The sequence below is a fragment of the Bufo bufo genome, chromosome 2, assembly GCF_905171765.1.
Source record: "Bufo bufo chromosome 2, aBufBuf1.1, whole genome shotgun sequence".
Lineage (NCBI taxonomy): Eukaryota > Metazoa > Chordata > Amphibia > Anura > Bufonidae > Bufo > Bufo bufo.
Window position 1 is genome coordinate 26,606,728 of NC_053390.1, and position 72,089 is coordinate 26,678,816.

Here is a 72,089-nt window from a genome sequence, read left to right on the forward strand (position 1 = left end):
AGTTTGCCATAAATAATCGTCGTCAGGAATCCACTGGCAAGTCACCATTTCTTGGTGCATATGGTTTTCATCCCCAATTCTGTACTTTCAAAGAGGGGGGGGTCTTCTGGGGTTCCCGAAGAGGAACGGTTTTCGTCATCTCTTTCATCGGTTTGGCAGAAGGTGCAAGCTAACTTGAAAAATATGGGAGGTAAATACAAATGCATGGCTGATAAGAGACGGTCGCCAGGTCCGGACCTAGGAGTGAATGACTATGTGTGGTTGTCTACTAGGAATATTAAATTGAAGGTTCCCTCTTGGAAACTGGGTCCTAGGTTTATTGGCCCTTACAAAATTGTAGCCATCATCAACCCCGTGGCTTTTCGCCTGGAGTTACCTCAGACTTTTAAAATTCATAATGTTTTTCATAAGTCGTTACTCAAAAAATATGTTCCACCTCTAGAACCATCACCGCTGCCACCCCCTCCTGTTGTCGTGGATGGTAACCTAGAATTTCAGATATCCAAAATTGTTAATTCTCGTCGGGTCCGCCGCTCTCTTCAATATCTGGTGCATTGGAGAGGTTACGGTCCCGAGGAAAGAATGTGGGTTCCTGCGTCTGAGGTAAACGCCGACAGGTTAGTTCGGGTTTTTCATGCCTCTCATCCTGGGAGACCTGGTCCTGAGTGTCCGGAGGCCCCTCGTAGAGAGGGGGGTACTGTCACGAGGGTGTCGAGGACCACGCCTGACTCCGTTATACCCGGGGTCAGGAAGTCGCAGCGGTTGGCTGCACGCTCTATTTAAGATAGGGCTGTTTTCCTTATGGTAGCTTTCTGGGTTTGCTTAGCAAACCCTTTTGGCTCACTCAGGGATCCGTAGCTCCTTCTCCTCAGCTGTTCCTTGTCCAGCACTCCCAGACCTCCTTATATTTCTCTCTCACACTTCTCTGGTTGCCAGAGATAGAGTTTCCTGCCTGGACATCTATTCTGACCTTCTGGAGCTGTGTTGCTGCGTTCGCTGGTAGTTGGTCCAGTACGCTACCCTCCAGATCCCTGTTGGACCTTTTTGGTTTATTGTGGTCGCCCACCTGGGTGTATGGGTTTGTATGTTTTGTCTGTCCTCTCCCTGGTGTTTCCCTCTTAGTGATAGTGGTGTGGACTAGCGATCCCACCGGCCTGTTCACTATCCAGGGCTCATATTAGGGAAAGCCAGGGTTTAGGCACGCGATCGCCGCACGGGTGAGGAACCCGTCTAGGGACGTCAGGGCAGTCAGGTACCAGCCGCAAGGTGAGTTAGGGGTCACCACCTTTCCCTCTCTCTTGGGCAGGGCTTTCCCTGTTTTCCTCCCTGTGCGTGTCGTCGGTCATTACATTTAAGGGGTTAAACGCCGTTGGGCCACTAATCTAAGGGTGGAAATATAAAGAGTAAGGGCCCCTCCATAATACCCAACTGTATCCAGCCTGGCCCAAACTGTGGATTGGCAGGAAAACAGGTGCCAACCTTGCCAACTATATACATTTTCAGCATTTTGAATAAGTAACTGAGGAATTTAAGGGATTAAACGCTGTTGGGCCACTAATCTAAGGGTGGAAATATAAAGAGTAAGGACCCCTCCATAATACCCAACTGTACCCAGCCTGGTCCAAACTTTGGATTGGCAAGAAAACAGGTGCCAACCTTGCCAACTATATACATTTTCAGCATTTTGAATAAGTAACTGAGGAATTTAAGGGGTTAAACGCCGTTGGGCCACTAATCTAAGCGTGGAAATATAAAGAGTAAGGACCCCTCTATAATACCCAACTGTATCCAGCCTGGCCCAAACTGTGGATTGGCATTAAAATAGGTGCCAACCTTGCCAACTATATACATTTTCAGCATTTTGAATAAGTAACTGAGGAATTTAAGGGGTTAAACGCCGTTGGGCCACTAATCTAAGGGTGGAAATATAAAGAGTAAGGGCCCCTCCATAATACACAACTGTATCCAGCCTGGCCCAAACTGTGGATTGGCAGGAAAACAGGTGCCAACCTTGCCAACTATATACATTTTCAGCATTTTGAATAAGTAACTGAGGAATTTAAGGGGTTAAACGCCGTTGGGCCACTAATCTAAGGGTGGAAATATACAGAGTAAGGACCCCTCTATAACACCCAACTGTATCCAGCCTGGCCCAAACAGTGGATTGGCAGGAAAACAGGTGCCAACCTTGCTAATATACATTTTCTACATTTTGAATAAGTAATGGAGGAATTTAAGGGGTTAAACGCCTTTGGGCCACTAATCTAAGGGTGGAAATATAAAGAGTAAGGACCCCTCCATAATACCCAACTGTATCCAGCCTGGCCCAAACTGTGGATTGGCAGGAAAACAGGTGCCAACCTTGCCAACTATATACATTTTCAGCATTTTGAATAAGTAACTGAGGAATATAAGGGGTTAAACGCTGTTGGGCCACTAATCTAAGGTTGGAAATACAAAGAGTAAGGACCCCTCCATAATACCCAACTGTATCCAGCCTGGCCCAAACTTTGGATTGGCAAGAAAACAGGTGCCAACCTTGCCAACTATACACATTTTCAGCATTTTGAATAAGTAACTGAGGAATTTAAGGGGTTAAATGCCGTTGGGCCACTGATAAAAGGGTTAAAATATAAATAGTAAGGACCCCTCCATAATACCCAACTGTATCCAGCCTGGCCCAAACAGTGGATTGGCAGGAAAACAGGTGCCAACCTTGCCAACTATATACATTTTCAGCATTTTGAATAAGTAATGGAGGAATTTAAGGGGTTAAACGCCTTTGGGCCACTAATCTAAGGGTGGAAATATAAAGAGTAAGGACCCCTCCATAACACCCAACTGTACCCAGCCTGGCCCAAACTGTGGATTGGCAAGAAAACAGTTTGGGCCAGGCTGGATACATTTGGGTATTATGGAGGGGTCCTTACTCTTTGTATTTCCACCCTTAGATCAGTGGCCCAACAGCGTTTAACCCCTTAAAATTACCAGTTACTTATTCAAAATGCTGAAAATGTATATAGTTGGCAAGGTTGGCACCTGTTTTCCTGCCAATCCACAGTTTGGGCCAGGCTGGATACAGTTGGGTATTATGGAGGGGCCCTTACTCTATATATTTCCACCCTTAGATTAGTGGCCCAACAGCGTTTAACCCCTTATATTCCTCAGTTACTTATTCAAAATGCTGAAAATGTATATAGTTGGCAAGGTTGGCACCTGTTTTCTTGCCAATCCACAGTTTGGGCCAGGCTGGGTACAGTTGGGTATTATGGAGGGGTCCTTACTCTTTATATTTCCACCCTTAGATTAGTGGCCCAACAGCGTTTAACCCCTTAAATTCCTCAGTTACTTATTCAAAATGCATATTTTTTCATCCATTAGTAAAAACACAAATAATCTAGATTTTTTTTTATTAATCTGATTGTTCACAAATAATATTTAACATTTATGTAGAAAAAAACAGATTTACTGCAGAGGAATAAGATAAAAAAAGGTTTATTTGTCATAGTAATGTATAAGAAACTGCCGAATAAGAAACCAACTTCAGTGAATAAGAAACTGGACGAATAAGAAACCAACTTCAGCCTCGTTCCTGAATGACCACCAAGGATGGACAGGAAGGAGATCAGCAGAAGAATATTAGACCTCATCTCCCTGCTGACCGGTCAGACATCGGGAAGGAGAATCCATCATAGGAAGTGATAGGAAGGGTCCAGGGTCCTGTAGAACGGCCTCCAGACCTTCCAAGTGATGGAGAACCTAAAGATCAGCCCCCAGTATGGTGACTGATGTATCAATGTGACCAATAGTCATGTTGTAGGAGCCATGAGAAGGTAGGTAGGCACGTTGTACCCAGGAGGAAAGGGCCTGGAACAAGACGATCAGATGGTGTAGTGCGGCCTAGAGGGAGGATTTCTACCACTGGTCTCGGAGCAGATGTTTTAATTCTAAAGATGGTGTCAGCTATGGGTCCTTTTACTCGGACTGATTATGTGGAAGATTATCCGAGAAAAATGAAATGTTCTTGATAACTGCCTGACTCTCGGCGGAGATGGGGGCGACATTCTCAAGCAGCAATTACCTCCGCTGTCTGGGGACAAGTGATGGATACGATACAGCGATCGCTTGTCCCCATAGAAAATTATTATTCCCAGGCAGCAGGTCGCCGTTTTGACTGTCTGAACTGCTGCATGGGAACGATGATTTTGGTGCCAGGAGGTCGATTCGAGCTTCTAATAGTTTGCTCGTTTATTAGGCGGGAACAAGCTCCACCATCCTGGCAAGCCTTTATGAGATAGATTTACTAATGTGTCTGCGCTAAAAATCTAGGTCATAGAAGATCATTGTAGGAGAACCCATGGTCCACTTAAAGGGCTTCTGTCACCCCACTAAACTCATTTTTTTTTTTGTGTACTTATAATCCCTATCCTGCCATATTGCCATACATTATGTTATTAATAATTTTCGTTCAGTAGATTTTGCAAAAAACTTACTTTTATGATATGCTAATTACCTTTCTACCAGCAAGTAGGACGTCTACTTGCTGGTAGCAGCCGCAGAAAACCGCCCCCTCCTTCTGTTGATTGACAGGGCCAGCCGCGATCTCCTCCTCCGGCCAGCCCTGTCAGCATTTCAAAAATCGCGCGCCTGTGTTGATTCGGCGCAGGCGCTCTGAGATAAGGAGGCTTGCCTCCTCAGCACAGTGCGCAGGCGCATTCCTTTAAGGAGCATCTATCAATCCAGCCCATCAAATTTTGTAGCAATAGTTATTTTCAGCAAAGGTGTGACTTTATGCCGCTCACAGCACTTTTCTCGAGTGCCAAAACAAGGGGGTGTGGTGGGGGCAGGGAAGAGGGCAGGTTAGCAGGCTGCCAGCACACTGAATGTGCCCCTCACCAGTCTGGTCAGCCATGTTTGATCCACTGTAAAGGAAGAGGGGGGATGGCTTCCTCCTTTAAGTTATGCAGTCAAACGCAGTGCTGTACAGTCGTGGCCAAAAGTTTTGAGAATTAATTAAATATTGGAAATTGGAAAAGTTGCTGCTTAAGTTTTTATAATAGCAATTTGCATATACTCCAGAATGTTATGAAGAGTGATCAGATGAATTGCATAGTCCTTCTTTGCCATGAAAATTTACTTAATCCCTAAAAAACTTTCCACTGCATTTCATTGCTGTCATTAAAGGACCTGCTGAGATCATTTCAGTAATCGTCTTGTTAACTCAGGTGAGAATGTTGACGAGCACAAGGCTGGAGATCATTATGTCAGGCTGATTGTGTTAAAATGGCAGACTTGACATGTTAAAAGGAGGGTGATGCTTGAAATCATTGTTCTTCTATTGTTAACCATGGTGACCTGCAAAGAAACGCGTGCAGCCATCATTGTGTTGCATAAAAATGGCTTCACAGGCAAGGATATTGTGGCTACTAAGAATGCACCTCAATCAACAATTTATAGGATCATCAAGAACTTCAAGGAAAGAGGTTAAATTCTTGTTAAGAAGGCTTCAGAAAGTCCAGCAAGCGCCAGGATTGTCTCCTAAAGAGGATTCAGCTGCAGGATCAGAGTGCCACCAGTGCAGAGCTTGCTCAGGAATGGCAGCAGGCAGGTGTGAGCGCATCTGCACGCACAGTGAGGCGAAGACTTTTGGAAGATGGCCTGGTGTCAAGAAGGGCAGCAAAGAAGCCACTTCTCTCCAAAAAAAACTGTCATCAGGGACAGATTGATCTTCTGCAGAAAGTATGGTGAATGGACTGCTGAGGACTGGGGCAAAGTCATATTCTCCGATGAAGCCTCTTTCCGATTGTTTGGGGCATCTGGAAGAAGGCTTGTCCGGAGAAGAAAAGGTGAGCGCTACCATCAGTCCTGTGTCATGCCAACAGTAAAGCATCCTGAGACCATTCATGTGTGGGGTTGCTTCTCATCCAAGGGAGTGGGCTCACTCACAATTTTGCCCAAAAACACAGCCATGAATAAAGAATGGTACCAAAACACCCTCCAACAGCAACTTCTTCCAACAATCCAACAACAGTTTGGTGAAGAACGATGCATTTTCCAGCACGATGGAGCACCGTGCCATAAGGCAAAAGTGATAACTAAGTGGCTCGGGGACCAAAAACGTTGACATTTTGGGTCCATGGCCTGGAAACTCCCCAGATCTTAATCCCATTGAGAACTTGTGGTCAATCCTCAAGAGGCGGGTGGACAAACAAAAACCCACTAATTCTGACAAACTCCAAGAAGTGATTATGAAAGAATGGGTTGCTATCAGTCAGGAATTGGCCCAGAAGTGCGTGTAATTATATTTCACTACATCACAGAAACAACTGAAACAAAGATCTAAAAGCAGTTTAGCAGCAAACTTTGTGAAAACGAATATTTGTGTCATTCTCAAAACTTTTGGCCACGACTGTACAGGTGAAACTCGAAAAATTTGAATATCGTGCAAAAGTTAATTAATTTCAGTAATGTAACTTAAAGTTAGAATATTGTGAAAAGGTTCAATATTCTAGGCTCAAAGTGTCACACTCCAGCCAGCTAATTAATCCATACCCCCTGAGCAAAGGGTACCTGAGATTGAGACTTTGGGGTTTTCATAAGCTCTAAACCAAGCATGTCAAACTCAAAGGCTAACATGGGCCAAAAAAACAAAATTTAAGTTTATGTGGGCCGCATCAAAAAAAAAAATCGTACATTTTCATAGAACAACATTGTTGTTTCATGACTGCTGACCCCCAACATCCCGTTGCCCAATAACACAAGTGAGACCTATATATATATATATACAAATATTAAACTTCACTATAAGACGCACCTAAGTTTTTGAGGAGGAAAATAAGAAAAAAATATTTTTAACCAAAAGTTGTGCTTTTGGTGGGCTTTGAATTAATGGTGGTCTGTGCATGACACTATTATGGGGGATCTGTGGATGACGCACTGTCATGTGGGGGATCTGTGGATGGCACTGTTATGGGGGACCTGTGGATGGCACTGTTATGGGGGATCTGTGGATGGCACTGTTATGGGGGATCTGTGGATGGCACTGTTATGGGGGATCTGTGGATGGCACTGTTATGGGGGACCTGTGGATGGCACTGTTATGGGGGGATCTGTGGATGGCGCTGTTACGGGGGATCTGTGGATGGCGCTGTTATGGGGGATCTGTGGATGGCACTGTTATGGGGATCTGTGGATGGTACTGCTATGGGGTGGGATATCTGTGGATGGCATTGTTATGAGGTGGGGGATCTGTGGATGGCATTGTTATGAGGTGGGGGATCTGTGGATGGAACTGTTATGAGGTGGGGGATCTGTGGATGGAACTGTTATGGGGTGGGATATCTGTGGATTGAACTGTTATGGGGTGGGATATCTGTGGATGGTACTGCTATGGGGTGGGATATCTGTGGATGGTACTGCTATGGGGTGGGATATCTGTGGATGGCATTGTTATGAGGTGGGGGATCTGTGGATGGCACTGTTATGGGGATCTGTGGATGGCACTGTTATGGGGGATCTGTGGATGGCACTGTTATGGGGATCTGTGGATGGTACTGCTATGGGGGATCTGTGGATGGCATTGTTATAGGGTGGGGGGATCTGTGGATGGCATTGTTATGAGGTGGGGGATCTGTGGATGGAACTGTTATGGGGTGGGATATCTGTGGATGGTACTGCTATGGGGTGGGATATCTGTGGATGGCATTGTTATGGGGTGGGGGGATCTGTGGATGGCATTGTTATGGGGTGGGGGATCTGTGGATGATGCTGTTATGGGGGATCTGTGGATGGCATTGTTATGAGGTGGTGGGATCTGTGGATGGAACTGTTATGGGGGGGATCTGTGGATGACACTGCTATATGTCATCCACAGATCCCCCTCATAACAGTGTCCCCCAATACACTGGCCCTCTGCTCACCGAAGTATTTATAAACGTGAATCCTTATCCTGTTATTAAGTTGAACTAACGCTGCGCTCTCCCATGTTCCCCTGTATCCCCACAGCACTTACGAACACGCTTCCATAGCAGGCAGAGCGGACGGCACCAGTAACGTCACTCACCGACGTCGCGCGTCTGCTCCGCCTGCTTCATTCATAAAGTGGGCGGAGCAGGCGCTCGACGTCAGTGAGTGACGTTACACCGCCGCCCGCTCTGCCTGCTATTGAAGCTTAAGTAAGTGCTATGGGGATACAGGGGAACATGGGAACATGGGAGAGGGCAGCGTTAGTTCAACTTAATAACAGGATAAGGATTCACGTTTATAAATACTTTGGTGAGCGGCGGGGCCCGGTGTAAGAGTACAGTGACTGCACCGGGCCCCGCCCCTAGTTACGGACTCCAGCCCCTCCTCTCTCCCGGCTCATACATAGCAGTCTGCGATGCTGCATCTTTGCCGGGCCGCATGTTTGACACCCATGCTGTAAGCCATAATCATCCGAATTATAACAAATAAAGGCTTGAAATATCTCGCTTTGCCTGTAATGAGTCTCATATATTAGTTTCACCTTTTAAGTTGCATTACTGAAATAAATGAACTTTGCACAATATTCTAATTTTTCGAGTTTCACCTATATGTCTAATGACTTTCAATGGGGTCACAATGTGACAGTCACAAAAAGTCCAACACTTAGATTTTTGGTCAGAGACCATATGCAGGTCATCATATAACACAAAGCAAGTCGACTGCATCTTGAATGCAACTTATTCTGCAATTTGGATGTTTGTTTGTTTTTTTTTTTTTTTTTTACAGACAAATAGCTACAAAACCATTTTGAGGCGTGCAGTCATGTGACATATGTTGCCATGTAGCCCGAACTTTAACCACTTCCCATCCGGGCCATTTACCCCCTTCCTGACCATTTTTTGCAAATCTGACATGTGTCACTTTATGTGGTAATAACTTTGGAACGCTTTTACTTATCCAAGTCATTCAGAGATTGTTTTCTCGTGACACATTGTACTTCATGACAGTCCTAAATTTGAGTCAATATATTTCACCTTTATTTATGAAAAAATCCCATACTTTACAAAAATTTTGAAAAATTCTCAATTTTCTAAATTTCTATTTCACTGCTTTTAAAACAGAAAGTGATACCTCATAAAATATTTATTACTTAACATTCCCCATGTGTCTACTTTATGTTGGCATCATTTTGTAAATGTCATTTTTTTAGGACGTTACAAGGCTTACATTTTTTTAAGAAAATTTCCAAAACCCACTTTTTAAGGACTAGTTCAGGTCTGAAGTCACTTTGTGGGGCTTACATAGTGGAAACCCCCCATAAATGACCCTCAAGTTACTCAACACTGATTTTACAAACTTTGTTAACCTTTTAGGTGTTCCACAAGAATTAAAGGAAAATGGAGATTAAATGTCTAAATTTCACTTTTTTGGCAGATTTTCCATTTTAATCCATTTTTTTCTTTAACACATGGAGGGTTCACAGCCAAACAAAACTTAATATTTATTACCCTGGTTCTGCGGTTTACAGAAACACCCCACATGTGGTCATAAACTGATGTAAGGGCACATGGCAGGGCGTAGAAGAAAAGGAGCGCCATAGTGGTTTTTGGAAGGCAGATTTTGCGGAGCTGGATTTTAGATGCCATGTCCCATTTGAAGCCCCCCTAATGCACCTAAAGAGTAAAAACTCCCCCAAAAAGGAGTATGATATGATTTTTAATTGCTCTATATTACTTTTCTGAGAGGAAAGGTAACCAAAAAATTGCTATTTTGCCACAGTTTTAATTTTTTACGACATTCATCTGACAGAGTAGATCAAGTTTTTTTTTTATAGAGCAGGTTGTTACGGATGCAATGATATCAAATATGTCTACTTTCTTTATTTGTTTGTTTCAGTTTTACATAATAAAGCATTTTTGAAAAAATATATATGTTTTTGTGTCTCCATTTTCTGAACGCCATATTTTTTTTATTTTTCTGCTGATCGTCTTGTGCAGGTTTTGCAGGAAGAGTTGATGTTTTTATTGGTACCAATTTTGGGTACATATAATAACACTTTATGGGGCAAGGTGAACAAAAAATTTGTTGTTTTAGCAAAGTTTTTATTTATTTCTTTTGACAGCGTACACCGGAGGGGTTAGGTCATGTGACATTTTTATATAGCATTTTATATAGCATTTATATAGCATTTTTATATAGTCCGTAACAGACGTGGCAATACCTAATATGTATACTTTTTCTCATTTATTTAAGTTTTACACAATAATAGCATTTTTTAAACAAAATAAATGATGTTTTAGTGTCTCCATAGTCTGAGAGCCATAGCTTTTTTATTTTTTGACCAATTTTCTTTGTTAGGGTCTTATTTTTTGCAGGATGAGGGGACAGTTTGATTGGGTGGCATACGCCTTTTTGAGCGCTTGGTGTTGCACTTTATGTGACGTTAGGTGACAAAAAATTGCTTTTTTGGCCCTTTTTTTTTACGGTGTTCATCTGAGGGTTTAGGTCATGTGATATTTTTAAAGAGCTGGTTGTTACGGACGCGGCAATACCGAATATGTATACTTTTTTTTATTTATTTCACTTTAACAAATAATAGCATTTTTGAAAATGATGTTTTAATGTCTCCATGTTCTGAGAGCTATAGTTTTTTTATTTTTTAAGCGATTTTATTATGTAGGGGCTCATTTTTTGCAGGATGAGGTGACTGTTTTATTTGTACCATTTTGTGGGACATACGCCTTTTTGATCATTTGGTGTTGTAGTTTTTGAGATGTAAGGTGACAAAAATGGCTTTTTATTTTACACAGTTTTTATTTTTTTATGGTGTTTATCGAACAGGGTGGATCATGTGATATATTTATAGAGCCGGCCCTCAAGGACACGGCAATACCAAATATGTCTATTTTATTTTATTTTTTCTATTTTTAAGATTTTTTTTTTTACTTAATTGGGGGGAAAAAAATGTTTACATGTGAAACTTTTTTTTTATTTTTTAAATAAAACACTTTTTTTTATTTTTATTTTACACTTTGCGTCCCCCATAAGGTCATACAAGACCTCTGGGGGACATTTAACATCACTTTTTTGTACAGAAAAATACTGCGCTGTACAGTGCAGGGCTGTTCTAGTTCTGTAAAAGACCCGACAGCTCCTGCACTCTCCCGGCCCAGGCATTCACAAGACCACCGGGCCGCAACAGGAAGAGCATAGCGCTTCCTGATCTGTATACACAGCGCTCACTAAGTGCTGTATATGCAGCAATCTAGAAGGCAGGGACACCTGGGAACTATTATCGTGCAGCTGCGATCTCTGAATGGAAATTTTAGAACGTCCATTCAGAGATAAACAACTACCTGGACTTTCATAGTCAACGGGCAGATCTGAAGTGGTTAAAGACTTTAAATAAGGTGGTTAAAATTCAATTTTTGGGGGGCGCGGCTAGCGGCCGGCATGAACGGTCGCATCTAATCTGAGCTCCGGCTCCCGAGTATAATCCTGAGCAATCCTGAGTGCTATTGCAGCTTATTGGAACAGAACAAGAGGTGTACAGCAGCTTGAACCCTAACGGCAACCGGAGATGGGTCCCAGCAAAGCTCAAGCCGCTGCAGAACGGCTGAAGGAGTTCGCGCACCAAGAGAACCAACATGGCGCTGCGGCAGCCGGCACACCTCATACACAGCATACCCGTGGTCCAGCGGCACAGCAAGCAGCTACAGACGAACCTGAGGAGGCTGAACTTACCTCGAAAGAGGCACACGAGCAGCTGATGTCAGCGATATTGATCTGCCAAACTTCCCTCACCACAAAGATAGAGGAGGTACGTGTGGATGTGGGTCTCCTCAGGCACGATGTTCAACAACTCAGAGACAGAGTGCGGGGAACAGAGGGGAGAATCTCTGATCTGGAAGACCTCACACGCCCCGTACCTGCTAAGATACAAGCCCTGGAAGGTTCTGTCTCCTTGTGGCAGCAAAAATGCGATGACCTGGAGAACAGGGCCAGAAGAAATAATGTGCGCATATTGGGCCTACCTAAGAGAACAGAGGGTCAGGATCCTGCAGCATTTCTCGAGGCCTGGTTTAAGTCAATTTTCCCAGAGGCGTCTTTCTCTATGGCATGTGCAGTGGAGCGGGCCCACAGGGACCCAGCTCGACCACCACCTCCGGGAGCCCCACCCAGGACGCTCCTAGCTCGCATGCTAAATTGGAAGGATCGCGACTTAATCCTCACTCAAGCAAGGAAGTTACAAACCATTATGCATGAAAACGCCAAGGTATCTTTGTTCCCCGATTTCTCTGCCGAGCTTCAGAAGAGGCGGGCGACTTTTGTTGCTGTTAAAAAGAGACTCCGGGACATGAATTTACCGTATTCCATGGCATACCCCGCCAGGCTGAGAGTGGTGGATGAAGAGAGATCACATTTTTCACGGATCCCAAAGAAGCGGATGAATGGGCTGCAAGAAAGTCGTGGAGATTCCTGCCACCTCCTTGAAGTATATTATTAAGTCAGCAACCCAGTTTTATTTATTTTTTCAAAGACCTTAATGGTCAGGACGCATTGTTGATAATATTGGTGTTGCTTCATAACCCGCACCGGTCACCGGTATGATACTGTGCTCTCAGCGCGAGTTTTGCTGTTTACAATGCATACAGAAAGTTAGCTGCAGGCACAACTTATATCGTGCAGAGGGAGCTGGTCGGATACCGGCATATTCTTTTTACATCTAGTAATATGCTGGTCCCTGATTACTCAGCCACAGGGAAATTATTACCCGATTTCTGGCATCATACTCTGTATTTCAATGCTAATTTACAGCATAGTTGGTTCAGATCTATGTTTTTGTATTATGTTTGGGCACTATATGGTATAACAATGTTTATAGGCAGCAGTATATATGTATTAGGAGTGATAAGGAGGTACAGACACTGGAGAATCCAGAAAGAGGACAGCCCTATTCATAGATTGCTGATACTGATAAAATGGCTGCCATATTGTTAATGTCATGGAATGTGAGGGGATTGGGGGATCCGGGTAAGAGAATATCTGTTTTTGCACATGTTCGTAGATACAACCCACACATACTTAGCTTACAAGAGACTCATCTCACGGCCGAAACGGCAGCTAGACTATAGAAGCCCTGGGTACAATGGTCCAGTCACTCGTTTGGTACTTCTCACTCTAAGGGAGTGTCCCTAGTAATTAACCGCTCCATTAGATGGGAACCACACGCAGTTGAGACTGACACGGACGGCAGATATATTTTTGTACATGCACATGTGAATAATATCCCATTTGTGATTTTAAATATTTACTGTCCCCCTCCTGCAAATATGTCAATCCTTCAGACCTCAGCCACCTTTGCAGCTCAATATCCGCATGCTAGGTTGTTATGTGTAGGGGATTTAAACATGGTCATGAATCCGCGGGTGGACCGCTTCCATGCTAGTCCTGTAGCCCCGATTCATGGCCCGCCCAGTTTAACCACCTCCGGACCGCCTAACGCAGATTCGCGTTCCGGAGGTGGCAGCGCTGCGCAGAGTCACGCATCTACGCGTCATCTCGCGAGACGCGAGATTTCCTGTGAACGCGCGCGCACACAGGCGTGCGCGCTCACAGGAACGGAAGGTAAGCGAGTGGATCTCCAGCCTGCCAGGGGCGATCGTTTGCTGGCAGACTGGAGATGTGATTTTTTTAACCCCTAACAGGTATATTAAACGCTGTTTTGATAACAGCGTCTAATATACCTGCTACCTGGTCCTCTGGTGGTCCCTTTTGTTTGGATCGACCACCAGAGGACACAGGTAGCTCAGTAAAGTAGCACCAAACACCACTACACTACACTACACCCCCCCCCCCGTCACTTATTAACCCCTTATGAACCCCTGATCACCCCATATAGACTCCCTGATCACCCCCCTGTAAGGCTCTATTCAGATGTCCGTATGATTTTTACGGATCCACTGATAGATGGCTCGGATCTGCAAAACGCATACGGACGTCTGAATGGAGCCTTACAGGGGGGTGATCAATGACGGGGGTGATCACCCCATATAGACTCCCTGATCACCCCCCTGTCATTGATCACCCCCCTGTCATTGATCACCCCCTATAAGGCTCCATTCAGACATTTTTTTGGCCCAAGTTAGCGGAAATTATAATTTTTTTTCTTACAAAGTCTCATATTCCACTAACTTATATAAAAAAATAAAATCTCACATGAACTCACCATACCCCTCACGGAATCCAAATGCGTAAAAATTTTTAGACATTTATATTCCAGACTTCTTCTCACGCTTTAGGGCCCCTAGAATGCCAGGGCAGTATAAATACCCCACATGTGACCCCATTTCGGAAAGAAGACACCCCAAGGTATTCCGTGAGGGGCATATTGAGTCCATGAAAGATTGAAATTTTTGTCCCAAGTTAGCGGAACGGGAGACTTTGTGAGAAAAAAAAAAATATATCAATTTCCGCTAACTTGTGCCAAAAAAAAAAAAATTCTATGAACTCGCCATGCCCCTCATTGAATACCTTGGGGTGTCTTCTTTCCAAAATGGGGTCAAATGTGGGGTATTTATACTGCCCTGGCATTCTAGGGGCCCTAAAGCGTGAGAAGAAGTCTGGGATCCAAATGTCTAAAAATGCCCTCATAAAATGAATGTGGGCCCCTTTGCGCATCTAGGCTGCAAAAAAGTGTCACACATGTGGTATCGCCGTACTCAGGAGAAGTTGGACAATGTGTTTTGGGGTGTCATTTTACATATACCCATGCTGGGTGAGATAAATATTTTGGTCAAATGCCAACTTTGTATAAAAAAATGGGAAAAGTTGTCTTTTGACGAGATATTTCTCTCACCCAGCATGAGTATATGTAAAAAGACACCCCAAAACACATTGCCCAACTTCTCCTGAGTACGGCGATACCACATGTGTGACACTTTTTTGCAGCCTAGGTGGGCAAAGGGGCCCACATTCCAAAGAGCACCTTTAGGATTTCACAGGTCATTTACCTGCTTACCACACATTAGGGCCCCTAGAAAATGCCAGGGCAGTATAACTACCCCACAAGTGACCCCATTTTGGAAAGAAGACACCCCAAGGTATTCCGTGAGGGGCATGGCGAGTTCCTAGAATTTTATATTTTTTGTCACAAGTTAGCGGAAAATGATGATTTTTTATTTTTTTTTTCCTTACAAAGTCTCATATTCCACTAACTTGTGACAAAAAATAAAAACTTCCATGAACTCCCTATGCCCATCACGAAATACCTTGGGGTGTCTTCTTTCCAAAATGGGGTCACTTGTGGGGTAGTTATACTGCCCTGGCATTTTAGGGGCCCAAATGCGTGCAAAGTGGTTTGAAATCAAAATCTGTAAAAAATGGCCGGTGAAATCCGAAAGGTGCTCTTTGGAATGTGGGCCCCTTTGCCCACCTAGGCTGCAAAAAAGTGTCACACATGTGGTATCGCCGTACTCAGGAGAAGTTGGGCAATGTGTTTTGGGGTGTCATTTTACATATACCCATGCTGGGTGAGAGAAATATCTTGGCAAAAGACAACTTTTCCCATTTTTTTTATACAAAGTTGGCATTTGACCAAGATATTTATCTCACCCAGCATGGGTATATGTAAAATGACACCCCAAAACACATTGCCCAACTTCTCCTGAGTACGGAGATACCACATGTGTGACACTTTTTTGCAGCCTAGGTGGGCAAAGGGGCCCACATTCCAAAGAGCACCTTTCGGATTTCACCGGCCATTTTTTACAGATTTTGATTTCAAACTACTTACCACACATTTGGGCCCCTAGAATGCCAGGGCAGTATAACTACCCTACAAGTGACCCCATTTTGGAAAGAAGACACCCCAAGGTATTCGCTGATGGGCATAGTGAGTTCATAGAAGTTTTTATTTTTTTGTCACAAGTTAGTGGAATATGAGACTTTGTAAGAAAAAAAAAGAAAAAAAGAAAAATCATCATTTTCCGCTGACTTGTGGCAAAAAATAAAAAGTTCTATGAACTCACTATGCCCATCAGCGAATACCTTAGGGTGTCTACTTTCCGAAATGGGGTCATTTGTGGGGTGTTTGTACTGTCTGGCCATTGTAGAACCCCAGGAAACATGACAGGTGCTCAGAAAGTCAGAGCTGCTTCAAAAAGCGGAAATTCACATTTTTGTACCATAGTTTGTAAACGCTCTAACTTTTACCCAAACCATTTTTTTTTTTTGCCCAAACATTTTTTTTTTATCAAAGACATGTAAAACAATAAATTTTGAGAAAAATGTATATATGGATGTCGTTTTTTTTGCAAAATTTTACAACTGAAATTGAAAAATGTCATTTTTTTGCAAAAAAATCGTTAAATTTCGATTAATAACAAAAAAAGTAAAAATGTCAGCAGCAATGAAATACCACCAAATGAAAGCTCTATTAGTGAGAAGAAAAGGAGGTAAAATTCATTTGGGTGGTAAGTTGCATGACCGAGCAATAAACGGTGAAAGTAGGGTAGGCCAGAAGTGTAAAAAGTGGCCTGGTCATTAAGGGTGTTTAAGCTATGGGGGCTGAAGTGGTTAATGGCGGCCTGGATCGAGGAGATGGGATGGCTGGACCTATGGAGGGAGAAACACCCAGACTCCATAGAATATTCCTGTTTTACTCCCTCTTCTGGTGCAATGTCTAGAATTGACTATGTATTTGGTTCCCCTGATGTATACCTGGAACTGTCAGATATCTCACATAGCCCCCAGTGCGTTTCCGATCATGCGCCATTGATAGTAAGGTTCAATGATACGCAGGAAAGTAGGTCTAACGTGAGGATGAAATACACCCATTCTGGCTCACCCTTCTGAAAGAACAAGATAGGATCCCTGAACAGTTGCGAGTGTTTTTGGAGGTACAGGACGCAGATACGAATCCCCTGCTATTATGGGATACGCTGAAGGCTTGTCTTAGGGGATGTCTTAAGTCATCTATCTCCTTTGTTAAGAGGGACACCAGGAAGAAAGAGGATTCTCTCAATACCTGTGTTAGGGAGGCTGAGGCAAAATTTGTATTAGACCCCTCTGAGGCAAACCGACAAGATTGGATGCAGAAAGGCAGGATGTATTTAGTTCACCTACATGAAAAAAGCAATCGTAAACTATTCTTTTACAAACAACAGGCTTTCGAGGTGGGAGATAAGACAGGGCGAGTATTAGCTCATATTGTCCATAAAAGTTCTGCGAATACGGGCCCCAAATGGTGAGATTAGGGATTCTGTATCAGATATTTTATCAAAGTTCGCCGACTTCTATCGAGATTTATATCAAACACGAGCGGAACACTCAGAATTAGAACTTGAGCACTACCTAGATGAGATAGAGCATCCAACTTTATCAATGGAGGACAGCAATAGGTTAGAGGAGGATATAACCATAGAAGAGATACAGGAGGCGATAGGCGACCTGGCAAATGGGAAAGCCCCTGGCCCTGATGGCCTACCTTTGGAGATATATTCCAAATATGTAGATATCCTCGGACCTCAACTTAAAATGATGTTCCAGGAGGCATGGCGGATAGGCAGACTACCAGACTCCCTTTATGAAGCAACCATAGTTGTACTCCTAAAACCGGATAAGGATCCTTTGGACTGTGCATCCTATCGGCCGCTATCTTTGTTAAACTTAGATTATAAGATTCTGACAAAGATCTTCGCCAATAAGTTGAACAAGACAATTGCTAGCATTATACACAGTGACCAAACTGGGTTTATACTTGGACGTTCGACCTCTAATAATATTCGCAGGGCACAAGTCATAGCCCAAATTGGAACCCAACATGACAGGCAATGGGCTCTGGCCTCGTTAGACACGGCCAAGGCCTTTGACTCACTGGAGTGGCCATATCTGATGAAAGTCATGGGAAAGTTTGGCTTTGGACCTAGATTCATGCAATGGATCTGGATAATTTATAAAAGCCCCAGGGCCAATATCCTAGTAAACGGTACAACCTCAGCTTATTTTAATCTGCAGAGGGGTACGAGGCAGGGATGTCCTCTCTCCCCTCTTGTTTGCAATTGCCATTGAACATTTGGCTATCCGTATCCACCGAGATCAAATATATACAGTAGTTGAGCTGGGAGGGAGAGAGGACAGAGTAGGCCTGTATGCAGATGACCTCATATTTTTCATCAGTAGGATGGATGTCTCTCTGCCACGGGAGATCACTATTATAGAATTATTTGGAAGGTTCTCCGGGCTGCATATCAACTGGTCTAAGTCGGCCCTAATGCCATTATGGAGCTCTGACTGGCCCAATGTTTATCATAATCTTAGGATAGTAGACCATTTTAAATACCTGGGGATTTTTATTACTAGAGAGCCGAGAGAGGCCTATACCAAAAATATTGCCCCTTTAGAATCTATTTTTTCTAGCAAATTCAAGGTTTGGAAAACCCTGCCTATATCTATTATGGGAAAAATTAACCTGATAAAAATGATCCTTTTACCCAAAGGGTTATATTTGTGGGAACATGCTTGCACTCCAATACCTCAGAGTTTTTTTGACCGACTTCACTCACTAATGGTCCAATTTATCTGGGGCAAGGCCAGACATAAACTCGCCTTAAATACTCTGCAGCGTTCTAAGATACAAGGTGGTGCAGCATTACCAGACTTCCATTTGTACTTTCTTGCAGGTCAGTTGAGGTTCCTGGCTAGCTGGGTAAATGGGGAACCCCTTATGAACATGGAATATTATCTACAGCAATATTTGGAATTATCCAATCTATGGCCAGTGTTGGAAAAGGTTGGGTCTCTGTCTGGGAAATTGCTACAGATTCACAGGTTGGCACAACAGGTTTGGAGAGACACCAAATTGCGGCAATACCAGGACTGGGCAGATGATATACCCTTGTGGGATAATCCACTACTCCCACACTTAGTCCATAGAGGGGACTCACATCTGGTTATCTTTAGGGATTACTGCGTTGCGAGACTTATATCAGGACGGTATTCTTTGTTCCTTCTCCCAAATTCAAGAGAAATTTGGTCTGGAAAGTACCCAATTTTTTAAATATTTGCAGATCAGACACGCCTTACAGGAACAGTTTAAGGACCGGAATAAGGCCATCTCCTCCTACCCTTTAATCGGGGTTATAAAGTCACAAGGACCTATGGGCATAATATCAGCTCTATATACTTACCTGTTAGGTTTGCAGATGTCCTCACAGCCCATATTAGCTGAGACCAAGTGGAAAGGGAACATTCCCCATCTTACTGCAGAGGAATGGACGGATGCGCTGGAGGCTGTAACTCATGTGTCCCCCTCGGTCAATAACAGACTCATCCAATTGTTTATGCTGCACCGTAGTTATTTAACTCCTACCAGACTGCATAAGATGGGGAGGATGTCCCAGCCTAATTGTCTTAGATGCACTCATAATAATGCTGACTTCTGGCATATGATGTGGGATTGTAACCACATCAGATCATACTGGCGAGATATACTTGGAGTATTATCATCATTGGGTATGGGCCCTATACCATTATGCCCCAAGATATGTCTGTTGGGTATTTTAGATAATGATGGGTGGACTCACTACAATAAAATACTCTTAAGTGAATCCCTGTTTATGGCCCGCAAAGTGATTGCCCTCAAATGGATGGCGGAGGAATTTCCTACAATAGTAATTTGGAAAAGACTAGTGAACCAGATCATCCCTTTTGAAAAAGTACTATATGTGAATAGAAAGTGTCCTGAAAAATTTCAGAAAGTATGGGGATTATGGTGTGATTCTAATTTGACTACCTCATCTGGTTCTGCGGTTTCTATAGATCCTTGATGTGATATAATAACAAACCTCACACGCTTCTCATGGTCTTAATAGCTTAATTTATTATTCTGTCTTCATTTCACATGTGAAGAAACTTGGCATAACTAACTCTACTTTATTATATTTTATTGTATTTTTAGCAGGGAAAATGTCAAAATACATGTTGCTGTATAAGATTATCTATGTATACATATGTCTGTACCATGAAAGTGCCTTGTTACTCTTTTTCAATAAAACTAGTTTAAAGAAAAAAATTCTATTTTTGCTCTTAGAACATTCCAGCATTACACCTTTCCTGTGTGAATTCGCACATGATGAACAAGACTTGATTTACGTGTAAAATATTTCCCACAATCTGAACATGAATATCTTTTCTCTCCTGTGTGATTTCTCACATGTGCAACAAGAGTTGATTTCTGTGTAAAACTTTTCCCACATTCTGAACATAAATATGGCTTCTCTCCTGTGTGAATTCTCACATGTGTAACAAGATTTGATTTAGCTAGAAAACATTTCCCACATTCTGAACATGAATATGGCTTCTCACCTGTGTGACGTCTCTCATGTATAACAAGATTTAGTCTTTGTGCAAAACATTTCCCACACTCTGAACATGAATATGGCTTCTCACCTGTGTGAACTCTCAGATGTGTAACAAGATTTGATTTATCTATAAAACATTTCCCACATTCTGAACATGAATATGGCTTCTCTCCTGTGTGACCTCTCTCATGTATAACAAGTTTTTGTTTCTGTGTAAAACATTTTCCACATGCTGAACATGAATATGGCTTCTGTTCTGTATAAATTCTTCTGTGGGTAGAAAGACATGATCTTTTCCTAAACTTTTTCCCACCTTGAAAAGTTTTACCCACTTTCTGACCTGTACTTGTGGTACCAATTTGTGATTGGTCAAGAGAAGGTTCTGCACATTTAGAGGACTTATATGAGAGATTTGTACTGTGAAGTCCTGAATGTAAGTTTTCTTCTGAAGAGGGCAGCATGATATCTTCATCTTCTGCGTTAGAATTTGGTGATAACATGGAGCTTCCCTCAACAAGTTTATTGGGATTCTCTGTGAAGAAAAAAATTGGAAATTTGTGATCTTTTTTCAAACAGCAGAGTAAACAAACTTACAAAATTCCTATTAGGCTGTAAGTGGATCCAGTAAATGCACCCAAAAAACTGCCCCAAAGTGTCACGAGGGTGTCAAGAGCCACGCCTGACTCCGTTGTACCCGGGGTCAGGAGGTCGCAGCGGTTGGCTGCGTGCTCTATGTAAGATAGGGCTGTTTCCTTATGGTAGCTTTCTGGGTTTGCTTTGCAAACCCTTTTGGCTCACTCAGGGATCCGTAGCTCCTTCTCCTCAGCTGTTCCTTGTCCAGCACTCCCAAACCTCCTTATATTCTCCTCTCACACTTCTCTGGTTGCCACATATAGAGCTTCCTGCCTGGACATCTATTCTGACCCACTGGAGCGGTGTTACTGCGTTCTCTGGTTGTTGATCCAGAACGTTACCCTCCGGATCCCTGTGGACCTTTGTGGACTGCTGTGGTCGCCCACCTGGGTGTATGTGTTTGTCTGTGTTGTCTATCCTCTCCCTGGTGTTTCCCTCTTAGTTCAGTGGTGCGGACTAGCGATCCCACCTGCCCGTTCACTATCTAGGGCTCATTTCAGGGAAAGCCAGGGTTTAGGCACGTGATCGCACGTGACCCTGCCTTACAAAGGTCTGGATCCTAGTATATACCTGGTATCTCTTCCGGGTGTGGACGCCATGCCACTCACCATGCTGCTGCATTCATCCTCCTGCCCTGTCTCCTTAGGGTGCGTACTCACCTGCAGCATCTTAAAGGGCCAGTGCAATCACGTGCAAATCCTCCCCCATCTGATCTCATGGGTATGTAAGGCAACCTCTCCAGGCAGAGGGTGCCTGAGCATAAGGTTCCCTGGTGACCAGAAAAGGTGTTTTGCAATTCACCTGAGTTTATCCTGAATTATTCCTGCCTGTGCTCCAGCCCTGCACCTGTCCTCCCTTTTCCCTTTGTCTTCCTGCACTTCCAGTTTAGTTCGGTTCATGTTGAAGATTTCTCAGTCTGTCTGTCTTGTCCACAAAAAAAAAAATATCAAAACCACCTCCTTTCCCAATTAAAAACAAAAATAAAAAAAACATTTAAAAACATTAATTGGCTGTGTCCAAAAACGATGAATGAGGTATAGAGAAAAAATAAAAATGCACGATTCGTCACTTTCTTTGTTTATCTCCCCCCCCCCAACATACTGAATTAAAAGTGAAGTCTGCACCCTAAAATGGTACCAATAAAAACAACAGCTCATAACGCAAACTTCAAGCCCCAGACATCCCAACCTGCAAAAACTCATTTCAGGGAGGTTTTCATTTTTTTTCTCCTTCACAAACTTATTACATTTTCCAAACATCTGCAGTATCTGCACACTTTGCTCTGTGGTGTGAAGGACGGGGCTCATTACCCTGCCCCAAATTATCATATTTATGTATATGATTAAAGGGATTCTGTCACCACCTATAAGCCCTGTGAGCTAAACATCTGCTCATGTCCAGGGCAGCATTCTGATTTCTAAGGTGGCCTTACAAAAGCTATTCGTGGCTTTATTCTGCGGAAAAACAGGTTTTACTAACCTGTCAATCACTGATCTAAGGTGCCCAAGCAGGGGAGGTCTGTGGATGCATGGTGCCCGGCCGCACGCAGCGCCGTTTGTGCCCAGCACCGCCTTCTACTCCTCAGTGCCGCCTCTCCCTCCCTCCCCCTCCTCCCGCTTTGAGATCCTGCGCGTGCGCACAGGCTCAGCCTGATGCGCCGTTGCGGACTGCTGGCATCAGCTTCTTCTTGCACTGTGCGCACGCGCCGAGAAGGGGACACTGCTACAGGTTGGCGGAAAGGTTTACTGCGAGTAAACTAGAGATGGGAAGTTCAGATCTTTCACAGGAATTGGTTCATTTGAATCAGTTCATTCAAATGAACAGATTCATGAATCGAATCTTCGGTTCATTCGCTGAGCTGACAAGAAGCGAGTGAACCGAAGCTTAGGTTGCGCATGCGCGGATGCTTCGATTCACTTGCTGACTCGGCTCTTGGTCTGAGTCAGGAAGTTTATTCATTAAAACTCTGTGTGTAATTATCTACCCCACTGTAGGAAAAAAACAAGCATCCAGGGGGGTGAATTTAACACTGGGGTAAATAATATAATTAAAATGGAGGGTTAAATGTGTAAATGTATTTAAAAAAAATACATCTCTCTCAATAGTTCTATAGCTACTGAATGAGACAGAAGAAGGGATGCCTTTAACATATATATCTCCTTGAGAAGCCAATTTGGCCCTAAACGGTTAATCCAACCTGTAATGTAAACTCTGTGTCATCTGTCACTTCTCTTATCTCTCTGCTATCAGTGAACCTTTCCGGGATATATTGTCTCACATGCGGGCGTCAGGGAGCCGCTATCTAATAGCAGGAGACTCCCTGAACCTCCGGGAGACTTGAGATCCATGAAGCCCTTACACAGCTTTTTAGGTGGAAATATATAAAACTATGGGTGTCAGAATATATCGATGCAAAGACATATAATTTTTAAATAATTAAACAAAATGAAAAATGATATTATTTCATATCGTCGTAATCGTATTGGCAAACAGAATTAAGTTGTCGTGTCGTTTGTAGCATACAATAAATGACATATAGGCAACACCCAAAAAATTCTGGTGAAATTCCTTTTTTTACAATTTCGCCCACAAAGATTTTTTTCCACATTTCTTAGTACAAGATATAGTCAATTACTGTGTACACAGCTTGAGGGCGCTCTGTGACCTCACGCGTCGGGTCACAGCACAGCCACAGCAGGAAGAAGACAGAGCACACTGGAGGTGAGGAGCGGCGGCGTCCAGGAGCAAGAGAGGTAAATGATTTGTTTATTTTATTTAATCTGTGGCATGGGGGGTAATAAATGGCCCTGGGGGCTCATAATTGGGACTAATAAATGGGACTGGGGCTGATAAATGGCATGGGGGCTCATAATGGAGGCTCAAAGATGGCATGGGGGGCTAATAAATTGCAAAGGGGCTGATCTGAGGTCTTACTGGGGTCTTATTAACATTGGGGGTCTGATTCAGGCTGTCAGATGAGGTCTGATTAACATTGGGTGTCTGATCTGAGGTCTAATGAAAAATATTTTTTCTTATTGTCCTCCTCTAAAACCTAGATGCATCTTATCATTGGGTGCGTCTTATAAAGCGAAAAACATGGTAAATAGTGCTGTTAAGAAATATAGAAAAATGAACAGAAGGGGAGGGAGGACAAAAAGGGGGAAGGGGGGAGGAAAAACACAAAAATGAAAATTGACCTGGTCCTTAAGGGCGTTGTCCCACAAAAAATATTCTACAGTTTTCAAACCAGCACCTGGATCTGAAGTCTTTTGTAATTAAATGTAATGAAACATTTTGCATAGCCTCTGCGTTATTCCATAAAATGTATCTGTTTAGCGCCATCTGGTGTTAGTTTTTTTCCTAATTTGTTGTCCTGCTCACCGAGGTCGCCGCACATGCTCAGTTTCATCCTTCAATTTCCGCCTGAGTTGTGATAGGGAGAGCTGAGACACACCCCCTGAGCTGTGATAGGGAGAGCTGAGACACGCCCCCTGAGCTGCAGCAGAATGGCCACTCCCCTTGTCAGATTGATATTAATCTAATACAGCAATCAATATGGAGATCTCTGGATCCATGTGAGGTACAGGGCAGGTTCTAGCTTTGTTAGAAAGAGGTTGCCATGTGCTATATGATGTCTGATTTTAATTTTCTACATTAATCATGGGATGACCCCTTTAACCCCTGAGTGACCACCCATACGCCTTCTTATGGCGTTCAATAAGTGGCCTTAGCCTGGGCCACCGCTTTTTCACGGCAGCCTAGTCTAAGCGCTGCACAGGAGCGGGGGCTCAGTTCTCACATGACCGAGGAGTGCCAATATGGGCTGTTTAACACTTTACATGCCACGGGCAATGACGCCCGCTGCATGTAAAGCGGTGACAGAGGGAGCGGACTGCCTTTGTCTCCCATCAGCACCCCACAAATGTGATCATGGGGTGCCGATCTGTGTAAAGCCTGGCTTGGGTCTGATATAGGCCCCAAGTCTGCCTTGAGTAGTTTCCAGCAGTCTGTGCCTCTCTGGCGCAGCCTGCTGGTCAATGTCAGTATAGCACTAACATTAAAATGCAATGCACTATATGGATAATGTATTGAATTTTAAAATCAACCAAAATGTTGTCTGTTATAGTCCCCTTGTGGGACTATTACCCGTATTTTTCGCCCTATAAGACGTACCAGCCCATAAGACGCACCTAGGTTTTTGAGGAGGAAAATAAGAAAAAAAAAATGTTTTAACCAAAAGGTGTGCTTTTGGTGGGTTTGAACTAATGGCGGTCTGTGCATGACACTATTAAGGGGGATCTGTAGATGATGCACTGTTATGGGGTGGGGGATTTGTAGATGGCACTGTTATTGGGGGGGGATTTGTAGATGGCACTGGTATGGGGGGGATCTGTGGATGGCATTATGATGGTGGGGGGGATCTGTGGATGGCATTATGATGGTGGGGGGGGGGGATCTGTGGATGGCATTATGATGGTGGGGGGGGGATCTGTGGATGGCATTATGATGGTGGGGGGGGGGATCTGTGGATGGCATTATGATAGTGGGGGGGGGGGGATCTGTGGATGGCATTATGATGGTGGGGGGGGGGGGGGATCTGTGGATGGCACTGTTATGGGGTAGTGGATCTGTGGAGGACACTGCTATATGTGCCATCCACAGACCCCCCCATCATAATGCCATCCACAGATCCCCCCCAACATCATAATGACAATCACAGATCCCCCCCATCATAATGCCATCCACAGACCCCCCCCCCCCCCCCCCCCCTCCATCATTATCCCATCCATAGATCTCTAAGGAGGGTCTGTAGTAGGCGGGGAGAGCGGCGGGCAGTGCAGGCACGGTACATGTCACACTCCGTCTCCTGTAGTAAGTGCTAGCATGAATGAAGCAGGCGGAGCAGGCACGTGACCTCAGTGAGTTACGGCCGCCTGCAGCCCGGCCTGCCTGCTAGCACTTACTACAGGAGACGGAGTGTGACATGTACAGCCGCTCTCCCCGCCTACTACAGACCCTCCTCCCTAATACATCGCAGACTGCGATGTAAATTGCCAGCATTCCCCACATAAGACGCACTTTTCCCCCCACTTTTGAAGGGGGTGGGGGGGGGAGTGCGTCTTATGGGGCGAAAAATACGTTAAGTGGTTAAAAAAAAAAAAAAAAACAGTTATTAAATAAAAAGAAGTATCAGTAAAAAAATAAAAAATATATATGCTTTTTAATGAAAGAAATTGTAACTCCCCAATATGTATGGTATTGCCGTCTCTGTAATGACCTGGACTTCATAAATATCATGTAAATTTTACCCTATGGTGAACACCAGAAAAAAAAAAAAATTAAATGCTAATTTCTTCTTAGTTGCCACCAAAAAAAACTTAATAGCAAGCGATCAAAAGGCGTAATCTACTCCAAAATGACACCAATGAAAACTACAAGTTTCAAGCCCTCACACAACAATAACATTATGGGTTATGGGGTTTTATTGCACAAAAGTAGTAAGACTTAAAAAACGATGTATTTGGTATCGCTGTAATCGTACTGACCCAGAGAATAAGATATTATGTTATTTATAACGAAAAAGAAACACAGTAAAATTTATAACGTAAAAACTCAATGGCAGTATTGCTGTTTTTTCCATCTCCCTCTCAGAAAAAGTTTATAGAAATTCAATCAGAAAGTTGTGTACCCCAAAACGGTGCCAAATACTACAACTTGTCCCGCATAAAACAAGCCCTCATACAGCTACATAAACTGAAAAAAATAAAATGTGATTACACTTACCGGTAATCGTTTTTCCTTGAGCCTATGACAGCACCCATGGATAGCATCCGCCCCTCTCTTCAGGACAGGAAACAGGAAGCACAGCCTCTTTAAAAGGGAAGTACTACCCCCATCATGCCAGTCCTATTCCAAGAACCAAGGAAACAGAAAAGACTACACCACAGCACACAATATATCTATAATACATCAAACACTTTTTTATTTTTTTTGTATTACTCTAATTATAAATAAGAGTATTTATACTATATCTATACTAGGATCCAAAAACTTTATTTATTTTTTTGTTTTAGGAGGGTCCTAGGCGGGTGCTGTCATAGGCTCAAGGAAAAACGATTACCGGTAAGTGTAATCACATATTTCCCCCCTCGCGTATGACAGCACCCATGGATATCTAGGCGAGATCATCTAGGGTGGGACAACTGCTTGGAGGACTTTATGCCCAAACCCTAAACCCTCCTGTGAAGGAAGCTGCAGTCTATAGTGCTTAAAAAAGGTATGTGAAGAACTCCAAGTAGCAGTTCTGCAAATCTGGTCAATAGAAGCAGAAGCTCTTTCTGCCCAGGATGTAGACACCGCTCTAGTTGAGTGTGCTCCAAACCCGGCAGGAGGAGGAACCCCTTTAGAGGAATATGCAAGGTAAATGGCCTGTTTAATATATCTGGCAATAGATTGTGAGGAGGCAGGGGAACCCTTCTTCTGTCCCTGAAAGGAAACCACAAGCTTAGAGGACGACCTCCAGTCCTGAGTGGCAGAAAGGTACTGAATTAGGCACCTCCTAACATCAAGGCAATGGAATTCCCTTTCCTTCTGATTTTTGGGTGAAGGGCAAAAGGAAGGTAAAACTATATCCTGTGACCGGTGAAAAGATGACGAAACCTTTGGAAGGAAGGCAGGGTCAGGAGATAAAATAACCCTATCCTCTAGAAGGCTAAGATACGGCCTTTCAATTGAGAAGGCAGATATCTCGCTCACTCTTCTAGCAGATGTAATAGCTAGCAAAAAAGACAATTTATAGGTTAAGATTTTTATTGGGATATCTTCAATGGGCTCAAAGGGATCCCCAGTTAAGGCAGACAAAACTAGATTTAAATCCCAGGGAGGAACCCTGGACTTCTGGACTGGTGCAAGTTTAGAAATCGCAATGACGAATCTTTTTATCCAGGGGTGGTCTGCTAATTTATACTCAAAGAGAGCGCTTAAGGCAGAGATATGGACCTTCAAAGTACTAGGCCTAAGTTCTTTATTCCAACCCTCCTGGAGAAAGCGAAGAACTACTGGTAATTCCGGGGGTTCTAGGACATTAACAGGCTTATTTGCAAACCTAAGGAAGGCCCTCCAAACCCTTAAATACATTTTTGAAGTAACAGCCTTTCTGCTGGACAAAAGGGTGTTTATTACCTCCCCCGAAAGACCCTTCATTTCTAGGATTTGCCTTTCAACAGCCAGGCTGTCAAGTGCAGGCTCTCTAATTGTGGATAAAGTACCGGACCCTGCACTAGTAGCCCCGGGAAGACAGGAAGCACCCAGGGATCTGCCACCGACATCCTCCTTAGCCAGGAAAACCAGACCCTCCTGGGCCAAAAGGCGGCTATGGTAATTACTAGAGCCTTCTCCTCCCGAATCTTCTTCAGGACTCTCGGGAGTAGTTTTTTTTAGGAGGGAGGGCGTACAGGAGGCCTACTCTCCATGATTGGGCCAATGCGTCCACTGCTGTGGGCTGCTCCAATGGAGATAGGGAGAAGAATTTTTTCACTCTTCTGTTTTCCCTTGTGGCAAAAAGATCTACCACCGGGTGACCCCATAGGGCCACAATGTCGTCGAAGATCTGCTGATTTAGGGACCATTCCCCCTGCCGAACACGATGTCTGCTCAGAAAGTCTGCCGTTACATTCTCCGTCCCTTTTAAGTGTACTGCCCTGATCGATGGAAGGAAATTTTCTGCCAGCTCGAAAATTTCTTGGGTCAGAGTCATCAGGTCTAGGGATCTGGTCCCCCCCTGACGATTGATGTGAGCCACTGCCGTCATGTTGTCTGAATAGATCAAGATATTTCTGCCTTTTAAGAGGTGGAGGCTCCTCTTCAAGGCCATGAGAATAGCTAGAAGTTCTTTGAAGTTGTGAGACTTGGAGACTATTTCCTGATTCCATTGTCCCTGCAGAAGTAGTGAATCTGTGTGGGCTTCCCAACCCCAAGGACTTGCATCTGTAGTCAGAGTTAGGGGATCCTGCCTCGACCAAGGGACTCCTTTTTGAAGGTTGGAAGGCACCGTCCACCATTCTAAGTCTTTTAACGTTTGAGGTGAAAGGAAAAAAGAGAGAATCCAAGGATTGGGGATCCTTGTCCCAAACCTCCAGGATCTGCCACTGTAGTGACCTTGAGTGGAAGTGGGCCCATTCTACTCCCGGGATTGTGGCCGTCATCAGGCCTAGCACTGACATCGCTTCTCTTAAGGAGATGGAGTGGCGAGCTATAATGTCTTGAACCCTGGAGACTAGCAGAGATATTTTTTGTGGTGGAAGAAAACACATTTGTTTCTGGGAGTCCAGGAGTAGCCCCAGAAAGGTGCATAACTGGTTTGGCACAAGACTGGATTTCTGGAGATTTAATTCCCAACCCAGTTTTTCTAGAACCTCCCTGAACCAGGAAATCTGACTGATTAACTGGTCTGGTTCCTGAGAGAGAAGGAGAAAATCGTCTAGATAGGGAATGACAACCAAATCCCTCTCTCTCAGATGAGCCATAATTTCCGCTATTATTTTTGTGAAAAGTCTGGGTGCCTGGGATAACCCAAACGGCAGGGCCTGAAACTGTACATATAGGAGTCTGTCTGGAAACTGAACTGCTAGTCTTAAGTATTTCTGGTGATTGGGATGGATTGGTACATGGTAGTAAGCGTCCCTGAGATCCAGGGTTGCCATGCAGCAGCCTGGGAATAGATTTGGAATTATAGAACTGATGGTCTCCATACGAAATTTCTTGTACACCAGGTATTTGTTGAGCAGTTTCAGGTTTATTATGGTACGGTAGGTGTCATTTGGCTTTATTACAAGAAAAAGCGTTGAGTAAAAGCCCCTCCCCCTCTCTTGAGCTGGAACCTCCCGCAGGACCTTCTTCTTTAACAAATCCGAAATCTCCAGACGCAACGCTTCCAGCTTCTCTGGGCTGGAGCGATAGTCCGTCAAGACAAACCTTTCTGGAGGAGTTTTCAGGAAGTTTAAGCAATAGCCTTCTGAAATAATTGAAAGAATCCAGGGGCTGTTCGAGATCCTCTGCCATTGCTCTGCGAAGAGGGAGAGTCGACCTCCTACCAGGGATCTGACGTCATTGTTGAGGCTTTTTTGAGGCCTCTCCACCTGAAAAAAGAAATCCCTTGTTTCTTCTAACCGCATTACCAGGCTGTCTGGGAGCTTCTCTTCTCTTAAAATTGAATCTGGTCGTCTGAGAGCGAAAAGGTTTCTTAGGGGGCTGCTGATATGTAGAAGGAAACCCCTTTTCTGTCAGAAGCTTTCTCCAGTAAATCATCTAATGTTGGCCCAAAGAGGAATTCACCCCGACAGGGAATGGCACATAACGTCGCTTTAGAAACCGAATCTCCTCTCCAATCCTTAAGCCAAATAGCCCTCCGGGCAGAATTTGAAAGAGCAGCGGCTCTCACCGATAGCTTCACAGAATCTACTGAGGCATCCACTAGAAATTCGATGGCACTATAAAGGGTTGGAAATGAGGCAAGCAACTGCTCCACAGGTGCCCCTTTCTTTATCTGCTCCTCCAATTCGTTCATCCAGACTCTTAATGATCTGGCCACTGAGGTGGCGGCTATGGCGGGTCTGAATGAGCCCGCCGTCGCTTCCCAATTCTTTTTCAAATACACCTCGGCCCTTCTGTCCATCGGATCCTTAAGTGTTCCTGAATCTTCGAACGGAAGGGCTGCCTTTTTAGAGATTTTTGCTACTGGGGCGTCCAGTTTTGGAGCTCTATCCCAAACCGCTGAAGCCGTATCTTCAAAGGGATACTTCCGCTTTAGGTACAAAAAAAAAAAACTTTGTCTGGCCTACTCCATTCATTTCTAATTACAGAAGTTGTATTCTCGTGAACATCAAAACACTTCAACTTCCTAGGACCCAGGCCCTCAAACATAGTATCCCTCATAGACTGAGGTTCTGACTGATCATCAAGTCCCATGGTCACCCTGACGATCCTGACTAGGGAGTTAATGTTTTCTGATGGGAAGACCTCTGTTCCTGCCATTTGCTCATCCTGGGAGTGATCCGAGGACGGTAGCTCTCCCTCCTCCTCTAACCCCGATAACCACTCTTGATCGCTTGAAAGGGGAATGGAGGCAGCAGCAGAAGTGCTGGGGCGATTTTCAAGCAGGTTACTCAATGACTCGCTCACTGATTCCTTGACCTCGTCCTTGATAATTTGTTTTAGGCTTGATAAGAGAGAAGGGGCCTCATCCTCCAATAATTTGCCCACGCAGGCCTGGCAGGCAGGTTTACCCCAACTGGAGGGTAGCCTTCTCTTACAAACTGCGCAGCCCTTCTCCTTGCATCTTGACACCCTTCTCTCTTTGGAAGTCCAGGCACACAGAATAAAAAACTCCCATCAGGTTAAATGTAATATATGAAGACTGCAGGGTATTCACCCCTCTTACCCCCACCGGTACCAGAGATTCGTTGGTGGGTTCAACGCGCTGTGTGGGCTCTATTTTCTGCCCTTGGCTTCCCTCCATGGAGATCACTGCAGGCCCCAACACCAGCCTGCAGCGAGAGCTGGCTGGATTTAAACTTTGCCAGGTGCGTACCGGCCCCCCCCCCCCCCCCCTTCCGGCCTTAGGCACGCTCCCTCCCTCCCACTGCACATACCGGAAGCTTAGGATCCGGCGCTGACCAATGACTTCAGCGCCGACCCGCTCACCCGGAAATGACGACGCCGCGCCCCGCGCGAACGCCGAATCGCAGCCGAACTTACGGCACGGCCGCAGAGGTTCGCCGTGCAGGGGACACCAAAGCAACCCCGACGGGGGAGTGACCGGAGCAAGGGGGAGTCCAGAGAACCAGGCTTCAGCAGCGGCTTCCAGAGAAGACTTATGCCGCTCGGGTAGGCCCTCCTCCCACGGGTAATCATCAGGGGCTCCCGCAGCTCAATCCTTTTAGCGTGCTGTGCATCCACCCTGTCCCTTGGGACAGAAAACAGAACTGGCATGATGGGGGTAGTACTTCCCTTTTAAAGAGGCAGTGCTTCCTGTTTCCTGTCCTGAAGAGAGGGGCGGATGCTATCCATGGGTGCTGTCATAGGCGAAGGGGGGGAAAAATTATAGCTCTTGGAAGGTGACGATGAAACAGGCTGGTCACTAAGGGGTTAAGGTGCTAATGACCTTTTTTTTTTTATTTTCATTGTCGGATTCCAAGACCAAGTACGAGGGATTGGTTTTCAGTGGCAGAATTTAGATATAATTTATTGTTTATTTTTTTTTTTCCCTAAAGGGGTCCTGCACTTTGTTTTTATTGATTATCTATTTTCTGGATAGATCATCAGCATCTGATCGGCGGGGGTCCGACACCCGGGACCCCCGCCGATCAGCTGTTTGAGAAGGCAGCAGCGCTCCAGCAGCGCCGCGGCCTTCTCACTGTTTACCGCCGGCCCAGTGACGTTACGACTATTATCAACTTGCCTGGGCGCGGCTAAGCTCCATTCAAGTGAACAGAGCTTAACTCCGCCCAGGCCAGTGATACAAGTCGTGATGTCACTCGGCCGGCGGTAAACAGTGAGAAGGCGGCGCTGCTGCTGGAGCGCTGCTGCCTTCTCAAACAGCTGATCGGCGGGGGTCCCGGGTGTCGTACCCCCGCCGATCAGATGCTGATGATCTATCCAGAGGATAGATCATCAGTAAAAACAAAGTGCAGAACCCCTTTAACCATCTATTGGAGGAATACATCTCTGACACTGAACAGCGTTCAGTAATGATGTCCAGCACCAGGAGAAAATCCAAGGTTCTCTTTACTGAAGACACAGAGGATCACAGCGGTACATAATAGGGAGACAGCACCCCAACAAGTCTCGTTAACAAGTGCGGCCCCCCCACACGTACCGCTGTGATCCTATGTGTCTTCAGTAAAGAGACCTTGGATTATATTCTGGTGCTGGACATCATCATTGAACGCTGTTACCTGCCTGAACCTAGCAAGGTCCGTGCATGGAGATCGGTGGAAGTGCTGGGAGCAGAGGTGAGCTGGAATCTCCTGGATACATTATGAGACTGAATAGTCACAGATGTACACATCGCTCATAAACTTCCATTTAAAAAACAATGAATGCGTCATAATACTTTTATTTTGCTTAGAATATACCGGCCCGACAGATACCAATAGGAGAGACCACTTACCATCCGTCAGCAGCGCGGAGCCTTATCCATATGTCTGACTTATAAGGAAAATACAAGGCCCTAATATGATGTTTATAGAGCCTAACATGTGCACCTCCTCCATTACATGTCACTGCACACACGTGTATACACTGCACATGACAGCTCCTACCCTGTGATATAAGAGGCTGGTGCTCCTCCATTACATGTCACTGCACACACGTGTATACACTGCACATGACGGCTCTTACCTTGTGATATAAGAGGCTGGTGCTCCTCCATTACATGTCACTGCACACACGTGTATACACTGCACATGACGGGTCTTACCTTGTGATATAAGAGGCTGGTGCTCCTCCATTACATGTCACTGCACACACGTGTATACACTGCACATGACGGGTCTTACCTTGTGATATAAGAGGCTGGTGCTCCTCCATTACATGTCACTGCACACACGTGTATACACTGCACATGACGGCTCTTACCTTGTGATATAAGAGGCTGGTGCTCCTCCATTACATGTCACTGCACACACGTGTACACACTGCACATGACGGCTCTTACCTTGTGATATAAGAGGCTGGTGCTCCTCCATTACATGTCACTGCACACACGTGTATACACTGCACATGACGGCTCTTACCTTGTGATATAAGAGGCTGGTGCTCCTCCATTACATGTCACTGCACACACGTGTATACACTGCACATGACGGCTCTTACCTTGTGATATAAGAGGCTGGAGCTCCTCCATTACATGTCACTGCACACACGTGTATACACTGCACATGACGGCTCTTACTTTGTGATATAAGAGGCTGGTGCTCCTCCATTACATGTCACTGCACACACGTGTATACACTGCACATGACAGCTCTTACCTTGTGATATAAGAGGCTGGTGCTCCTCCATTACATGTCACTGCACACACGTGTATACACTGCACATGACGGGTCTTACCTTGTGATATAAGAGGCTGGTGCTCCTCCATTACATGTCACTGCACACACGTGTACACACTGCACATGACGGCTCTTACCTTGTGATATAAGAGGCTGGTGCTCCTCCATTACATGTCACTGCACACACGTGTATACACTGCACATGACGGCTCTTACCCTGTGATATAAGAGGCTGGTGCTCCTCCATTACATGTCACTGCACACACGTGTATACACTGCACATGACGGCTCTTACCCTGTGATATAAGAGGCTGGTGCTCCTCCATTACATGTCACTGCACACACGTGTATACACTGCACATGACGGCTCTTACCCTGTGATATAAGAGGCTGGTGCTCCTCCATTACATGTCACTGCACACACGTGTATACACTGTACATGACGGGTCTTACCCTGTGATATAAGAGGCTGGTGGTCCTCCATTACATGTCACTGCACACACGTGTACACACTGCACATGACGGGTCTTACCCTGTGATATAAGAGGCCGGTGCTCCTCCATTACATGTCACTGCACACACGTGTATACACTGCACATGACGGCTCTTACCTTGTGATATAAGAGGCTGGAGCTCCTCCATTACATGTCACTGCACACACGTGTATACACTGCACATGACGGCTCTTACCTTGTGATATAAGAGGCTGGAGCTCCTCCATTACATGTCACTGCACACACGTGTATACACTGCACATGACGGCTCTTACTTTGTGATATAAGAGGCTGGTGCTCCTCCATTACATGTCACTGCACACACGTGTATACACTGCACATGACAGCTCTTACCTTGTGATATAAGAGGCTGGTGCTCCTCCATTACATGTCACTGCACACACGTGTATACACTGCACATGACAGCTCTTACCTTGTGATATAAGAGGCTGGTGCTCCTCCATTACATGTCACTGCACACACATGTATACACTGCACATGACAGCTCTTACCCTGTGATATAAGAGGCTGGTGCTCTTCCATTACATGTCACTGCACACACGTGTATACACTGCACATGACGGCTCTTACCTTGTGATATAAGAGGCTGGTGCTCCTCCATTACATGTCACTGCACACACGTGTATACACTGCACATGACGGCTCTTACCTTGTGATATAAGAGGCTGGTGCTCCTCCATCATGGCCTCCTTGTACAGATCCTTGTGGCCTTCTATATACTCCCACTCCTCCATGGAGAAATAGACAGTGACATCCTGACACCTTATAGGAACCTGACAACACAATGACACCGTCATCACCCAGACCCCTCCAGTGCTGTTACTGGAGAATTTCCCAGCATTCCCAGCAGTGTCACCTCTCCAGTCAGCAGCTCCATCATCTTGTGGGTGAGCTCTAGGATCTTCTGCTCATGTATTAGGGGGGGAGGGGGAGGCTCTGTGATGGGGTGAGGGGTCCTGCTCCGCCCTCCTGACTCCTGGAGATGGATGATGGGAGTCACACAGTCCCCCGATGTCTTCTTCACTATTGTGTACTCCTGTGGATGGAGAGAGACACTTAGGGAATAAACCCTTCAGGGGCCATGTGCTCTCCTCCGGCCCTTTCCTCCTGGGTACAACGTGCCTACTTACCTTCTCATGGCTCCTACAACATGACTATTGGTCACTGGTCACATCACTCACCATACTGGGGGCTGATCTTCAGGTTCTCCATCACTTGGAAGGTCTGGAGGCCGTTCTCCAGGACCCTGGACTCTTCCTATCACTTCCTATGATGGATTCTCCTCCCCGATGTCTGACTTGTTACAGAATACAATAAAGAGGAGAGAAATCTAGAAAAGTTTACCTCTCCGCTCAGCAGGGAGATGATCTCCAAGGTGAGGTCTAATATTCTTCTGCTGATCTCCTTCCTGTCCATCCTTGGTGGCTCATTCAGGAGAAGGCTCGTATTGCTGGTTTTCTTCATCCTCCCTCCAAAAAAAGAGAAATAAAAGGTTAATCAGTGAGTCCCATGTCCCCGATAATGAGGCCGAGAAAAAGTACAACTCATCCCGCAAAACTCAGACCCTCATAAAGCTGCACTGACGGGAAAACCCTGAGCTCCGGGTGTATCTAAGCTCCTGGCAGTGCAGTGTGTATCTAAGCTCCTGGCAGTGAAAACCTCATTCACACTAAGCAGATTCTCTCATCCAGCACAGAATGATGACAACCCCCACTATCCCCACTACTACTCCCCCATCATACTAAGCTGAGGAGCGGAGAAGGATTCCTTGTGTGTAATGGAGGAGAATCTCCAGAGGTGACATGTCTGAGCTCTCCACCACACTGTCTCCTCACAGCTCATCTTACCTGCAGGCTGGAGGAATGGCTGATACCAGAGAGAACAAGAGCCCTGACTACCGACCAGGACCTGCCCAGTATCTGCTGCACTGCCAGAGCTAAAGGACCTGCGGTGACGTCACCGTCATGTGATGAGTGCAGAGGGTGGGGCTCAGCAGTGGAGAGGAGGGGGAAGGACCTGCGGTGACGTCACCATCATGTGATCAGTGCAGGGGGCGGAGCCAGCAGTGGAGAGGAGGTAGTGAAGGACCTTAGGTGACATCACCGTCATGTGATCTTTGCTTTTCTTCTTGGACTCCGCCCCCTGCACTGATCACATGACATTTAGGTCATCACAGGTCCTACACCACACCACCTCTTATTCGCTTCACTTCTAAGCCCCACCCCCTGCACGGATCACATGACGGTGACGTCACCCCAGGTCCTTCAGCTCTGGCAGTGCAGCAGATACTGGGCAGGTCCTGGTCTGTAGTCAGGGCTCTGGTTCTCTCTGGTATCAGCCATTCCTCCAGGGTGGAGACTAGAATGGAGTTGTTAGGAGGAGGTTCTCCTGTTCTTGATGTTACTTATTAAATTCTTTGCGTTCAGGAAACTGTTTTACTAGAATTATGAATTTCCTATATCATTATGTTTTTCATATGTATTTTTTATCGATGCAATAGAAAAAATTCCATTCTGCTTGTTTTCACACACATGAAAATAGAACTAAGGGGTCATTTATGGACAATATATACCACTTTTTGGTGTATATTTGGCGCAGATTTTTTCGCAAAGGTGATTTGCGGCAAAATCTGAGACTTCTTCCCCTTCCAAGTCACTTACACCAGTTCTAAGAAAGGAGGAAGGGTGGGGAAGGGGCGGCTCGTCTCATTTATCATTTCCTACTCCAGTCTAAGGCAGCAACGGAGCTGGTGTAGATTTAGGCTAGGTCTACACGACGACATTTGTCGCGCAACATTTTGTTGCACCAATGTCGCGCGACAATTTTTATAATGGCAGTCTATGGTGTCGCACCATAGACTGCCATTATAAAAATTGTCGCGCGACATTGGTGCAACAAAATGTAGCGCGACAAATGTTACGCCCTATTTGTCGTGTAGACCTAGCCTAAAGGCTGTTGTACGCATCAAGCGCCAGCGCAGGGTTACTATTGGCGTCTAAAACGCCAGTCTTAATAAATGACCCCATACATTTTTCAATACATGATCAAATTCAGAGTTTTACGGTTGTGTTCACACAGCGCGGCCATTTTGTGGTAAAAATGTGCAGCCGTTAACACTCATTAATAGCTGTGTGGTTTTGCCAATAAAACACCGCCAAGACACGTAGTCAATCAAATGCCACTTCTGAAACCACGTCCACCGCGTGAACACACTCTTCATGTATTTAACTTCACAGTTTATTCTGCCACAGCCGACTAGAAAAAGTAGTCCACAAACACCTCTCCAGCTTATATTACTGACTCCAGGAGGAGGACCTCCTTCTAACACCTCTACAGCTTATATTACTGATAATAGAGGAGGACCTCCTTCTAACAACTCCATTCTAGCTGATTCTATAGTGAACAGGCTAGATTACTGACTCCAGGAGGAGGACCTCTTTCTAACATCTCTGCAGCTTATATTACTGATAATAGAGGAGGACCTCCTTCTAACATCTCTACAGCTTATATTACTGACCCCAGGAGGAGGACCTCCTTCTAACATCTCTACAGCTTATATTACTGATAATAGAGGAGGATCTCCTTCTAACATCTCTACAGCTTATATTACTGATAATAGAGGAGGATCTCCTTCTAACATCTCTACAGCTTATATTACTGACCCCAGGAGGAGGACCTCCTTCTAACATCTCTACAGCTTATATTACTGATAATAGAGGAGGACCTCCTTCTAACATCTCTGCAGCTTATATTACTGATAATAGAGGAGGACCTCCTTCTAACATCTCTACAGCTTATATTACTGATAATAGAGGAGGACCTCCTTCTAACACCTCTACAGCTTATATTACTGATAATAGAGGAGGACCTCCTTCTAACATCTCTACAGCTTATATTACTGACCCCAGGAGGAGGACCTCCTTCTAACATCTCTACAGCTTATATTACTGATAATAGAGGAGGACCTCCTTCTAACATCTCTACAGCTTATATTACTGACCCCAGGAGGAGGACCTCCTTCTAACATCTCTACAGCTTATACACTGCGTGCAGAATTATTAGGCAAATGAGTATTTTGACCACATCATCCTCTTTATGCATGTTGTCTTACTCCAAGCTGTATAGGCTCGAAAGCCTACTACCAATTAAGCATATTAGGTGATGTGCATCTCTGTAATGAGAAGGGGTGTGGTCTAATGACATCAACACCCTATATTAGGTGTGCATAATTATTAGGCAACTTCCTTTCCTTTGGCAAAATGGGTCAAAAGAAGGACTTGACAGTCTCAGAAAAGTCAAAAATAGTGAGATATCTTGCAGAGGGATGCAGCACTCTTAAAATTGTAAAGCTTCTGAAGCGTGATCATCGAACAATCAAGCGTTTCATTCAAAATAGTCAACAGGGTCGCAAGAAGCGTGTGGAAAAACCAAGGCGCAAAATAACTGCCCATGAACTGAGAAAAGTCAAGCGTGCAGCTGCCAAGATGCCACTTGCCACCAGTTTGGCCATATTTCAGAGCTGCAACATCACTGGAGTGCCCAAAAGCACAAGGTGTGCAATACTCAGAGACATGGCCAAGGTAAGAAAGGCGGAAAGACGACCACCACTGAACAAGACACACAAGCTGAAACGTCAAGACTGGGCCAAGAAATATCTCACGACTGATTTTTCTAAGGTTTTATGGACTGATGAAATGAGAGTGAGTCTTGATGGGCCAGATGGATGGGCCCGTGGCTGGATTGGTAAAGGGCAGAGAGCTCCAGTCCGACTCAGATGCCAGCAAGGTGTAGGTGGAGTACTGGTTTGGGCTGGTATCATCAAAGATGAGCTTGTGGGGCCTTTTCGGGTTGAGGATGGAGTCAAGCTCAACTCCCAGTCCTACTGCCAGTTTCTGGAAGACACCTTCTTCAAGCAGTGGTACAGGAAGAAGTCTGCATCCTTCAAGAAAAACATGATTTTCATGCAGGACAATGCTCCATCACACGCGTCCAAGTACTCCACAGCGTGGCTGGCAAGAAAGGGTATAAAAGAAGAAAATCTAATGACATGGCCTCCTTGTTCACCTGATCTGAACCCCATTGAGAACCTGTGGTCCATCATCAAATGTGAGATTTACAAGGAGGGAAAACAGTACACCTCTCTGAACAGTGTCTGGGAGGCTGTGGTTGCTGCTGCACGCAATGTTGATGGTGAACAGATCAAAACACTGACAGAATCCATGGATGGCAGGCTTTTGAGTGTCCTTGCAAAGAAAGGTGCCTATATTGGTCACTGATTTGTTTTTGTTTTGTTTTTGAATGTCAGAAATGTATATTTGTGAATGTTGAGATGTTATATTGGTTTCACTGGTAAAAAAAAAAAATTGAAATGGGTATATATTTGTTTTTTGTTAAGTTGCCTAATAATTATGCACAGTAATAGTCACCTGCACACACAGATATCCCCCTAAAATAGCTAAAATTAAAAACAAACTAAAAACTACTTCCAAAAATATTCAGCTTTGATATTAATGAGTTTTTTGGGTTCATTGAGAACATGGTTGTTGTTCAATAATAAAATTAATCCTCAAAAATACAACTTGCCTAATAATTCTGCACTCCCTGTATTACTGATAATAGAGGAGGACCTCCTTCTAACATCTCTACAGCTTATATTACTGACTCCAGGAGGAGGACCTCCTTCTAACACCTCTACAGCTTATATTACTGACTCCAGGAGGAGGACCTCCTTTCACCCGCTATTCTAATAAGGGTCCATGCACATGAACATATGCCCTCTGAGACATGCCGTCCGTGAGCAGGGCATATGTCCCAGAGCGCACAGTTTTATAGTTTACTACAGGGATCTCAAGTCTCCCGGACGCTCAGGGAGTCTCCCACTATTAGACAGCGGCTCCCTGACGCCCGCATGTGAAACAATATATCCCGGAAAGGTTTAGCTCAGTCAGATAGAGCAGAGAGATAAGAGAAGTGACAGGACAGAGTTTAGATTACAGGTTGGATTAACCCTTTAGGGTCAAATTGGCTTCTCAAGGAGATATATATTGTGGGGATCAGCTCAATAGTAGTAGGCACAGCAGTCAGACAGTGACACAATGGCACAGTTCACACAGGGGTTTGCCTGTTCTCTTTATTCTCGTCCACAAACAAAATACAAGGTCTTTACATTCAGGCAAAGATACAAAATAAATTCCTGCTCGGCTGAGCACTAACTAAACATAAAGTCACCCTTTCTATACGGGCGGCCTACTACCAGCCACACGACACAATTCAAAATAAACTCACAGTGTCCTTTTTGTTGTTTGCACAGACTTCAGCAGCAATGGTGAAAACCAGTCGGTTCAACCAGTCCCCACCCAGACATGCTCATAGTGCAAACCTTTGTAGCCCAGAAATGAGCTGAGCTCCATCACCTGGCTGAGAGCTCTATATGAAACCTGTTCTGGACAGGAAGGGAATGAGGAGCCGCGCTACCAACCTGCATCCTCATTCCATTAAAATCCAGGCCCGACAACACAATTTACCAAAGTCCTCAGCAAACTATGCTTTGCTAAGGCAGACCATCTTTTCCTGGATTTCTGATATCTCACCCAGGTTTCCTAGTTGAGATATCCACCTCCTGTAGCATAGTACATGGTATACGAAAGAAACCTAGGGGAAATATAACTATTCTCTACTACTTTTCCAGTCACTCTCTCACATACCCTCCCCCTTTGTTCGAACCTTTGGGGCCGAACACTTTTACTCACCAAACAGTGTGTTCTGGACAGGGCATCGGCATTCCCTTGCAGTTTGCCTGACCTGTGCTCAACCAAAAATTTAAAGTTTTGTAAAGTCAGAAACCACCTTGTGACTCTTGCGTTTTTCTCCTTGGCCTGACTCATCCATGTAAGGGGGGAATGATCTGTCACCAACCTGAACGGTCGACCCAACAAGTAATATCTTAGAGTCTCTAGAGCCCATTTAATTGCCAGACATTCCCGTTCGACAATACTATAATTTTTCTCCGCAGGAGTAAGTTTTCTACTCAGGTATGTCACGGGGTGTTCTTCTCCCCCAACCTCCTGTGACAGGACTGCCCCTAAACCAACATCAGAGGCATCAGTCTGTACAGTAAACACCTTTTTGAAATCTGGGGTCATCAACACTGGTTGCCTACAAAGGGCAGACTTTAACTCCTGAAATGCACTCTCAGCTTCTGTGCTCCATTTTACCATGGCCGACTTACTTCCCTTGGTGAGGTCTGTCAAGGGTACTGCTACACTAGCAAAGTTTGGGATAAACCTACGGTAATACCCCACAATTCCCAAAAAGGCTCTCACTTGTTTTTTTGTTATGGGCCGGGGCCAATCTTGGATGGCTTCTACCTTATTCACTTGAGGTTTTATTACACCTCTCCCAATTATATACCCTAGATAACGTGCTTCCTCAAGACCTAAAGCACACTTCTTAGGGTTTGCTGTTAACCTGGCTGCCCGGAGGGAATCCAACACCGCCTGCACTTTTGGTAATATCATCTAGATAAGCAGAGGCATATCTACGATGAGGTTTGAGGATGACATCCATTAACCTTTGGAAGGTTGCTGGTGCCCCATGTAACCCGAAGGGCATGGTGACATACTGAAAAGGCCTTCTGGAACGACAAAAGCCATTTTTTCTTTAGCACTGTCAGTAAGGGGCACTTGCCAGTACCCCTTGGTTAGGTCAAGGGTAGAGAAATACCTTGCATGGCCAAGTCTCTCAATTAATTCATCTACTCTTGGCATTGGGTATGCGTCAAACTTTGACACTTCATTTAATTTTCGGAAGTCATTACAGAACCTCACTGTACCATCTGGCTTTGGGATTAGGACTATGGGATTGGACCACTCACTTTGCGACTCTTCAATCACCCCAAGTTCTAACATCTTTTTTACTTCTTCAGATATAGCTTGTCTCCGAGCTTCAGGTACCCTATAAGGTTTCAAGTGAACTCGTACCTGCGGCTCAGTGACTATGTCATGTTTAATAACTGAAGTGCGCCCAGGCAAATCTGAGAACACATCAGTGTTTGAGACAAATTCTTTTGTCTCCTGCATTTGAAACTTGGACAAGGACTCTGAAATATACACACCTACAGTATTATTACAAGGGTTGTTTATCTTATTTGCCGATAACTCTGGGGCAACACTGCCAGGGGAACTCACTGCTGACAGAGTCTATCTGTCCTTCCAGGGTTTGAGCAAATTTATATGACTGTTCAGGCTTTCTTTTACCAGGCTGGTAAACTTTATAATTTACCTCTCCCACTTTTTCTATTACCTCATATGGCCCTTGCCACTTAGCCAGGAGCTTACTTTCTACAGTGGGCACTAGCACCAACACTCGGTCACCGGGGTTAAAGGTTCTAACTTTAGCTGACCGGTTGTAGACACAACTTTGTGCCTCTTGAGCCTGCTCTAAGTGTTTTTTGACGATGGGCATGACAGCAGCTATTCTGTCTTGCATGAGAGCAATATGCTCCATTACACTTCGGTAAGGGGTGGGTTCCTGTTCCCAAGTTTCCTTAGCAATGTCAAGGAGACCACGTGGGTGTCTGCCATATAAGAGCCCAAATGGGGAGAAACCTGTTGAGGACTGCGGTACTTCCCGAACTGCAAACATAAAATAAGGTAATAAACAATCCCAGTCCTTTCCATCCCTGCTAACCACTTTTTTTAACATGCCCTTCAGTGTCTTGTTAAATCTTTCAACTAGGCCATCAGTTTGAGGGTGATACACGGAAGTACGCAGGTGTTTAATCTTCAAGAGCTTACACATTTCTTTAGTGACCTTGGACATGAAAGGAGTCCCCTGATCCATAAGGATCTCCTTTGGTATGCCTGTGCGAGAAAACATGTAAAAAGGCTCCTTGGCAATAAGCTTAGCAGAGGTGTTTCGTAAAGGCACTGCCTCAGGATAGCGTGTGGCGTAATCTAACACTACAAGTATATGTTGATGTCCCCGTGCATACTTTACAACAGGGCCTACCAAATCCATGGCCATCCTTTCAAATGGTACTTCTATAATGGGCAAGGGTACCAAAGGACTTCTAAAACGTGACACAGGAGAGGTTAGTTGACATTCTGGGCAGGATTCACAAAATAAATTCCTGCTCGGCTGAGCACTAACTAAACATAAAGTCCCCCTTTCTATACGGGCGGCCTACTACCAGCCACACGACACAATTCAAAATAAACTCACAGTGTCCTTTTTGTTGTTTGCACAGACTTCAGCAGCAATGGTGAAAGCCAGTCGGTTCAACCAGTCCCCACCCAGACATGCTCATAGTGCAAACCTTTATAGCCCAGAAATGAGCTAAGCTCCATCACCTGGCTGAGAGCTCTATATGAAACCTGTTCTGGACAGGAAGGGAATGAGGAGCCCCGCTACCAACCTGCATCCTCATTCCATTGAAATCCAGGCCCGACTAAGAACCCCTCAAAAGGGAACTTCTGGCGAAGGCTCCATTTCAGTGGGCAGAGGATGGCATAATTTACCTGGGCATATTATTAACACCTCGTATACTAAATTTGGTGAGAAGCAATCTCGACTCCCTGAGAAAAGAATTACTAACAGACTATGCCGAGTATTCTAAACTGTTTATGTCATGGCTGGCCAGAATTAATGCGGTCAAAATGATGATTCTTCCTAAGATCCTCTATAAACTTAGATGTATTCCTCTTATCATTCCACAAAAAATATTAAAACTGTTGCAGTCGGACCTTATAAAATTTATATGGGGTAACAAAACACCTAGAGTGGACCGTCGAGCCCTATACCCAAAACTGAGAGAAGGGGGCCTTGGAGTCCCAGACCTCATTCGTTATTATAAGGCGAACCTCATTGAACAGACTAAAGAGTGGTGGGCGCCTTCCTCGCTACAGAGATGGCATGAATTAGAATCCACCTACACAAAACTGGGTTCTCTCCCAGGCTTTCTTGCCGCCCTTTCCCTGGAAGCGCCTAAATCTACACCCCCTCTCTTGACTATGCAAGCGGCAGTTTGGACCTGGTCCAATTATATAGAGAAAGGGTTGCTTTTCACACCTAAGAGATCTGAGATCCCACTGGTTGCGCTTACATATGGGGTCCCCGATCTCTCCTTAGATAAATGGGAGAAGGCAGGTATCACACGTTTGGATCAGTTGTATGAAGGTGATACTATGAAAACATTTGAGACCTTACATCAGAATTATGGTATACCTAACACTTGTTTTTATCAGTACCTACAAGTTAGGCATATGCTGCACAGAATGAGACTTCCCATTATTTCATTGAATAAAACGACCCCTTTTGGTAAATACTTTACTGGTACGACAGGTCAGGGGAAAGGCCTTGCTACTGCATATCATGCACTGGACCCTACTTTAGAAACAAAGCTTAACTTTATGGTGAAATGGGAAGAAGAATTTGAGAGCTCTTGGTCAGTCGAGGAGTGGAGGGATGCTTTCCACTGGACGATAGCTACTGCCAAATGTATTAATCACATTGAACAAAATAGGAAAATACAACTTAGATGGTACTTGACGCCGGCCCGCATAGCACACATGGATCCTGAATATAGTTCAAACTGCTGGAGGAATTGTGGGGAAAAGGGAAGCTTATCACATATGTGGTGGTCATGCCCTATTATTCTCCCTTTTTGGAGGAAGATTTTTGACCTTATCTCGACAGTGGCGGGCTTCCAGATCCCCCTCGACCCTCCATTAGCTGTGCTATCCATCGGAATAGGAGATTTACCTCACTCCCATAGACCGGTTATGATGGGCATTCTCTCAGCTGCAAGGAAGCTTATTGCAACCTCATGGAAGCTGCCCATTACTCCTCAGGTGCCTGATGTGATCTCACTAGTTAACCAGTATATGCAACATGAATATATATATGCAGATTCTTACTCTGAACGCTTAAGGGCTCACAAAAGATGGGAATTGTGGAACTCTTGCCCGTTTGCAGTTAAGATTCACTCTGTAGCTCTGTAGGGACTGATACTGTGGTATACATACATGGCGGGAGAGAGCGGTGGATGGAGGACGGTGGATGGATTACGGTATAGGGTAAGCATATATAGCGGTACACTAAAGTATAGAATAAAATATATCTTAGAAATGGATCACAAGTTCTGGATTCAATCTATTAGTCTTGTTCTTGAATTGACTATGTTACAATTTGTTGTATATGTCATCAATATGCTTAACATATATTAAGTGATAGTTGCTGGATTATACAAGTGACATTTATTAGCTGGTATTCTTTTGTTGGCTTAAATATGTAACATCACAATATAAATGTCAAAGTTGTACTTGCAAATCTTAACAATGTTCTGGCTTATGCAAATGACATATTTACTGGCTGATTTTCTTATGTTGAAAAATCAATAAAAATTGAAAGTTTAAAAAAAAAATCCAGGCCCGACAACACAATTTACCAAAGTCCTCAGCAAACTATGCTTTGCTAAGGCAAATCTCTGGATATCTCACCCAGGTTTCCTAGTTGAGATATCCACCTCCTGTAGCATAGTACATGGTATACGAAAGAAACCTAGGGGAAATATAACGATTCTCTACTACTTTTCCAGTCACTCTCTCACAATATGTTAAAGGCATCCCTTCTTCTGTCTCATTCAGTAGCTATAGAACTATTGAGAGAGATGTATTTTTTTTAAATACATTTACACATTTAACCCTCCATTTTAATTATATTATTTACCCCAGTGTTAAATTCACCCCCCCCTGGATGCTTGATTTTTTTCCTACAGTGGGGTAGATAATTACACACAGGGTTTTAATGAATAAACTTGCTGTCTCAGACCAAGAGCGAGTCAGCAAGTGAATGGAAGCATCCGCGCATGCGCATTGCGCAACCTAAGCTTCGGTTCACTTGCTTCTTGTCAGCTCAGCAGTCAGTAGACTCAGCGAATGAACCGATTCATGTGAAAGATCTGAACTTCCCATCTCTAGTTTACTCGCAGTAAACCTTTCCGGCAACCTGTAGCAGTGTCCCCTTCTCGGCGCGTGCGCACAGTGCAAGAAGAAGCCGATGCCAGCAGTCCGCAACGGTGCATCAGGCTGAGCCTGTGCGCACGCGCGGGATCTCAAAGCGGGAGGAGAGGGAGGGAGAGGCGGCACTGAGGAGTAGAAGGCGGCGCTGGGCACGAGCGGCGATGCGTGCGGCCGGGCACCATGCATCCACAGACCTCCCCTGCTTGGGCACCTTAATTCAATGATTGACAGGTTAGTAAAACCTGTTTTCCCCGCAGAATAAAGCCACAAATAGCTTTTATAAGGCCACCTTAGAAATCAGAATGCTGCCCTGCACATGAGCAGATGTTTAGCTCACAGGACTTATAGGTGGTGACAGAATCCCTTTAATCATATACATAAATATGATAATTTGGGGCAGGGTAATGAGCCCCGTCCTCCACACCATAGAGCAAAGTGTGCAGATACTGCAGATGTCTGGAAAATGTAATAAAAACTTAGTGAAAGAAAAAAAAAGAAAACCTTCCTGAAATGAGTTTTTGCAGGTTGGGATGTCTGAGCTCTGTGTCCTCCAGGACTGCAGCACATCCCCCCTCACTGGGCTCCTTACACAGCCCCTCCTCCTTCCACAAGCTGCTGCCGTCCGGGTTTATAAATTGTCAGCATTTCCTACATTTGGTCATGTGACCAGTGACATCACAGATATCCTTCTAACAACTCCACTCTAGCATCTACCCAGCAGATACTAGGCAGGTCCTGGTCGGTAGTCAGGGCTCTTGTTCTCTCTGGTATCAGCCATTCCTCCAGCCTGCAGGTAAGATGAGCTGTGAGGAGACAGTGTGGTGGAGAGCTCAGACATGTCACCTCTGGAGATTCTCCTCCATTACACACAAGGAATCCTTCTCCGCTCCTCAGCTTAGTATGATGGGGGGAGTAGTAGTGGGGATAGTGGGGGTTGTCATCATTCGGTGCTGGAGGAGAGAATCTGCTCCATGTGAATGAGGTTTTCACTGCCAGGAGCTTAGATACACACTGCACTGCCAGGAGCTTAGATACACCCTGCACTGCCAGGAGCTTAGATACACCCTGCACTGCCAGGAGCTTAGATACACACTGCACTGCCAGGAGCTTAGATACACACTGCACTGCCAGGAGCTTAGATACACCCTGCACTGCCAGGAGCTTAGATACACCCTGCACTGCCAGGAGCTTAGATACACCCTGCACTGCCAGGAGCTTAGATACACACTGCACTGCCAGGAGCTTAGATACACACTGCACTGCCAGGAGCTTAGATACACCCTGCACTGCCAGGAGCTTAGATACACCCTGCACTGCCAGGAGCTTAGATACACCCTGCACTGCCAGGAGCTTAGATACACCCTGCACTGCCAGGAGCTTAGATACACACTGCACTGCCAGGAGCTTAGATACACCCGGAGCTCAGGGTTTTCCCGTCAGTGCAGCTTTATGAGGGTCTGAGTTTTGCGGGATGAGTTGTACTTTTTCTCGGCCTCGTTATCGGGGACATGGGACTCACTGATTAACCTTTATTCCTTTTTATTGGAGACGTCATGAAGAAAACCAGCAATACGAGCCTTCTCCTGAATGAGCCACCAAGGATGGACAGGAAGGAGATCAGCAGAAGAATATTAGACCTCACCTTGGAGATCATCTCCCTGCTGAGCGGAGAGGTAAACTTTTCTAGATTTCTCTCCTCTTTATTGTATTCTGTAACAAGTCAGACATCGGGAAGGAGAATCCATCATAGGAAGTGATAGGAAGAGTCCAGGGTCCTGGAGAACGGCCTCCAGACCTTCCAAGTGACGGAGAACCTGAAGATCAGCCCCCAGTATGGTGAGTGATGTATCATGTGACCAGTGACCAATAGTCATGTTGTAGGAGCCATGAGAAGGTAAGTAGGCACGTTGTACCAGGAGGGAAGGACCAGAGGAGAGCACATGGCCCCTGAAGGGTTTATTCCCTAAGTGTCTCTCTCCATCCACAGGAGTACACAATAGTGAAGAAGACATCGGGGGACTGTGTGACTCCCATCATCCATCTCCAGGAGTCAGGAGGGCGGAGCAGGACCCCTCACCCCATCACAGAGCCTCCCCCTCACCCCCTGATACATGAGCAGAAGATCCTAGAGCTCACCCACAAGATGATGGAGCTGCTGACTGGAGAGGTGACACTGCTGGGAATGCTGGGAAATTCTCCAGTAACAGCACTGGAGGGGTCTGGGTGATGACGGTGTCATTGTGTTGTCAGGTTCCTATAAGGTGTCAGGATGTCACTGTCTATTTCTCCATGGAGGAGTGGGAGTATATGGAAGGACACAAGGATCTGTACAAGGAGGCCATGATGGAGGAGCACCAGCCTCTTATATCACAAGGTAAGAGCCGTCATGTGCAGTGTGTACACGTGTGTGCAGTGACATGTAATGGAGGAGCACCAGCCTCTTATATCACAAGGTAAGAGCCGTCATGTGTAGCGTATACACGTGTGTGCAGTGACATGTAATGGAGGAGCACCAGCCTCTTATATCACAAGGTAAGAGCCGTCATGTGCAGTGTATACACGTGTGTGCAGTGACATGTAATGGAGGAGCACCAGCCTCTTATATCACAAGGTAAGAGCCGTCATGTGCAGTGTATACACGTGTGTGCAGTGACATGTAATGGAGGAGCACCAGCCTCTTATACCACAAGGTAAGAGCCGTCATGTGCAGTGTATACACGTGTGTGCAGTGACATGTAATGGAGGAGCACCAGCCTCTTATATCACAAGGTAAGACCCGTCATGTGCAGTGTATACACGTGTGTGCAGTGACATGTAATGGAGGAGCACCAGCCTCTTATATCACAGGGTAAGACCCGTCATGTGCAGTGTATACACGTGTGTGCAGTGACATGTAATGGAGGAGCACCAGCCTCTTATATCACAGGGTAAGACCCGTCATGTGCAGTGTATACACGTGTGTGCAGTGACATGTAATGGAGGAGCACCAGCCTCTTATATCACAAGGTAAGAGCCGTCATGTGCAGTGTGTACACGTGTGTGCAGTGAAATGTAATGGAGGAGCACCAGCCTCTTATATCACACGGTAAGAGCCGTCATGTGCAGTGTATACACGTGTGTGCAGGGACATGTAATGGAGGAGCACCAGCCCCTTTTATTTCACAAGGTAAGAGCCGTCATGTGCAGTGTATACACGTGTGTGCAGTGACATGTAATGGAGGAGCACCAGCCTCTTATATCACAAGGTAAGAGCCATCATGTGCAGTGTATACACGTGTGTGCAGTGACATGTAATGGAGGAGCACCAGCCTCTTATATCACAGGGTAAGAGCCGTCATGTGCAGTGTATACACGTGTGTGCAGTGACATGTAATGGAGGAGCACCAGCCTCTTATATCACAAGGTAAGAGCCGTCATGTGCAGTGTATACACGTGTGTGCAGTGACATGTAATGGAGGAGCACCAGCCTCTAATATTACAGGGTAAGAGCTGTCATGTGCAGTGTATACACGTGTGTGCAGTGACATGTAATGGAGGAGCACCAACCTCTTATATCACAGGGTAAGAGCCATCATGTGCAGTGTATACACGTGTGTGCAGTGACATGTAATGGAGGAGCACCAGCCTCTTATATCACAAGGTAGACCCGTCATGTGCAGTGACATGTAATGGAGGAGCACCAGCCTCTTATATCACAAGGTAAGAGCCGTCATGTGCAGTGTATACACGTGTGTGCAGTGACATGTAATGGAGGAGCACCAGCCTCTTATATCACAAGGTAAGAGCCGTCATGTGCAGTGTATACACGTGTGTGCAGTGACATGTAATGGAGGAGCACCAGCCTCTTATATCACAAGGTAAGAGCCGTCATGTGCAGTGTATACACGTGTGTGCAGTGACGTAATGGAGGAGCACCAGCCTCTTATATCACAGGGTAGGAGCTGTCATGTGCAGTGTATACACGTGTGTGCAGTGACATGTAATGGAGGAGCACCAGCCTCTTATATCACAAGGTAAGAGCCGTCATGTGCAGTGTATACACGTGTGCGCAGTGACATGTAATGGAGGAGCACCAGCCTCTTATATCACAAGGTAAGACCCGTCATGTGCAGTGTATACACGTGTGTGCAGTGACATGTAATGGAGGAGCACCAGCCTCTTATATCACAGGGTAGGAGCTGTCATGTGCAGTGTATACACGTGTGTGCAGTGACATGTAATGGAGGAGGTGCACATGTTAGGCTCTATAAACATCATATTAGGGCCTTGTATTTTCCTTATAAGTCGGACATATGGATAAGGCTCCGCGCTGCTGACGGATGGTAAGTGGTCTCTCCTATTGGTATCTGTCGGGCCGGTATATTCTAAGCAAAATAAAAGTATTATGACGCATACATTGTTTTTTAAATGGAAGTTTATGAGCGATGTGTACATCTGTGACTATTCAGTGTCATAATGTATCCACGAGATTCCAGCTCACCTCTGCTCCCAGCACTTCCACCGATCTCCATACACGGACCTTGCTAGGTTCAGGTAGGTAACAGCGTTCAATGATGATGTCCAGCACCAGAATATAATCCAAGGTCTCTTTACTGAAGACACGTAGGATCACAGCGGTACGTGTGGGGGGGGCCGCACTGGTTAACGAGACTTGTTGGGGTGCTGTCTCCCCATTATGTACCGCTGTGATCCTCTGTGTCTTCGTAAAGAGAACCTTAGATTTTCTCCTGGTGCTGGACATCATTACTGAACGCTGTTCAGTGTCAGACATGTATTCCTCCAATAGATGGTTAAGGAAAAATAAACAATAAATTATATCTAAATTCTGCCACTAAAAAACTAAGCCTTCGTACTAAGGTCTTGGAATCAGACAATGAAAATACAAAAGAAAAAAGGTCATTAGCGCCTTAACCCCTTAGTGACCAGCCGGTTTGGGGCCTTACTGGCCAAGCGTTTTTCTTCCTTTCTTCATCATAGCCTTCCAAGAGCTATAACTTTTTTTTATTTGTCATCCGTCTCATTGGGGGACACAGGCCTTGACCATGGGTATAGCTGTTGCAGCTAGGAGGCGGACACTAAGCACACAAAGTGTAAGCTCCTCCCTCTTCAGCTATATCCCTTCCTGCAGGGACCAAGCTAATCAGTTTTAGCTTCGTGTCTGTAGGAGGCAGACCTTTCTGGTTGCAGGTCTGCTGATTTACTAATTTTGTCTCTTTTTTTCTAGCGGGAAGCTTCAGGCAGTCCGGGTAAAAACTGCCTGCACCCCCACCCAGGAGACGGGAGACCAGGGGGTCACCCAAACCCCCTGCTTGTTCCCGCTCTCTAGAAGAAAAGGAGGACTAGAGGTCCCTGTAAAAACCTCTGTCTCCCGCCAGCAAGTGCATCACCAGGGCCGCCCCAGCAAAAGTCCCCTCTGTTTCCAGTGTAGCGTCCCTCACCAAGGGGCAGCACACCGAAGGTTGTGACCTGGCTGGAGTCAGGGAAGGCAGAAGACGTCGGACAGGTAAGTAGGAGCAGTGTCCCCCTCCACCCTCCCTACAGTAACCTTCTTAGTACCACCTTCAGTGCCCCCCTCCAGAACCCCCTCCTCACCACGTGTGGACTTGGGCAGCAATCTCTTTTAAAGGATTAATTTACCTTGGATGCTGCTGCAGCAAGGGGGTGGCTGCCTTCTTTATACACGCCGCGTGTCTGCTGCGACTACCCGGGCTGACGGCGTCCTCTGGAGAGCACCGGGAGAGGAGGGGGCGGAGTTTACTCCTCTAAGCGCCACTTCCGGGTCGGTACATTGGTTCTGGGGCAGCTGGGGCCATTGTTAATGGAGGCCCCGGCTTCTGTGCGGCCTACTCCTGCAGGGTCCCCCCCATGGTTTATTGTCCCTGGCCAGTATCTGAGACGGCCGGGGATGCTGGCGTGGCTCCGGTGAGCGTGGGGGTGTGGCCTGAGAGTGAGGGGGCGTGGCCTGAGATGATGGTTTGGCGCTGAGAGCCGACGTAATTTTTGGGGGGCGTGGCTTGTGTTAGTCCCACCACCACATCAGCGGCAGAGCAGTGGGAGAGTGGGCTCAGACCACTTTCCGATTTTTAAAGCTCCTGGCAGTAAATGAGGGTCTGACTGGCGTTTGGAGGGACACAGGCTGGGTGAGTGTTTTTTGTCCCTTTCCATTTGCCTCAGTGGGGTGACAGGGGTGTCATTATGTCTGAACCCAGGTCCCGAAGCAGGCGGTCCCTTTGGTGCGTCATTTTGCCTGCGCATCATGTCGCACAAAATTTCCATCCCCTCAGTCAGACTCCCTCTGCTTTGTGTGTGCTGCGCTGCCATCTAGTGGCTCGCCCCCGGACCTGTTGCTTCCCGCAGCCCAACCTACCGAAGAACCTGAATGGGCGCGTTCCCTGTGTAGGGTGGTACAGAATGTCTCCATTACCAACAAAGCTATTGTGGATATATTGGGGCGTTTGTCGGCAAGGCAGTCCTCTGACCGGTCCAACTCTGGGGATCATGGGGCTTGTGCCCGTCGCGGCCCCCCACAAAATGGGGCAGAACTTCCTGCCCCAAAAGGGGTTCTGTGTCTCCTGTGTCCTCGGCCTCTCCTCCTCCTACTAGAGAGTCTCATTCCGACATGTCCTCAGTTGAAGAGGCATGTTCCGAGGAGAGAGGGTTCAGATGATGATGTCTCATTGGAGGGTCAGTCGCCCAAACTGTACTCCATGGTGGCCAATTTAATTACAGCTGTTATTGAGATGCTGCAGGTTGAAGATCACGCTCCGTCATCTGCCAGCTCTGGTTTTTCCTTTAGAAGGTCCCGTCACTTGCACAAGTGTTTCCGCAACCACCAGGAGTTTGATTCCTCTCTCTCCAAGGAGTGGAATTTCCCTGATAATCATTTCATGTTGCCCAAACGCTTGAACGTCCTTTATCCTTTTCTTGGGGATTGGACTAAGAAATGGTCCGCTTGGCTAAACATATTACCTTGCCAATGGCGGATGGGACTTCTTTTTCTGATATCAAAGATAAGAATCTGGAAGCGTTTGCAAAATCTGCCTTTGAAGCAGTGGGCACAGCGCTGCAGCCAGTATTTTCCTCTACATGGGTGAGCAAGGCTATGGGAGAGTGGGCAAATAATTTACTAGCACTGTTAGTGGCTATTCGCCGTACCCTATGGCTCTCCTGCTGGGCGGCAGATAATGCCTCAAAGCGGACCCTGACGGCCCTCCCCTTTACCAGCAGCAGACTTTTTAGTAAGCGTCTGGATGAGATCATTCCGGACGCTACAGGTGGTAACAGCACACATTTACCACAGAATAGGGGGCGGTCTAATAAGTCAAAAAAGAGGAAGCCTTTTTTTTGTCCCTTTTTGGAGTTTTTCCAGCCCCAAGGGAGCGTCCGATAAGTCAGCTGCAGGCCAAAAGCACATCCCTTCCTTTAAGCCGTGGCCTTCCTGTCATTCCCGTCAACAGTCCTTTAAACCTAAGAGCTCCGCTGCATGATGGGCGGCTCCCGGCGCCCTCCGATCGGGTGGGCGGCCGGCTGGCTTCATGTGTTTCGGCATGTTTGGCTGGCTCACGTCTCAGATGCGTGGGTGAGGGGGCTACAAGCTGGACTTCAAGTCTTCCCCTCCGTCCCTTTTTTTCGGTCATCTCCTCCGGCCTCTCCCGCAGCCATAGATTATTTTTTTCTGGCAATTCACACGCTGCTGCAGCAAGATTTGATTGTTCTAGTTCCTGCATAAGACCATTTTCAGGGGTTTTATTCCAATCTCTTTGTGGTTCCCAAAAACGAGGGGATGGTCCATCCTGTTCGAGACCTCAAGGCGCTCAACCGTTTCCTTTGCGTTCGCAGATTGCGGATGGAGTCATTGAGGTCGGTTATTGAGTCCATGGAACTGGGGGAGTACCTGTCCTCGATAGACACCAAAGACGCTTAGCTTCATGTGTCCATATGCCTCAGTCATCAGAGGTTTCTCCGGTTCGCAGTGGGTCCATTTCACTACCAGTTTGTAGCCCCGTTCGACCTGGCCCAGGGTCTTTACGAAGGTTCTGGCTGCAGTCATGAACTTGCTCCATGCCAGGGGGATCGTGGAGATCCTGTACTTGGACCATATCCTGGTGAAGGGTCTGTCGTTCCAGGGGACGGCAGACAGCTTGAACATTGTTCTAGACACCCTGGAGCACTTCAGATGGATCCTGAACAGGCACAAGTGTCCAGTACCATGCCCAGATAAGTCAACTGCTGCGATGGATAAAGACAAGACATCTTTATCCATCGCAGCGGTTGAGAAAAATTATCCTCTCTTCGTCTGCAGATTCTCCCCTTGTTGCGGCCAGCTCCTGTTCCCATTTGTCGCTGCATGCGGGCTCTGGGGCACATGGTCTCTACCTTCGAAGCAGTTCCCTATGCTCAGTTTCATACCAGAACGTGTCAGCGAGCCATTCTGTCCAGCTGGGATCGCTCCCCAGACTCTTTAGATCGGCTGATACGTCTCCTTGCCCCAGTGCACCGGGCCCTCAGATGGTGGATGGCTTCTCCGATGTTGACATCGGGGTGTTCGTTTCTCCCTCTCCGTTGGAGGCTGTTAACAATGGACGCAAGCCTCAGGGTTTGTGGGGGAGTGTTGAAAAATCTCTCTGTTCAAGGGGTATGGTCACACAAGGAGCGCTCCCTTCCAATCAATGTTCTAGAGTTAAGGGCAATTCGGCTCTCGCTGCGACATTGGGCCGACCATCTCAGAGCACGGCAGTCATGGTGGAGACGGCATTGATTCTCAGCTGGGCGGAGAAACATGTTCCGGCACTGTCGGCAGTTCACATACCCGGCGTCAAACAACTGGATCGCAAACTTTCTCAGCTGAGAGCGTCTCCATCCCGGTGAGTGGGCTCTTCACCCTCAGGTCTTTCGGGCAATCTGCGAGAGGTGGGGTCATCCGGATGTGGATCTCATGGCCTCACGCTTCAACAACAAGGTCGAGAACTTCATTGCACGGTCCAGGGACCCCAGGGCCCTGGCATGCGATGCACTGGTGATGCGATGGAGTCGGTTCACGTTTCCTTACATGTTCCCGCCTCTTCCGCTCATTCCGCGGTTTCTCAGGAAGATCAGGTCCGAGGAACTGCCCGTCATTCTCGTGGACCCAGATTGGCCGTGCAGGGTGTGGCACGCATTTCTAGTCGCACTTCCCACCGATGAACCTTGGCGTCTTCCTCTTCAGGAGGACTTGTTGCAAGGGCCGATCTTCCACCCGAATTTAGGGTCACTACATTTAACGGCATGGCTGTTGAAGCCGCCGTACTGAAGGCTCTGGGTTTTTTGGATGCAGTGGTCCAGACTATGATTCGTGCCGGGAAGCCGTCGTCTTCCAGAATCTACCACCGGACTTGGAAGTCCTACTTTAGTTGGTGCGAGCGGAGACAGCTGTCTCCCGTTCGTTTTTCTTTGCCGCGACTTTTGGCTTTCCTGCAGTTAGCCTGGTTCATTCATTTCATTTACTTGAATTGTTACCATGGATCCTCTTAACCATGGGTTTCCCTGGCGATTAATTGTACTGCATTTCACTAATGTGTTAAATTTTACTGCCTATACACCAATCCGCCCCCTGCATATACATTGTATTGCCTCCTGCTCGGCACTTGGGCGGTGGGGGTGGTTTCCCCCGGCCCGGCACGCCCCGTGACCAGCCTCTGGTGATGTGATCTCGGTCACGTGCTGTGCGGCGTCATTCCCTGGCGCCGCGCTCCACGGGCCGCGTCCGGCTGGAACGCACGCTCATCTCCTGCGTTCCACCGAACATGTGACATCCTGCCCACAGGGTCACGTGCCCGGAAGTAGGAAGTAGCAGGGAAACTGGCGGTTTCGGAGTATACTTAAAAGACACAGAGTGGTGAGTACACTCTGCTGACAGCCTGCCCTCGGATCGACTATTCTGTGGCTCTATCTATGCATTATAGCTGGCACCCACTGGTGCATCTATATTTATTGATAGATTTTTGATGCGGTCGTGTCCTGTGCGTTTTAGCCTGACTGGCTACACACATTTTCAGGCACTTGACCTATATCAACCCCTTTTTTGTACCATCTTCTCCTCCTTGGTCGCACAGGCCCCATCCATAGTCCTGTGTCCACCATTGATCTCCCCTGATGATATTCTGTGACGAACTAAAACGTGACACGTAGGGAGCATTTTTTAGGGACTACTAGGGAATCTGTCCCCACAGGGCCAGGTATCCGGACGGGGACGCTCCTTGCGGGGCAAGTTCCCCATATAGATAGGTAGGGCACACTAGCCCCTGCCCCCCATTTAGGGCTGTCTATTGTCAACCACCCTGTCACCCATCTATTCTGAAGGGGCACACTTACCTATCCTTTCCAGTGTGAATTACCAAGCACCAGAGGGCCGTCTCCATCACCAATCATCTTCGTGAGACATCCTGATCGGGTGAGAACGTTCCTGTCATCTTACATCATCTTGGTCACACTGTGTATACATGTACAAGTTTTTGCCCGCTGGGCTGTCTTTCACTTTGTTTGGTGTAGAGGCTCCTCCTCTAGTGTCTATTCAATTTTAGATTTGATTATTATTAAATGTTAAGTTTTATCCCTCTGTCCTATGGGATCAGTATATATGCTATTTAATTTTGGGATTAAGTAGGCCCGGTCGACATATCTGGCCTTTTCGCTTTTCTTTTCCTGCAGTCAGGCATGGACTTGGGGCTGGCTCTCGGCTCTCTCAAAGGACAAGTGTCGGCTCTCTCCATTCTTTTTCAGTGAAATGTAGCTTCGCTTTCAGAGGTTTAGACTTTTCTGCAGGGGGTGGCGCATGCTACGCCCCCTTTCCATCCTCCGTCGGATTCATGGGATATTAATCTAGTGCTCAACGCTCTCCAATTTTCTCCGTTTGAGCCTTTTCAGCAGGTGTCGATGCGCTTCCTGTCTTATAAGGTGTCTTTTTGGTTGCAATTACTTCTATCCGTAGAGTGTCGGAACTCGCGGCCTTGTCATGTCGGTCGCTTTTGCTGATCCTCCATCAGGATAAGGTGGTCCTTCACCCTGTGCAGTCCTTCTTGCCGAAGGTGTTGTTGACATTCCATCTAAATGAGGAGAATATTCTTCCTTCATTTTGTCCGGACCCATCTCATCCTCGAGAACAGTCGCCCCATACTCTGGATCTGGTGTGTGCAGTGCGTGTCCCAGACGGCATCTTTTAGGTGGACGGATTCCTTGTTCGTAATTCCAGAGGGGCCGAGACGAGTGCTGGCAGCGTCAAAGACTTCCATTTCCAGATGGTTTGTTTGGCTATTGTGGAAGCGTACCGCGTTAAGGATCGGGTCCCCGCCCTTCCAGGTGACTGCTTATTCGTCTCGGGCAGTGGGAGACTCTTGGCCGATGCATCACGGGCAGGGCTCCAGATGGCGACCAAAATGGTCGCCAATGCGACTTGGAATTGCAAAATGGCGACAAGACTTTGTAGTCTTGTCGCCATTTGCGCCTAAACCCTCCGCTGCTCTGCCGCTAAGAAAAAAAGGCTTTCATCCAGCAGAGACACGCTGCAGCCGTCTGCTGGATGAAGATCCGCCCCTCACACTACCCGGCATAGAGGGTGGGCGTGGCTTGGGTTCCCGCATCTTGTGCTTCCGCTTCCAGCAGTCTGCTTCTGAATTCACACGTCTGTGAGATCCCGGCCCGGAGTCCTGCTGAGTGCAGGAGCGCACGGCGTCATTGGTTGCTATGACGCTGTGCGCTTCCTGCTGCCGTCGCAGTACAGTAATACACTGGCAGTGTATTACTGTACTGCGGCGGCAGCAGGAAGCGCACGGCGTCATAGCAACCAATGACGCCGTGCGCTCCTGCACTCAGCAGGACTCCGGGCCGGGATCTCACAGACGTGTGAATTCAGCACTCCTACATCGCAAATCCCGTCAAGCTCCCAGCAGACCTTGGACTCCAGTTTTCCCTCACAACAAACTGATGTGACTAACAAGTCTCAAACTTTGCCGCTTATCCCCTCGCTGCCTGGCATCCCCTCATTGGTGATGCCAGCATGTGCAGCAGGTGACCATAGACTCACATCATGTGAATGTACAGCACAAGAAAATAAGGCAGGATCAGTGCAGGAGTGATGTGGGATTCAACTGTTGAGAGTTTTTTTTTATTATTATTATTATTATTATTATCATCTAACCTATTGCTGTCCCTTTAACTACTGAGTACAAAATGTTTAAAGGGATTGTCCAGTGCAGTGCAAAATTTTAGTAAAGTGTTTGGAGTGGTTTTATATTAAAGAATCAAAACTCACCATCCCTCAATCCCTGATGTTCCCGTTCCAACTGGGTTTCCACTGGTCTCTACTTAATGGTCCAGTCTCCACAAGCAGGAAATGCCAGGAGAAGCCTGCTCAGCCAATCACTAGCCATGGCGCTATACTTTTCTCGGCCAGCGATTGACTGAGCTGCCGAGACCAGTGGAGATCAGTGGTGGTGAGTATTGATTCTTTTTAAACCATCCTGAGCACTGTACTAAAATTTTTGCCTCCCTTGTTAACTCCTTTAATATTTTTTCAAATCAGCACTAAATGACATATGTACAGTTGCTGTCTGATTTCTAGTGTGTTCCTGGTTTAAGCTGTCCATGCACTAATGATTGACAGCCGTGACACCTTTTTTTTTTTTCTGGCACCTATAACAGGAGTTAGATTGCTGTGTTAGATTATTTTCAGTCATTGCAGGTGCTGATGGCCTAGAAAAAAAGTAAATTAAAAGCTCATGGTACGGTACTGTTTACAGACCTGCCTCATTGGGCATGTGCCAGCTGACTTAATCAACATGAACTGATTAAAGGGGTTATTGTGTCCTCTCAGACTTAGGCCTCGTGCACACGACCGTATGCATTTTGCTGTCTGCAAAAAATGGTTCTGCATAAAATATGGATGATGTCCGTGTGCATTGTGTATTTTGCGGAACGTAACAGCTGGCCCCTAATAGAACAGTCCTATCCTTGTCAGTAATGCGGACAATAATAGGACATGTTCTATTTTTTTGCGGAACAGAAGTAAGGACATACAGAAACAGAATGCACACGGAGTAACTTCCGTTTATTTTGCGGACCCGTTGAAATGAATGGTTCCGTATACAACCCGCAAAAAAACCAAAACGGAATGGACATGGAAAGAATATACACGTTCGTGTGCATGAGGCCTTAGATGGCTTATATGCTCATAAGCATCCCAGCTATATTATATATATTTTTAATTTGGCGACTAAAAATTTCATTTGGCTCCTAAATTTTTCAGGTTAGGAGCCAAGGGCTCCTTCATATTTTTTTTAGTCTGGAGCACTGACGGGGCTTCTGCCATTCAGGTGTGCAAGGCGGCAACCTGGCAAGTTTTACAGAGTGCACACCTTTGCATCTTCTGACGCTTCTTGGGGGCATAGAGTTTTGCAAACAGCGGTTCTCTGATTGGCGGGGGGGGTGAAGTTAAGCCCACCCTCAGGGACTGCTCTGGAACGTCCCATGGTCAATGCCTGTGTCCCCCCAATGAACGGAAGAGAAACACATTTTACAGTACAAAAATCTATTTTTTTTCCAACTATGTAGCTGTTTAAGGGCTTGTTTTTTGCGGGACAAGTTGTAGTTTTATTGGTGCAATTTTGGGGTGCACATAACTTTCTGATTTAACTTTTATTAACTCTTTCTAGGAGGGAGATGGAAAAAACAGCAATACTGCCATTTTTGAGGGACAACTTGTAGTTTTTATTGGTGTCATTTTGGAGTAAATTACGCTTTTTGATCACTTGTTATTAAGTTTTTTGGGTGGCAACTAAGAATAAGTTAGCAATTGTCTTTTTTAAAAAAAAATTATGGCATTTACCGTATGTATATTTTTTTACTGGAACTTTTAAAATTAATAAATGTGGTTATACTTTTCCTCTCCCTCCTTATAGGGGACATGGGACTCACTGATTAACATTTATTCCTTTTTTATTTTTGGAGGAGGAATGAAGAAAACCAGAATTACAACCCTTGTCCTGAATGAGCCACCAAGGATGGACAGGAAGGAGATCAGCAGAAGAATATTGGACCTCACCTTGGAGATCATCTCCCTGCTGAGCGGAGAGGTAAACTTTTCTAGATTTCTCTCCTCTTTATTGTATTCTGTAACAAGTCAGACATCGGGAAGGAGAATCCATCATAGGAAGTGATAGGAAGAGTCCAGGGTCCTGGAGAACGGCCTCCAGACCTTCCAAGTGACGGAGAACCTGAAGATCAGCCCCCAGTATGGTGAGTGATGTATCATGTGACCAGTGACCAATAGTCATGTTCTAGGAGCCATGAGAAGGTAAGTAGGCACGTTGTACCCAGGAGGAGAGGGCCGGAGGAGAGCACATGGCCCCTGAAGGGTTTATTCCCTAAGTGTCTCTCTCCATCCACAGGAGTACACAATAGTGAAGAAGACATCGGGGGACTGTGTGACTCCCATCATCCATCTCCAGGAGTCAGGAGGGCGGAGCAGGACCCCTCCCCCCATCACAGAGCCTCCCCCTCACCTCCTGATACATGAGCAGAAGATGCTAGAACTCACCCACAAGATGATGGAGCTGCTGACTGGAGAGGTGACACTGCTGGGAATGCTGGGAAATTCTCCAGTAACAGCACTGGAGGGGTCTGGGTGATGACGGTGTCATTGTGTTGTCAGGTTCCTATAAGGTGTCAGGATGTCACTGTCTATTTCTCCATGGAGGAGTGGGAGTATATAGAAGGACACAAGGATCTGTACAAGGAGGCCATGATGGAGGAGCACCAGCCTCTTATATCACAAGGTAAGAGCCGTCATGTGCAGTGTGTACACGTGTGTGCAGTGACATGTAATGGAGGAGCACCAGCCTCTTATATCACAAGGTAAGACCCATCATGTGCAGTGTGTACACGTGTGTGCAGTGACATGTAATGGAGGAGCACCAGCCTCTAATATCACAAGGTAAGAGCCGTCATGTGCAGTGTATACACGTGTGTGCAGTGACATGTAATGGAGGAGCACCAGCCTCTTATATCACAAGGTAAGAGCCGTCATGTGCAGTGTATACACGTGTGTGCAGTGACATGTAATGGAGGAGCACCAGCCTCTTATATCACAAGGTAAGAGCCGTCATGTGCAGTGTATACACGTGTGTGCAGTGACATGTAATGGAGGAGCACCAGCCTCTAATATCACAAGGTAAGAGCCGTCATGTGCAGTGTATACACGTGTGTGCAGTGACATGTAATGGAGGAGCACCAGCCTCTTATATCACAAGGTAAGAGCCGTCATGTGCAGTGTATACACGTGTGTGCAGTGACATGTAATGGAGGAGCACCAGCCTCTTATATCACAAGGTAAGAGCCGTCATGTGCAGTGTGTACACGTGTGTGCAGTGACATGTAATGGAGGAGGTGCACATGTTAGGCTCTATAAACATCATATTAGGGCCTTGTATTTTCCTTATAAGTCAGACATATGGATAAGGCTCCGCGCTGCTGACGGATGGTAAGTGGTCTCTCCTATTGGTATCTGTCGGGCCGGTATATTCTAAGCAAAATAAAAGTATTATGACGCGTACATTGTTATTTAAATGGAAGTTTATGAGCGATGTGTACATCTGTGACTATTCAGTCTCATAATGTATCCACGAGATTCCAGCTCACCTCTGCTCCCAGCACATCCACCGATCTCCATACACGGACCTTGCTAGGTTCAGGCAGGTAACAGCGTTCAGTGATGATGTCCAGCACCAGAATATAATCCAAGGTCTCTTTACTGAAGACACATAGGATCACAGCGGTACGTGTGGGGGGGCCGCACTCGTTAACGAGACTTGTTGGGGTGCTGTCTCCCCATTATGTACCGCTGTGATCCTCTGTGTCTTCAGTAAAGAGAACCTTGGATTTTCTCCTGGTGCTGGACATCATTACTGAACGCTGTTCAGTGTCAGAGATGTATTCCTCCAATTCTGCCATTAAAAACCAATCCCTTGTACTTGGGTCTCGGAATGCGACAATGAAAATACAAAAAAAAAAATGTCATTAGCACCTTAACCCCTTAGTGACCAGCCTGTTCAGGGCCTTACTGACCAAGCGTTTTTATTCCTTTTTTCATAACTTTCTAATTTAACTTTTATGAACTCTTTCTGGGAGGGAGATGGAAAAAACAGCAATACTGCCATTGAGGTTTTACATTATAAATTTTACGGCGTTCATTTATCGGTATAAATAACAAATATCTTTATTCTCTGCATCAGTACGATTACAGCGATACCAAATACATTGTTTTTTTTAAGTCTTACTACTTTTGTGCAATAAAACCCCATAACCCATAATGTTATGACTTAAAGGATGGAAGATACCCAGGCAATAAACCACCCATCTACCTTACCGCCCCTTCCTGTTCCCCAATTACCACACAGAAACATCTTCTTGGGAAAAGAGCCTTCTCGGCCAATTTATTCAACAACATTAATTATCACTTCACAGAAAATACGTAATAACACGCATAACATATCAATTACCATAACAATTATCATAACATCTGAACCATTGAATAGGATCCTAGAAGGCAACAGGTAAGCTGTGTTCTCCACCATTCACCTCCACTTGTAATATCGCCTTACCCTCGGCCGCGGTCACCGACCCGAGAGCACCGAATACTCCAACTGTAATTAGTCTCCCCTGTAGGCCCATCTGCCCACAGGAGCCCCATGCACAAGCTTACCGAACCTCCTGAGATGCACACTCCACCTTGGCATGCACCTCTTAAACCTATCATTGCCTTCCAGGACCCTCCATTACCACGCCACAACAAACCCTTTCAACCCCCTGCCGATATACCGGGCGGGCGGGAAAAACCTTCCTGCTTCTTCACAAGCTCCTGTCTGATAAACTCCGCCCCCCATTCCCTTCATATACTGCCCGGGAAAATAGCTGACCGAGGCCCCTCCCCACGACCTAACCTTAACCCTCAGCTGCCTGAACTTCCCCCCAAGTCAAAGAGCACTACGCCCAGGCTGCGCCCAGCTCCGTTGCTCCCATTACTTTTCTTTCTATGGAGTTGTGTGAGGGCTTGATTTTTGAGGGACAACTTGTAGTTTTCATTGGTGTCATTTTGGAGTAAATTACGCTTTTTGATCGCTTGCTATAAATATTTTTTATTTTTTGTGGCAACTAAGAATAAATGAGCAATTGTCTTTTTTTTTTTTCCTGGTGTTCACCATAGGGTATAATTTACAAGATATTTATGTAGTGTGGGTCGTTACAGAGGCGGCAATACCATACATATGGGGGGGGGGGATTTTTATTTTATTTTTTTATTAACAAGCATTTGTTTTTTACTGGAAACATAGAAACATAGAAACATAGAATGTGTCGGCAGATAAGAACCATTTGGCCCATCTAGTCTGCCCAATATACTGAATACTATGGATAGCCCCCGGCCCTATCTTATATGAAGGATGGCCTTATGCCTATCCCATGCATGCTTAAACCCCTTCACTGTATTTGCAGCTGCCACTTCTGCAGGAAGGCTATTCCATGCATCCACTACTCTCTCAGTAAAGTAATACTTCCTTATATTACTTTTAAACCTTTGCCCCTCTAATTTAAAACTGTGTCCTCTTGTGGTAGTTTTTCTTCTTTTAAATATGCTCTCTTCCTTTACCGAGTTGATTCCCTTTATGTATTTAAAAGTTTCTATCATATCCCCTCTGTCTCTTCTTTCTTCCAAGCTATACATATTAAGGTCCTTTAACCTTTCCTGGTAAGTTTTATCCTGCAATCCATGTACTAGTTTAGTAGCTCTTCTCTGAACTCTCTCTAGAGTATCTATATCCTTCTGGAGATATGGCCTCCAGTACTGCGCACAATACTCCAAGTGAGGTCTCACCAGTGTTCTGTACAGCGGCATAAGCACTTCACTCTTTCTACTGCTTATACCTCTCCCTATACATCCAAGCATTCTGCTGGCATTTCGTGCTGCTCTATTACATTGTCTTCCCACCTTTAAGTCTTCTGAAATAATTACTCCTAAATCCCTTTCCTCAGATACTGAGGTCAGGACTGTGTCAAATATTCTATATTCTGCCCTTGGGTTTTTACGCCCCAGGTGCATTATCTTGCACTTATCCACATTAAATTTCAGTTTCCAGAGTTCTGACCATTCTTCTAGTTTTCCTAAATCCTTTTCCATTTGGCGTTTCCCTCCAGGAACATCAACCCTGTTACATATCTTTGTGTCATCAGCAAAAAGACAAACCTTACCAGCGAGGGCTTTTGCAATATCACTTATGAAGATATTAAACAAAATCGGTCCCAGTACAGATCCCTGTGGAACCCCACTGGTAACATTACCTTGTTTTGAATGTTCTCCATTGACTACAACCCTCTGTTGTCTGTCACTCAGCCACTGCCTAATCCACTCAACAATATGGGAGTCCATGCTCAATGACTGCAGTTTATTGATAAGTCTTCTATGTGGGACAGTGTCAAAAGCCTTACTAAAATCTAGATATGCGATGTCTACTGCACCTCCACCGTCTATTATTTTATTCACCCAGTCAAAAAAATCTATAAGATTTGTTTGACATGATCTCCCTGAAGTAAACCCATGTTGTTTTTCATCTTGCAATCCATGGGATTTTAGATGTTCCACAATCCTATCCTTTAATAGGGTTTCTATTAATTTGCCTACTATTGATGTCAGACTCACTGGTCTATAGTTGCTCGATTCCTCCCTACTACCTTTCTTGTGAATGGGCACGACATTTGCCAATTTCCAATCTTCCGGGACGACTCCTGTTACTAATGATTGGTTAAATAAATCTGTTAACGGTTTTGCCAGCTCACCACTAAGCTCTTTTAATAATTTTGGGTGTATCTCATCAGGCCCCTGTGACTTATCTGTCTTCACCTTAGACAGCAAACTTAGAACATCTTCCTCTGTAAAGATACATGCATCAAACGATTTAATAGTCATTCTTTCTAGTGGAGGTCCTTCTCCTTTTTCTTTTGTAAAAACTGAACAGAAGTATTCATTAAGGCAGTCGGCTAGCCCTTTATTCTCTTCTACATACCTTCCGTCCTTTGTTTTTAATTTAGTTATTCCTTGTTTTAATTTCCTTTTTTCATTTATATATCTGAAGAATGTCTTATCCCCTTTTTTCATAGACTGAGCTAGTTTTTCTTCTGCCTGCGCTTTAGAAGTTCTTATAACTTGCTTGGCCTTTCTCTGCCTAATCTTGTAGATTTCCTTATCTTCATTGCTCTGGGTTTTTTTATAATTACAAAATGCTAGCTTTTTATTTTTAATGATTTGGGCCACTTCTGCTGAGTACCACATTGGTCTCCTCCTTTTTTTGCTTTTACTGACGAGTCTAATGCAATTTTCTGTTGCCTTCAATAATGCACTTTTTAAGTAGTCCCATTTCTCCTGGACTCCATGTAATCCGTTCCAGTCTGATAAGGACTCATTTATGACTAATTTCATTTTTGAAAAGTCTGTTTTTCTAAAATCTAAAACTTTTGTTTTTGTGTGGTGGGACTCTTTCACAGTTTTTATATTAAACCACACTGACTGGTGATCACTAGATCCCAAGGTTTCGCCTACAATGACATCATATACCGAATCCCCGTTTGTGAATACCAAATCCAAAATGGCCTCCCTCCGGGTTGGCTCCTCAACCACTTGTTGTAGAGATAACCCCAGTAGGGAATTTAGAATATCTGTACTCCTGGTAGAACTTGCTATTTTGGTTTTCCAGTTTATATCTGGAAGATTGAAATCTCCCATAATGATAACTTCTCCTTTCATTGTCATTTTAGCTATTTCTTCAACTAGTAGATCATCTAGTTCTTTAACTTGACCAGGTGGTCTATATATCACACCTACACGAGTTACTGCATGGTTAGCAAACTTCAACGTAACCCAAACTGACTCTATGTTGGCCTCACCAACTTGTATTAGGTTAGATTTAATGCTATCTTTCACATACAGGGCCACGACATGACAACTTTATTCTGTTTGCCAATACGATTATGATGATATCAAATTATATCGTTTTTCATTTTAATTACTTAAAAATGTATATTTTTTTGCATCGCCATATTCTGACACCCATAGTTTTTTATATTTCCACCTACAAAGCTGTGTAAGGGCTTGAAGTTTGCGTTATGAGCTGTTTTTATTGGTACCATTTTAGGGTGCAGACTTCACTTTTAATTCACTATGTTGGGGGAAGATGACCAAAGAAAATGACGAATCGTGCATTTTTATTTTTTCTCTTTACGGCATTTATCGATTTTGGACACGGACAATTATGTTTAAATGTTTTGTTTTTTTTTATTGGGAAAGGAGGTAGTTTAGATTTTTTTTTTTTTGTGGACAAGACAGACAGACTGAAAAATCTTCAACATGAACCGAACTAAATTGAAAGTGCAGGAAGACAAAGGGAGGACACGTGCAGGGCCGGAGCACAGGCAGGAATAATTCAGGATAAACTCAGGTGAATCGCAAAACACCTTTGCTGGTCACCAGGGAACCTTATGCTCAGGCACCATCTGCCTGGAGAGGTTGCCTTAAATACCCATGTGATCAAGTGGGGGAGGATTTGCAAGCGATTGTACTGGCCCTTTAAGATGCTGAAGGTGAGTACGCGCCCTAAAGAGACAGAGGTTGGAGCACTAGGCAGGAGCATGGATACAGCGGCATTCAGAGGATGCCGGATGGCGTCCACACTCGCAAGAGACCACATGGCAGCGAAGTGCATGGATCTCTGTCCTAACACTAATATTTAGTCTTCTAAGGGTTATTTGAATGTTTGATCTCCTGATTGCTAGAATACGATTGCAATCTATGGGATTGTAACAGGCTTCCTGTAAAGCTATGCTGCAGGCCCCAGGCTGTCGTAGAAGCCGATCAGAGCCCATCGATCGGAGGACAATAGGAGCCCCCACCCTCTGTGTAACCAGTCAGATCTCTTAGATCTGATGAGACCAATGTTCTTATTTTGAAACTCCATGTCAGAATGACTATATAATCATTTTTGAATATTTTACTGTCTGATATTAAAGTTAGCATATTATGACGTGAGCTAGAGAGAGTGTTCAGGAATCCTGTGTTCACAAGCTAAACTGTGTCTCCATCCACCTATAGCTCAGGTGACAAGTTCCTTCCAGTGCACCTCCTCCTCTGCTGCTGTCTCACACTTGCTCCCTACAGGCTGCAGTAAAATAAAGCAGCAGATGAAATTAGAAGCTGAAACACATTGAAACTACTGATAGGAGGAGGGGGATCTCTCAGTGCAGAGTCAGGGAGACTGCAGCTTGTACTGAGCAAGTGTGAGATTTCAACAGCAGCAGTGGAGGAGGTACTCCTGGATATATACCTCCTATCTGCACATACCCTGTGCAGATAGCACGTATATAAACGTTTAGGAGCAGGTCGGGTCCCGACTGTGATACGGAGAAGACAGGAGCTGTTTATTACTGCTTTCTCCTGTGTCGGGAGGACAGCGCTGCACGAGCGCAGGGTGGGGAACAGGAAGTGGCCGAGCCGCTCCCTCTCTTAGTCCCAGTGGTCACATGACTGCCGGGGGTTTCTGGGGCAGGAGCAGATCTGGAGGGTCTAAGGAGACCCTGATCAGCTCTGCCTGTGTGTCATGACCCCACAGGGGGCTGTTTTCCTCTGTAACTGGGGCTCCTGTGGATGTCCCAGTTACAGTGGAAACAGTGGGGGGAAAAAAGTCAGTGTCCTCCAGAGGTCTTTTAATGACCTACTAGGGGACATATGTGCCAAAAATTTATTAAAATATAAGTAAAGTAAAAATAAAAAATACTAATTACATTAAAAATGCAGTTGCTAACAGAAATCGTCACCATGGTCGCCCCTTTCGCTCAAACCTATGAATGTTTTATCTGAAAATGATTGTCACAAAATAGGGAAGCCATTGCAATAATTTATTTTTGCTTCAGTTTTAATATTTAAGAAATAAAAACCTATAGTTAAAAAATATGTACTTTTAATAATAATTAGCGGTTTTCCTCCAAATTAAAGGGGTGTCTGGGTTCAGAGCTGAACCCGGACATACCCATCTTTCCACCCAGGCAGCCATCCTGACAAGAGCATCTGAGCAGTTCATGTTCCGATGCTCTCCTTTGCCCTGCGCTAAATCGCGCAGGGCAAAGGCATTTTCAGGAGTTCTGGTGATGAACCGGGCTCTCCTTAGTGTTGCCAGGTGGAGGCTTCCACCCAGCAGTGAGCCCGATGACATCACTGGCACTGATGGGCGGGCTTTAGCTTTCCCCTTCCCTGTAAAATGGCTAGGGCAGCGCTAAAGCTGGCCAATCAGTGCCGGTGAAGTCACCGAATACACTGCTGAGTGGAAGCTTCTGCCCAGCAGTTTACTATTGTAAATAAAAAAGGCCTTGCCCTGCGCGATCCAGCGCAGGGCAAGGGAGCGCATTGGAGCATGACATGCTTCGATGCTAACATCAGAGGGGCTGCCTGGGTGAAAATATGGGTATGTCCGGGTTCATATCTGACCCCTTTAAACCTAAAAAATAAGTGTCAAGTAAAAACAATTGCAAAACTTATTTTGGTAGTCAAACAAATAAAAAAGCTAGGCTCACTAAACCGCCACGTGCATAAAAAATCACAAAATGTTGCCTGGCCATTCAAGCCTTTTTTTAGCCCAGTAATGAAAGGGTTAAAAAGAGCTTGTCATTTAAGCTGTACGTGGTCTATTTAATAATGAATGCAGTTTGTGTTGAGGGATGTCGTAAGAAATCCTAAGTAAATTTGTTGCATCAATACAATGTCCTCTTGGCATTGAAGGTGGAATGTGTAGGAAGCAGGCTTTATTGTTAGGTATAGTTGGCTTTTTTTAATGTTAAAAGTGGATACCAGGTATTTACTAGGATCTAGACCCTTGTCAGGCAGAGTTATAAAAAGCTTTGTAAGGCTAGGATTATATACGCAGTCTTTGGGGCAGTCAAAAGTGCATTTTAAGTAAATGACTTACTGTATACTTTTAGTTTCTACTGGATCCACTTACAGCCTAATAGGAATGTTGTAAGTTTGTTTACTCTGCTGTTTGAAAAAAAATATATCACTAATTCCAATTTTTATCTTCACAGAGAATCCCAATAAACATTTTAAGGGAAACTTAATGTTATCACAAAATTCTAACACAGAAGATGAAGATATGCAGCTCTGTTTAGAAGAAAATTTACATTCAGGACTTCAAAGTACAAATCTCTCATATAAGTCCTCTAAATGTGCAGAACCTTCTCTTGACCAATCACAAATTGTTACCACAAGTACAGTTCAGAAAGTGGGTAAAACGTTTAAGGGTGGGAAAAAGTTTAGAAAAAGATCATGTCTTCCTACACAAAGAAGAATTCACACAGATGAGAAGCCATATTCATGTTCAGAATGTGGGAAATGTTTTACACAGAAACAAAAACTTGTTATACATGAAAGAAGTCACACAGGAGCGAAGCCATATTCATGTTCAGAATGTGGGAAATGTTTTACACAGAAACAAAAACTTGTTATACATGAAAGAAGTCACACAGGAGAGAAGCCATATTCATGTTCAGAATGTGGGAAATGTTTTACACAGAAACAAAAACTTGTTATACATGAAAGAAGTCACACAGGAGAGAAGCCATATTCATGTTCAGAATGTGGGAAATGTTTTACACAGAAACAAAAACTTGTTATACATGAAAGAAGTCACACAGGAGAGAAGCCATATTCATGTTCAGAATGTGGGAAATGTTTTACACAGAAATCAAATCTCATTACACATGTGAGAATTCACACAGGAGAGAAACCATATTCATGTTCAGAATGTGGCAAATGTTTTAGACAAAGATACATTCTTGATAGACATGAGAGAAGTCACAGAGGAGAAAAAAGATATTCATGTTCAGAATGTGGGAAATGTTTTACAAACAAATCAAGACTTGTTAAACATGAGAGAATTCACACAGAAGAGAAACCATATTCATGTTCAGAATGTGGAAAACGTTTTACAGATAAATCATATCTCATTACACATGTGAGAATTCACACAGGAGAGAAACCATATTCATGTTCAGAATGTGGAAAGTCTTTTACACAGAAATCAGTACTTGTTGCACATGAGAGAAGTCACACAGGAGAAAAGCCATATTCATGTTCAGAATGTGAGAAATGTTTTACACGAAAATCAAGTCTTGTTCAACATATGCAAATTCACACTGGAGAGGTGTAATGTTTAGGGCTACATGGCAACATATGTCACATGACTGGAAGCCTCAAAATAGTTGTGCAGCTTGCAGTAGTACATTTTAGTCAATATATTTCACCTTTATTTATGATAATTTTCAATTTTCTAAATTTCTATTTCACTGCTTTTAAAACAGATAGTGATACCTCATAAAATATTTATTGCTTAACATTCCTCATATGTCTACTTTTATCTTGCTATTATTTTGAAAACACCATTTTATATTTTAGGATGTAAGAAAGCGTAGAATTTTAGAAGTAATTCTTAACATTTTAAAGAAAATTTCCAAAACCCACTTTAAGGACCAGTTCAGTCCTGAAGTTACTTTGTGGGGCTTACATAGTGGAAACCACCCATAAATGACCCTATTTTAGAAACTGCACCTTTCAAGCTATTCAAAACTGATTTTACTAATTTTGTTAACCCTTTAGGTATTTCACAAGAATAAAAGGAAAATGGAGATGAAAATTCCATTTCAATCCATTGTTTCCTTTCACATAGCAAGGGTTAACAGCCAAACAAAACTCAATATCTATTACTGATTCTGCAGTTTACAGAAACATGTGGTGGTAAACTGCTGTATGGGCACACATACTATTACGTCATATGTCAGGAAGGGGTTAAAGACAAAAAAAAAATATTATGTTCCGACCACAACAGCGTCACCATTTTTACGAACACATTTTCTTTTCCAGTTCCTCCCGTATGACCGCACCACTGGAGATTTGACCCCTTGACCTTCTTGGGACAGGAAACAGGTTAAAGGCCTTTTCCACCTCTACCCTCCAGTGTTCCTTCTGTCCTTACTGAGGACGGATGCAGAGAGGTTACCTGTTCTAGGTATGAAGATTTTCTACAAGAGAACCTATGAGCCTATAGATGGGTTCTCTGTTGGCCTGGGTTTGATCAGGGGGTTCATCCTCTTTCTTCCTACCCTGTGTATCTATGCCAGCACCTCCTATGATGGAGGTCCTCTGCCAGGGGCGTACATAGAAATCATGGGGCCACATAGCAAAACTCAGAATTGCCCCCCCCCCCCAATAAAAAGTTTAATAATTAAAGCTGATTACTGAAGGTGCGGGGTACATTAGGAGCTAAATAAAAGGTTAGGCTGTGTTCACATCACGTTTTTGCCATCCGTTTTTACTTAAATGTTGGGGGGGGGGGGGGGATAAAAAAGTGCTGCACCCTATGCTTTTCTATCCTGCAGAGTCCAGTAGAAAAAACGTATAGGTTAACATATACATTTTTCTTTCAA

General features: G+C 45.1%; 2 long non-coding RNA genes across 2 annotated transcripts; one reads left to right on the forward strand and one right to left on the reverse strand.

The window, feature by feature from the left end:
• Positions 1-35,512: 35,512 nt before the first annotated feature.
• LOC120991245 lies at positions 35,513-36,435 on the reverse strand. Its single transcript, XR_005776576.1, has 3 exons — positions 36,375-36,435; positions 35,872-35,996; positions 35,513-35,563 (listed from the first exon to the last, which is right to left on the reverse strand). It is a non-coding gene; the product is annotated as an uncharacterized LOC120991245 (long non-coding RNA).
• A 10,843-nt stretch (positions 36,436-47,278) lies between these two features.
• Positions 47,279-48,585, forward strand: LOC120991251. The gene is made up of 3 exons (XR_005776582.1): positions 47,279-47,340; positions 48,096-48,220; positions 48,535-48,585. It is a non-coding gene; the product is annotated as an uncharacterized LOC120991251 (long non-coding RNA).
• Positions 48,586-72,089: the final 23,504 nt, after the last annotated feature.